This window comes from Capricornis sumatraensis, chromosome 20, assembly GCF_032405125.1.
Source record: "Capricornis sumatraensis isolate serow.1 chromosome 20, serow.2, whole genome shotgun sequence".
Lineage (NCBI taxonomy): Eukaryota > Metazoa > Chordata > Mammalia > Artiodactyla > Bovidae > Capricornis > Capricornis sumatraensis.
Genome location: NC_091088.1, coordinates 58,875,239 through 58,945,588, shown reverse-complemented (window position 1 = coordinate 58,945,588; position 70,350 = coordinate 58,875,239). Strand labels below are relative to the sequence as shown.

Genomic DNA, 70,350 nt, shown 5'->3' with positions numbered 1-70,350 from the left:
GGTGTGGTGCAAGGCTTGGGAGACAGGCCGCCCCAGACATTCCCTGGAGTCCTTCCCAACAAGCAGAGGTTAGGAGTCCACGGCCCAGGATGAAGTCCAAACCGCCACTCCGCCTGGCCCACAAGGGCCCGCCCAGCCCTTTGCGTTCCCTGCTTGCCCAATGCGAACCAGCCAGGCCAAAGCCAGAAGTCCCCAAAAGTGCCGGCCCCCTCTCAGCTGCAGGCTGGTACACCCCTGGCCCAGAACACCTCATGTCCACCCTCAGTGACTCTCCAGCCCTGCCTCCTCCTCCTCCAGGTCTCTGCCCCCCGCCCCTGCCCTCTCCCATCTCCCAGGCTGGGTCAGGCACCCGCTCTGGGCTCCCACAGGGCCCTGGGCTACCCCCCACCGCCCCGCCCCAGCCCTGCGCACCGCAGGAGACGGGTCTACCTCCCCAGCGGTAGGTGGCCATGGCTGCGAGGGCAGGGCTGAGGCTGTGTCCCAGGTGTAAGGAGTGCCCGAGTGGGCGGATGCCCCACTAAGCATTTCCTCTGAGCCAGTGCCCTCTTTTCAGAGAGCTCACGGGCAGGGGTGTGGGCCGGAAGCAAACACTGATGACCCCGGGAACAAAGGAACGGAGCAGTAACAGCGCACAGCTTTCTCTGTGCCCGAGGCTGTAAGCGACAACCTCGCTCACTTTCTCCTCAGAGCAGCTCTCTGTGATGTCATCACAGCTGCACCTCACGAATGGAGAGGGAAACTGAGGCTGGGAGAGGTGAACTCACTGACCCAGAAAGCCAGGATTCCATTCTCTCCCTGCTGAAGATCCTGCTCCCACCGCACACGCTGGGACGGGACCCCTCCCCACCTACTGCCACGGTCCCCACAGCGCCTGACACGCCTTCCAGAGACACGCTGCAGGTCTGGGTCTTAAGAGCAGGCTCTGGGGCCAGGCCTCCAGGCCTTGCAGTGGGGGGAGGCCCCGAGGCTTGTTGGCTCAGAACTGAATGCTGGACTTCTCTTTAAGAAGAGGGATCTCACAGCAAGTGGGGTCTAGGTTGTGTCCGGTCAGCATCCTGTGACAGTGATGCCAGACATGTCACTGGGGGAAAGTGGGGCGGTGGGGTCTCTGCCTTACTCCTTATACCTGCATGTGAAACCACAACGCTCTCAGAATAAACAGCTGTTTTTACAAAGTGGTTTCAGCTGCGAGTATTCCCGGGCAGTAAGTCCAGGGACTCAGACCGATGAAATGGTAACATGGGCTTGTGACCCCCACATAATGCCATGGGGCCAGTGTGTATCTGGGAAACGGGAACTCTCTGGAGTTCAAGAAGGTGACCCAGAGCACACGCTCCATGCAACGGGACGTCCTCAGGAAGTCTGGGTGGCTCACTCCTGTTTCTGCAGCGAAACCTCCAGAGGCACCACATGGGACTGCAAACCCTCCAAACCCAGAAAGTCCCGGGGGTAGGTGGTGAGTATAGAAGGAGTCCCCCAGACCCAGCCTGGGCCCTCGTGACTGTCTGAGCTCCAGCTGCAGACAGGAGAGAACACAGGTAGAATCTTGTGAGAAGAGGACCCGTTAGGGGCGCGGAATCCTGGAGCCAGGGTCCCCATGAAAGAATGAACTTGGAGACGAGGGAGAGGCGTTGGTGGGGGGATTCAACACGGACCTGGAGAGGGGGGATCAGCTCCTGTCCTAGAGGTGGAGCAGAGTGGAGACACCCCCGAGCCTCCAGCCCCTAACAAGGCCCTGTGTCTGCACACAGCCCTTCCTGGGGGCCAGTGGGCTCTTCCCAGACACCCCCAGGAGAAAGCACACCCAGAAAGTGCCCCTGAGTGGAGGCCCTACTCCACTGAGTCCTCACAAGGCCACTGAGGCAGGAGATCCAAAGCGCTCAGAGCTACACAGCTCACGGCCTGGCGTTCTGACCATGGAGCCGGTGAATCCGGCCCCTGCATGAGTGACCTGAAGAACTGGAGACCTTGACTCAAGGTAAGAATTCACACCTAATACACACCCGTATTCACAGAAATGAAAAACATGTGCGCACACACACGTGTGTACTTCCTCCAAACTGAACTGCTGTCTTCTCTGGTCTATCTGATGAAGACAGACGCGCTGGTCTCAATCACCCCACTGAGCGTTACAAGCATGGACTCTGGGTTCACGTCTCTCGTCTCTGCTGGGCGACCTTGGAGGAGGGACAGCGTCTCTCTAGACCTCAGTTTCCGTGCTGTAAAACAGTGAATCCGTTTTCCTTCATGCACAAAGCATGTAAAGCACTCACAACAGAGCTGGGCCCGCAGTGAGCGTGCAGACGAGGAAACTGAGGCTGAGAAAGGAAAGGCCCTTCACCTGAGGGCCAGGCCATGTAATGCTGTCTAACCAAGGTCGCGTCTTGGTTCTGCCTCCAGAGGTGCCACGACTGAAGAGGGGTCTGGGCCCATTCTCCGCGAATCCCTAGCGTGTCACCATACAATGGCTCTGGAAGTAGAGACTGCATGGGGAGCCACCCCAGGCTGGCCCCTCTGCCCTGCACCCAGAGTCTGATGAAACGTGTCAGAAAGGACAGCCTGCAGGCAGGCGGATGGTCCAGGCAGGCAAGGACCTCAGGATCGTGCAGGGGGTCCCCAGGGCTGCTGGCAGAGACCCCACAGGGAAAGCGGTCGTGACCCAGCCCCTCAGAATCCCACAAGGCCTGGGATAAAGCTGTGTATGCCCGCGAGATGGCTGAAGTGACCATCTCAGACTCCAGGAGTACGCACTGCGAGGCCCCAGGCTGGGTCAGAGCAGCGAGAAAACCTCCATTTCGGGCCATGGGGAGACTGCCCTGCAACCCAGGAGGGAAGGCCCCGCGCAGATCCGCACTTGGGGCTCCTCTCATCTTCTGCCCCCTCCCTTCTCTCCCCAGCCCCTCCCCCGCTTTGTAGAGCTGCCCCCACCCACCCCAACCGCCCTCCTGAGTTACTCATTACTGAGCCCTCCAGGCCCCGTGACCCGTGCTCACACCACTTCAGCAGCGCCCGACAGCCACCCGGGAGGTGGCCACGCCTCTCGGCACCACTGCCAAATGAGGACACCCCGGGCCCAGGCAGGGGACCGGCTGGACAACGACCGGGGAGCCCAAGCTTGTCAGGACCCCACTCTGCAGCTCCTTCCTCCATCCTCCCAGGGGGTCACCCCAGCCCCCGCCTCCACTCCCACTCCCGGGCTCTAAATCATCTCCTCCTCCCTGCCTCTGCCCTACCCTGCCCTGCCTCAGGTGCCCTGGCCCGGGGCTCAGCGCGAACCTGCACTGAAGGCTGCCCTCCTCTCTGGGCCAGCGGCCAGCAGCCCACCCCAGCCGTCTGACCTGCCCCCTCCAACTGCAGCCCGCAGCTCTCGGCCTCCCGTGTTGTCCCACCTGACACAACAGAAGCCGCTCAGAGCGTGTGACGGAGGAAATGAAAGGAGGCAGTGAGGCTGTGTGCACGTGTAAGGCGGGCACGACAATCATTCATTCAACAAACGCTAAGCCCCTGCTGGGTGCCAACCACCGTCCCAGGGAGCGTCCCAGAACAAAGAGAACCCCCGCTCTCAAGAAGCTATTCTCTGGATGGGGGAAGACGCCGGCCAGAGGCTGGGCTGCCTGCGTTTAGACCCCAGCTCCACCGCTCGCCTGCTGCATGCAGGTGGGCGGGTGCCTTGAGCCTCCTGGGCCTCAGTCTCCCCATCTGCACAATGGGGGTAACCACAGCTCTCGCCTCACAGGGCTGCCACACAAGTCACTCAGCCGGCTGGCGTGAAGGGGAGAGGCCGAGCCTGGCACACAGGCATGCTCTGTGAGGCCTTCCCACTATCGCGACCAGAGCAGTGACAGCAGCAGGAGCGGTGGATGAGCGAGTGACCTGGCGACCCCTGCCGTCCTCTGGGCCCCCTCCCTCGTCACCTCATCAAAACACACCCCCATGCGCTGTCCCTCTATAGCACCTCAGCCCATTCTCTTTCTCCCAGGCCCACATCCTCACCTGCAATGACTCTTTGCCCTCCCAATGACAGGTTCATTTTTTGCCCTCCTCCAAATTATAAGCTCCACCAGAAGGGCTGTGTGCTTCTTGTTCACCAACGGTAATAACAACAATAATCAGAATAGTTAATTACATGTGCTGACTACATGCTAGGTGCTGTTCTAAATGCCTGAAAAGCAGAGGCTCATTTACTCTTCACGGCAACCCCAAGAGGCAGGTCTTTGCCCCCCCATTTCATGGATATGGGGAAGAATGCACAGAGAGGCCAGGTGACTCGCCCAAGGTCACCAGGCAGCAAGGGCAGAGCTGGGCTGTGAACCCAGCTGGCGTGTGCTGGATGAGCGAGCGGTGAGTAAATGTGAGCACAGCCTCCTCACGCCTTGCCCGTCAGGTCTGGCCAAGCACCAGGAGGCCCCAGCCCACCCCGCCTGGCCCTCAACACCAGCCTGGTTCAGGCCCGGCTCACCGTCTCATAGTCACGCAGGGCGGCCCGGAACTTGCCCAGCGCCATGTTGCTGGCGGCCCGGCGGTAGTAGCCCTTGATGTACTTCTTGTCCATCTCGATGGCCCGCGTGGCGTCGGCCAGCGCGTAGCCGTAGCACTCGGTGCGCAGGTAGGCCAGGCTGCGGTTGCCATAGTAGATGGCATTGCTGGGGTTCAGCTCGATGGCCTGGCTGTAGAACTTGATGGCGTTCTCGTAGTCCTTGGCTGTGAAGATGCAGGAAGGAGGGGCGGGGTATGAGGCAAGGGTGTCACCCCCAGCCAGCAGGGGTCCTAGGCTGGGGACTGCCCAGTCCCCCCACTTACAGATGGAGAAACTCAGGCCCAGAATGGAGCTCAGAAACGTCTCTCCAGCCCACTCCCCTTCCTGACTTGTCCCACCCTAGCACAAGCCCAAATCCCTAACTCCCTAAATCACTTCCACATACCTGCCCACCCAACCATCGCCCCCCAAGGCCCCAGCTAGGCAACACTTCCTCCGGAACTTCCGGAGGGTCTTCTGAATGTACCCCAGAGAGGGTATGTTAGTGAGTGCCAGCCCTGAGATGGTAATCAGCAACTCTGAGTCTGCCCTGAGCCCCAAAACAAGTATACAAGCCCAAAGAGGGGTTCCAGTAAAACAGGAAGTGGGGACAGAAAAGGGAACTACTTAGGTCTCAGGAAGGTGACACATCAGAGACTCAAAGGAAGCGATAAACCAGACCCGAGGGAGAGCCTTCCCCATGGAAGGAACAGCAGGTGCAAAGGCACTGGGGAGGAGAGCACGACGTTCTAGGACCAGCGAGAGGGTGGTGTGTCTGGGGCGGGCTGAGCCTGGGGAGGGTAGGAGGTGAGGGCAGGGGAGCTGGCAGGACGCATCCCAAAGTCCACAGCCAGAGCAGGGCGCAGCGACAGGACGTGACATCTGGCCAAGGGGAAAAGTCCATTTTATTTGAGATGAGCCACGGCCGTGCCCTGCATGTTACACCTCGACCCGGGGCATCCGCACATCCCCACGGCACAAGCACCGTCTGGTGCTCCGTCTACAGCAAGCCACAGAGGTCTTGTTCAAGGTCAGACGCTCAGTCTGTATCTGCAGAGCTGTCCTGGCCCACATGGCTGTTCAACAGGCAGGACACGGAAGCCAGGGGAGCGCCCGACCTGAGGGTACGTGATGTGCCCGGTGCCTTGGGGGGCTCTTGGCACACAGGTCCCTCATGGCACCCCGAGGACGGCTGCGTTAGCCCCACTTCCAGATGAGGCTCTAAGAGGGAAACCACGTCACCAGGCAAGTGGCAGACAGGGATCCCGAATCAGGCCAAGCGCCACGGGCTCTCACGCTCATCCTCTGTACCAGGTGGCCTCTGGGGGAGACCGGCACAGGGCAGACACGGACATGGGGGCAGGCAGCCTGGGCCCATCCCCGCTCTACTCCCAGTGAGCTGTGCGTCCCGGGGCAACTCACGTACCCACTCTGGGCTAAAGTTTCAGAGAGTCCTCCGGACCCTCGGCCTGAAGTGGGAACTCCTGCCCTAACCCCACGGTCCTTCTCCCCAGAGGCATCTGAGAAGACAGGACCTTCCTTTCTGTGTTTGCCTATTGCCCAGCCTCCCAATGTGAACTTAAGTCCCGTGAGGGCAGGGGCGCTGTCTGTCTTCCTCTGAACCCTGGCCCTGTCTGAGGACACAGCAGCCCCCCACCCTGCTGTCCAGGGGCTCACGGTCCAGCTGGAGGGTGGGAGGGCACACACATCACCGCCCCCCAGACCATGACACCCGCAGTGCTGTGGCTGGGGCAACCCAGTGGGGATGCCAGGGCTGAGACTCGGAGGAGGAGGAGTCGGGAGAAAAGAACGGAAGAGGACTCCCGGCTCCATGAGTGGTTCCTGAATGAATGAAAGAAGGAAGATAGGAAAGAAAGAGAAAGACGGACACACCAACAGTAGAGAAGGAAGCCAGGTGCTGGGAGGTGCCAGGAACAATATAACGATTCCTTCCGCAGGCGAATGTCTGGCAATCTTTCAAATGGCTCGGATGTCACCTCCTTTGAGAAGCCTTCCTTGACACCCAGGCAGGGTCAGGCACCTTTCTGGGCGGCCCCCGCCCCGAGGCTCCGCTCTCCCAGGCCTCCCTCTCCGGGCAGTCACCGTTAGGTGATGGGTGTGTCTCCCCAAGACCGTGAGCCCTGGCTGGAGGGCAGGCCCAGGACTTCCCAGAAACATGCCTGGGCAGAACGAGGCAGCCGAGTCTGACCGACCCTCCCTGGAATGCCAACACCTTCGAGGACTCCTTCCAGCCTCCTGGCCGGATTCCAGAGGCCGGCGGCCAGCGTGCCTGCTGTGTACCTCTGGGCACGGGGTGGGGAGCCTGATATCAGGCTCTGAGGATCCCGACCATGAGACCCTAGACAGATAGTCTCCCCTCTCTGAACCTCAGCTTGCTCATCTGAAATGTGGGAAGCACAACCGGTCCCGCCTCATGGGCTGGCTGTGAGGGTTAAAAGAACTCCCAGATGAAATGTGGCTACAACCGAGAAAGCGATCAGCAGATGCTCATAAAAGAACTGACTGAACGACTCACTGGAGGGGAGAAGAGACTAGAAAAGAGGAAACGGGAGGGGCCTGGGCTTCACACAGCTATCGGACACGAGATCCCAGCCCTGCTCTACAAATATGAGTGCACTTAACCCTCAAGGGAGGCCCCATTTTAGAGAGGAGAAAGTGAGGCACAGAGAAGTTAAGGTCTTCCCAGGGGTCACACAGCAGCTAAGACAAAGAAACAAGATTTGAACCCGGGCAGCCTGAGCTCTTAACCGGGTGAAGTCTTGGACTCACGGGCCTCCTTCGGGGTTAAACGGAACCCCTCTCTTTATACAGAAGGCGGTGGGGGGCGATAAGGCTCAGAGAGAGGGGAAGTGGGGTGAATGACACGAGGGACCAGGCTCTTCCCCCTGGGGCCTCTGGATCAGGCCTGAGTTCCCAGGGGTCAACCAGCTAGGGTCCTGCAAGCCCCTGGGGGCCCTCGTCTCCCCGCTCACCGCCCCGGGGCCAGGACGGCTCCAGGTAGGGCTGTGGGTAAGGACTCTGAATGTGGGAGCCAAGCACGTGGTGAGGAAGGGGGATATCCGGGCCATGCCGCTCGCACACTCTGACCTTGAGCAAGCAGTTTCACTTCTCAGAGCCTCAGCTTCCTCTATAAAACAAACAGGGCCCGCTCCTGCCTGCCTCCCAGCGCCCGGGGGAGGATTAGACAAAGTGGTATACCTGGCCCCCGCGGGGGCTCAATTAAGGCAAGCTGTAATTAATCTTTTTATTGTTATTCCCCTGGGCCCGGGGACTGGGGCTCTGTGCCTACAGCTGCCTGCCAGACAGCAAGGGGCTTGGACCAGGAGGGGCATCCCCCTCCATTCCAGCTCAGTGCCAGCGCCGCTGGCTACCCGCCCAGTTTCAGGCCTCCCAGAGCTCAGAACCCAGGTCCTGGGGGAGCAAGGAGCTCCGCCGGAAGGCCCACTGTTTCCCATAATTCTCCCCTCATCTCAGCATCTGTCCCTATGCTTGCCGCTCTTCTCAAGCAGCATTTCAGGGGCAGTCTCACCTTCCACACTGCCCCAAGCTGGAGACTGGGCCCTGGCAGGGACACCTGATCCGGCAACCCTCAAAGCCGGGCAGTCACCTTGTTCTGTCAGGTCAGCCTCCAGAAAGTCTCTCAAATCTCTTCTTTCACATCCATCCTGACTGCCCGTCTCTCCCTGGTCTGGCCTTCATCCTCTCCTGTCCAGGGTCCTGCCTCAGCCTCCCCCAAGCTCTTCCAGCCCCCGGTCCTTCACCTCCAGAGGGGTCTTCCTAAAGCCACAAACCCAATCCCATCCTCTCCCTGCCTCCTCAGAGTTCCCAGGAGGGACGCTCAGGCTCCCCCTGCAGCCTCACCATCAACACTGGCCTCTCAGGCTCCAGTCCTGCTCACTTCCTCAGTGCTCAGCTCACCTCTGGGCCTTCGGCATCCCGCTCCTCCCTCCTGGGGTTCCCTCTCTCCAGGTGACCGCTATCATTCTCCCTCTGAAACACTTCTTGAGTCGGTTTCTGTCTCTCCAGCCCGGTGGGCACCACTCACCTGTCCGCCATCTTTCCGGGTCTCCAGCCTTGTCCTTGGGTCCGGTCTCTGCAAGGCCACTGGGAGATCCCCTTCCATCGCTAAGCAGCCTATGCTGCTCCTCTCTTCAAACGTCCCATGGCTTCCTGCCACCCTTGCGATGACATCCACACTCCCTGACCCGCCTCCAGGGTCTACCTCCAGCCTCACCTCTCGCCAGTCCCACCTCCTTCTCACTGCTCTGGTCTGACCTGACCTTCCCACCAGAGGCTAGCTCTCCGCTAAGGCTCCCATGTGGGAGATCCCTCCCACGCCGCGCCCTGCCTCCAGGGCCCTCTGCTGTGGGCCTCCTCTCTCTCCTGCAGGATCAGCTCTATCGGTCTATAGTCTTAGTCTCTTCCGCTCTTTAAAAAACAAAAGCAGCACCCCGCACCCCCAATTTCTCCACTCCCCATCAGAAACAAAATTCTCAAAACCCCTGTCAACGCTGGCTGTCTCCACTTCCTCATTTCCCATTCACTCTTCAGCGCCCTCCCCTCTGGCTACCAGCCCCATCATCCCCTAGAAACTGCTTGGGTCAAGGCTACCACCAACATGTTACGGACCCAAATCCAATGATCAATGCTCGGTGCTGGCTTTTGCAGCATCCCATCTCAGGCACATCCCCTCCTTCCAGAAGCACTCCTTTCTCTCAGCTTTCTTGATTTTCCCCACCAACTCAAGGACCACTCCAACGCAGCCTCTTCAGTTCTAACCACTAGAATTCCTTGAGGTTCTACCCTAAGCCCCTTCTCTTCCAAGGTGACCTCCTCCATTCCCAGAGGCTGATCCTGCTCAAATTCCTCACTAGAGAGTTCCAGGCTGGTCCATCTCTCCACTCAAGAGCTCCTCTGGGAGACTCAAGTAAAATCCGAACTTGTCTGTGCAGTGACTTATGAAACCCCTACAATATCTGGCCCCTGTCCTAAGCTTATCTTGTATCTGTTTCCCTGCTAACTTGTTAAAGTTCCAGCCAAGCCAGCCAATCTCCTTTCATTTGCTACCTCAGGGCCTTTGCACAGGCAGCACCACCCACCTGGGACACTCCTTCCCAACTGTCCTCTGAAACTTAAATGCCTTTTCCTCAGTAAGGCTTTCCCTGACCAACCTCTCTAAGGTCGTGGCCTCCAACCCTTATTCTCTATGTCTCTGTTGGGGTTTTTCCAAAGGGCTCATCATAGCTTCTAAGTTATTTTATTATTTCTCTTTGTGTTGGCTCAATGTCTGATTCTCCTGCTAAATTACAAACTACCTAGGGCCAGGGCCACATCTGTATCAACTGCTGCTGTGTACCTAAAGTCAAGCACAGACCTTAGCACGCAGCGGATGCTCAATAAACGGACCGAATCAATGAATGAATGGGTGCGCCCACATCCTACTTTCCTAAAACTCTAAGTCATACTAGTCTTGGATTGCCTCACCTCTACCCCCAGAGCCTTCCCTCTCCTGGAGTAACCTCAAATCTCCTCCTTCCTGGCCCTCCCATCTAATGATCTATTTCCCATTCCCACGATCGCCTGCTCTACCGGGACAGTTCCCCCTCTTCCCCCAACTTGGTGTCTCTCCACTTGGTAGCGCCATCACTCCTCCGCCCCATGTCACGACTTGGTAGCACCCTCTTCAGGTCGCGCCATAAGCTGACACCTCTGGGGTCTCACATTTGGTGATGCTCCCATTCCGGTCCCCCTCCTGTTTCACACTTGGAAGCGCCCTCCTCAGTCTCCCCACTTAGCACCCGCTCCGCTCGCCACTTCCAGGTATCACCCCTTCTCTCCGGAGCCCCCTCTGTCGCCCCTTGGTAGGGCCATCCTCGCCCTCCCCACGCCCGGTCACTTGGTAGTGCCTGCCCCGCGCCCAGGCTGCCGCTCCGCGTTGCCATGGTTCCGCGCGGGCCCGGCACCCCTTGACTTGGGGCTGCTCTCCACCCTCCCTCGGTCCCTCCAGGGCGGGCGCACCTTTGAAGTAGTCGTTGGCCTGCGTCTTGAGGTCCTCTGCCCTCTTCAGAGCGCCATCAGCCGGGGGCTCGTCCCGGGGGGGCTCAGCACACTCAGTCCGCTCGCCCTCCGCCATCGCCATGCCGCAAAGCGACCCCCACCCTGGCAACGGCCTCCAGCGGCACCCGGCCGAATCGTCGCGAAGGAGTGCCGACTTGCCGCTGCCGCTGCTGCACAAGTGTCGTAAAGCGCGGGCCCCGAAAGCTCCCTTCGCGCGCCTGCGCAGGGCCCTTTTGCCATAGAGCGCGCGGAGGACAAGGTGACCAGACGGCCTCCGACGGCGCCCTAGAATGAGCCAATGAGGAAGGCGAAAAGGGGCGCGCGGGCAAAAAGGCCCGGCGTGGTCCCGGGTCCCGAAGTTCCGTGTTCCGAGCCACAGAAGTTTCTCGGGGTCTTAGAATGGGCTCTCCCTGCCGTCATCTCCGGATGGTAGGTGGTTTGCGAACGCTGCTAGTGGGTGTGGCTTTTCTTTGTGACAGTACTGTCCCTGACGCGGAACCCGAGCCGGGGGGTGTCTAGCCCTATTGTCAAGTACTTGTGTGACCTTGAACAAATCTTCTTATCCTCTTCAGGGCCTCACTTATCCCTCTCTGGAAAATGGGCAGTTTCTCAAACCGACAGCAGAAAGGGTCAGAGTTTCTAAGTTATTAACTAAAGGTACCCTGTATCCCCTAGACTCAGAAGTTTGTTGCACCATCTCCTTTCTCCGTTCTCACCCCTCATTCAGCAGCCTTCCATGGCTCCTCAGTGCCATTAGGAGAAAACCGAGACTTTTTCTGATGAGCTAGAAGACCCTGAATAGTCTAGCCTTAGGCAACATTTCCAGATGCCACTCCTATCCCCAATCCCCATTCACTGTACACCCTTCCGGGCCACCTTTCCCAAGCCCACAGCCACTACTCAATGCTAAAGTATAACACTAAATTCTTTAAGGCTCTGCTCCGGCTCCCCTCCTGGGGATAGCACGAGCTATCCCACCCTCAAAGCTTCTTGTCCTGGCAATGAGACCCTAGCACAGCCAACGGTCACCCGAGAAGCTACAAGCTAGTATCACCTCCATTTTACAGATAAGGACACTGAGATTGGTAGAGGGCAATGCACTTGCCCAAGGTCATACAATAAGAAAGTCACAGAGCCAGACCCACCTTATTCCTGTGCCTTTCATTCTTACCCTACTCTCTCTGTATGCTTCAGAGCCTACCCTATCGGTTAGATTTTTGATTGTTTTGAGGGTGAGGGATGCTGTAATGGATCTGAATCTTGAATTCGAATACAGCTCAGCCCTTTCCTGCTGTGTGACCTTGGCCACAGTGATCATCTTCTTTGAACCTCAGTTTCATCTTCTGCAAAATGGAGATGATAACTGCCTGTTGTTTAGGATTACAGGAGAGTTTGATAAGAACATATATGTAAAGTGACAGGGAGCCTAACACACAGTACTTTTTATATCCTTTCCATTGTAAGTACTCAACGTGGGACAGAGTACCTAGAGTTGATGGTTGGGGTGGGGGTTGGGGAGAGTGGGCAGCCTCAGGAGGTTATGGGAGGACCTTAACCAGCCGCAGTAGGCAAGGAAGACTTCTTGGAGGAGGGGATGTCTGAACGAAGATCTAAAGTATAAGTAGGAGATAACCAAGTGAGGAGGGAGGGAAGGGAGAAAGGCAGAGGGCACAGCAAGTGTCGAAGCTTAAAAGTGGTTTTCTTCCTTTGAAAAGATTCTTTTGTGGAACATAGGAGAGGAGTTACGACGGTGACATGGCAGGTCAGGCACACCCATGTACACATGAGTCTCTAGACATACAATCTCTCTTTCATGTATATACATACATGCACAGTCAAGTACACAGAATCATGTCACACAGATAAACACCAGTACACAGAACTGCAGTGTCAAACTCCTATATGCACATCCAGAATCACAACACAGACAACACACAAGTACAAAAAAAAAAAAAATCACAATGCCTCCTACACTCAGGAACACAGAAATCCAATGTAATGAGAAACATACATAAGGCTGAGTCATTTCACCCAGACACTAATACATGGAGGAGGAATTCCAGCCCTCCCCATACACAGGTTCACAGAATTATGCCACAGCGACCCACACAGAACGAAAACATCAGCAGACACGTGATGTTACATAGACCTACGAAGGAACAGTGTCACCCGCAGAATCACAAATGGACACCCAGTGCACTCACACCCCCTGAAGCAACCCTAGAGATGAGGCAACACACAGAGCTCTGGTGCCTACCAAGGCGAGATCTTTATGGAGGTTTAGAGATGAACGGGTTTCAGAGCCAGCACGGCTGGTCCGGTCCCGCCCCCCTCCCCAGCCCAGCCTAGGTCACCCCCTGAGGGAGAGAGGGGTCAGATCCTTCTCCCCCAGACATAGCACCAATCTGGACAGGCCATCTCTTGATGAAACGATGAGAAGTGCCTTCCAAAAAGGGGAGTGAATTGGGTGCAGAGAGAGAGGCTTTCTCCTGTGGGAGACCAAGAAGAGCACCATCGTAGAAAGAAATCTGGAGAGGGGCGGGGACATGGGGTGGCAGAGAACTGAGGAGTCCGGGCCTCCTCCCCACCCCGCGATATGTAGACTGGGCTGTGCGTGTGCCTGTGCGGCTGGGGAAGTCTCCTGGATTGTGAGGGGGCCCTGGGTTCCCCAGATACTTGGAGTTAAGGTAAGTATATGTCTGGAGGACTGAGGTGGGGAGTGGAGGGGGGGTCTGGGACAGAGAATTTTTAGGGATATGAGACTGAGAACAGAGAGGCCCATTAGCCCAAGGACCTGGGGGGGTCAGGATCTGGAATGGGAAGGCTTAAGACAGAGAATAGTAATTGGAGCTAGTTGAGTTGGGTGGGAAGCCCAGAATAGAATTAGGAGGGTGGGGTCTGAAATCAAAGAGTTAGAGGTCTTAAGATTTGGGACCAGAGGAATCTACAGAGCAAGGTCCAGATTCTAAAATCAGCTGAGTTCTAGAACCACAAGAATGTGGATCTGAAATCAGAGGCAGTTGGGAGGCTGTGAGATCTAGAAGTAGAGATAAAGAATAAAGACTAGAATTTGAGAAAATCAGAAGACCAAGTTCTAGAACTAGAGGGATTTGGGCGAGCTTAATCCTAGAATCCAAAGCTTAGAGCTATAAGGTCTAGAACCAGAAAAGTTCATAAAGCAAGGTCTGTAATCAGAAGGTGTTTGAAGGCTGAGTTCCAGGTGCAGGGCAATTTGGAGTCATAAAATGTGGAATAAGAGGGAATTGGAGATTTTAAGGTCTAGAACCAAGGGAATTTCTAGGACGAGGTCTGAAATCAGAAGACATTTAAAGCCAGTTTCTAGGACCAGAGAAGAGAGAGAGAATCAGATCTGGAATCAGTCTTGTAAATTTCAAGACGTAGAGGTTTATATATAGTCCAGAACCAATAAAGAAGCAATAAATCTCTACCTCATGGTAGAGATCATGAGGACTAGAGTGAAGGCGAACTGGAATGTGGTGTCTAGTTCAGAAAGTACTAACTATAAGCTCAAGACATAAAACTCATATCTTCCTTTTGATGGGAAAAGCAAGTCTCAAGTCTAGAGTTGAAAAGGAACAAGCTGGGCATCGTGAATCAAAATGATCTAGACGTTACAGATCCTGGATTTGGAAAGAAGTGCATCAAAGATCAGGAAGAGTAGCACCGATTGAGAGCTTGGGGTTGTGAGGTACAACATCAGAGGAAATCTTTGGTCTTAAGAGCTGGAATCAGCAGGAGTGGAAGCATGTGCCATTGGGGACAAGGGAGAAGTGTGGGAAGGGCTCTAGAACCAGAGGAAGGCAGAGAGTGAGTTCTAGAAGCAGAGGATTCTGGTGGTCCTGGGCCAGAGGGGGGTGGAAGTTGTGAGCCTTAGAACCAGACAGCTTTGGAGACTGTGAAGAAGAAAGAGTTGGAAAGTGTGGACTCTAGAATGAGAAAAAGCTGAAGACTGGGAGATGTGGAATCCCGGTGGCTTGGAGGATAGGCGAGCTAAGGCAGACCACACTGGGCATCGTGCAGTCTGGAACCAGAGACGGATGGGGGCGGGGCACACCATCTAGAACCAGAGAAGGCCTGACGTTTGTGGTCTAGAACCAGAGAATGTTGACGGTTGTGCAGTCTAGAACCAGAGGAGGCTGGGAGTGGCACAGTCTCGAACCACAGAGGGTCAAAAGCTGAGTGTGGACTAGAACCAGAAAGCGTTGGAGGTTGTATGGTCTGGAAGCAGAGGCTGGAGGCTACACCAGTGATAGGAAAACCAGCATTGGAGTTGGTGTCCAGATCAGGCTAGAACCAGCTGGAAGTCCAGAGTGGAGGTGTGGGCAGAGCTAGGTGGCTGCTTGGGAGACTAAGGGCTCAATGAGAAGGCATGGGGCATGGAGGAGGGGGTGGTTAGGCAGTTAGGCCTGGCCCAGAGGCCCCCCTTCCCCACTGACACCTATGATGAGGCGGGGAGATCAGAGTCCCACATTCTTATAGACAGACCCCAGGCAATTTGTAACAATTAAAAACATACCATGAAAACAACAAAAATAAGAGTGAAAGAAAGGTGGATAGAAACATGAATATGATTATCAATACACCCCAAAGCCCAGAAATACAGATCTGAACCCCAACCTCCCCCACCCCTAATTACCGAAAATAAAGCCGAGAGAGTTGAAGAAAACGATGAGGTAACCAGGATTGAGAACCTCAAGGGAAGTCCTGAGTGAAGCAGGAGGGGGCCAGGGACCCCCTCCCAGAGGTCACTGAGCTGAGACCACCCCCAGAGCGCCCCCAAATGGTGGGGGGCGGAAGGGTGGGGGCTGAGGTAGGCCCAGGGCGGGCGGGGTCACCGAGAGGAGAGAGGGAGCCCTTCTCCGGGCACCGCCATCCTGTGCGTTGGCTGCTGGCTTGGAGTATGGTTGGCATCCTTTCTTGGGGAGGAGAAAGGAGATGAGAGGAGCACCTGACTCAGTTGGCCTGGGCCAAGCCTGCCGCTAGCTGAAAGTGGCTCCTGGGCTGGGGCGCATCCTCGTCCGGGTAGAGAGAGAGCAGGGAGGGGCCCGGGCCTGTGAGGGAAGATGGAAGGAAAACCAATGGAGAGTTATCACCCCAACCCGTCTTCCCTCCCAGACAGTTAAAAGCCTGACCACTGGGACGTCCCTGGTGGTCCGGTGGTTAAGAATCTGCTTTCCAATGTAGAGGACCCGGGTTCCACCCCTGGTCAGGGAACTAAGATCCCGCATGCTGCTCAGTGCAGCCAAAAAAAATAAAATGGCAACCGTCCCACCGCCAAACTCCTTTCCGCCTGTATGCACTATTTTCCCCCAGTGGCACTGGTTTTCATTATTTACTTCTTTGTTCTGGACTGACTCTCTCACTAGAATGTCAGCTCTGTGAGGGCAGGGAGTTCTGCCTATTTCGCTTCCAGGTATGTCTCCAGCTCCTCGGACAGCACCTGGCACTTACTGTGTGTTCAGTGAATATTTGTTGCGTGTATAAAGGAAAAGAATGAATTGAGGGACAGTGACCGTGGCTGAAACGGAGGATGTGATGCAGAGTGTCATCTGAGATGAGGGAGCAGTCAGACCCCACAGAGACTAGAGTCCAAGCTGAGGGCCTCCCTCTTTCTGAAGGGCACTAGGGAGCCTTGGAAGAGCTTTGAGCAGAGGAAGACCAGGGTCAGGTTCATGCTTTGGAAAGCTCCCTCTGGCTGACGCCTAGAGGTTTCAGGTGGAGCCATGGCTGTTGACAGTGAGGCTGGGGCCACACAGACACAGCAGCTTGTCCCCCTCTGCAGAGGGGCTCTGAAAACAGCATCACCGCAAGGGCAAGCTTTCTTGAGTGTTTCTTATGAAACCAGTCTCAGGAGCATCTCTACAAGACCTCAGAACATCTCCTTAAAGTGTGAACTCTTACAATAGGCCCTCACAGAGGGGCTTCCCAGGTGGCGCTAGTGGTTAAGAACCCGCCTGCCAAAGCAGGAAAGTAGGTTCGATCCCTGGGTGGGGAAGATGCCCTGGAGGAGGACATGGTGATCCACTCCAGTGTTCTTGCCTGGGAAATCCCAGGGACAGAGGAGCCTGGCAGGCTACAGTCCATGGGGTCGCAGAGTCGGACACGACTGAGCGGCTGAGCACACTGTCACTCACAGAGGTGGGAAACCGAGACTCTAGAAGCAGAAACCATCTCCCAAGGTCACAAGCTGGGAATGACCAAGGCGCAATCAGACAAGGGCTTGGGGAGACCTGGGCTCCACTGCCACCTCAGGGGGCAGCTTTGGCCTGCCCCTGTCTCCCTCAGGGCCTCTTCTTTCCTCCCACGGTGCCTCCCAACCCCTGAGAAAGCGGGAGGGGCTCTGTTTCCACATGTGCAGGCACTGACACCCCATCACCACCCTCAGGATCACCCCACCTTCTCTCAGCCATCTAAGGCACCTCTCACGGGAAACAGGGACCCAGGGCCCATCTACCCAGGTTGCTACTCACCCAGGGGCTCATTCAGTTCCAGAAGGTGGGTGCTGGGATCCTGCCGGCTCCCTGGGGCTGGTCCTCCCGTCAGAAGGAAGCTCTAGGGGACAGAGACAAAGCCACCGTCATTATCATCATATCCAAGGAGGCAGGATGGTGCAGTGCTTAAGGGCACCGTGGGGCTCCGTGGCCACTTATCAGCTCTGTGACCTTGGGTGAGCTGCTGTCCCAGACATGCTCTGCAGCTCCTTGCAGAGCCTTGTTCTTCCCTTCTCCTGGGCCCCAGCAAGCTACCCTGCTCCCATGGACTCCATCTAGGTGCAGCCTTGCTGCTCCTTGTTTGGGTTTTTTTGCTCCTTGCTTTCCCTTGGGTTTCATGTGATGGGAGATAACCAGCAGGTGGGAGGAGGAAGACCAGGGGTATTTGATCTTTTAGCTGCTTCCCTGCTGGCTTATCATGGGTTGACTCTGTCCCTCCACTGAAGGTTTCAGCTCTTACAAGGTGGACCCTACTCTCTCAAGGATTGGGTCACCACCCCCTTGCCCTGTGCCTTCAGGCTAGAGGTGGTGTTGCTAATCCCAGGGTCTTGCCCACACCTTTACCCACAGTCCTGTTACTAAATTCTCCTTAATACCCCCATTTGAGCATGCTCTCTGTGTCCTGTCCAGACTCTGACTGATAGAGTTGTTTAACCTCTTGAGTGTAAATGTGAATAATAATAATTGGGAATTCCCTGGTGGTCCAGTGCGCTTTCATTGCTGAGGGCCCAGATTCAATCCCTGGTCAGGGAACTAAGATCCCACAAGCTGCCTGGCATGGCCAAAAACAAATAAATTTAAAGAAAAAAATTTAAAATAATTATTACTATTCAAGAGTGGCTGTAGGGACTGAATAATTTACTCATGCTAGGCATTTAGTGTAGTCAGCATCTGGCACATGGTAGATACTCAGTAAGTAAGAAACTGTTGATATTATCAACCTTTATCAACCTGATATTATACCCTCATGTTCAAACAGCTCTGTTCAGACTGAGAATTCAGGCTTTTGTTTGGTTGGTTTTTATATGACCATTTATCAGCAGCCCACTAAGGAGCAGCTAAGGGCCTGATTTCATTGCATCTCATGCCAGTCCCATGGAATGTAACTGTCCCCACTCTGCAGATGAGACTGAGGCCCAGAGTGGTGACAGCACCCACACACCCAAGGTGTCAGAGTTATTAGGTGACAGACCTGGGATTTGAACCCAACTCAGTCTGACTCTAGTGTCTGTACTCTTAAAGCTACACTAATAATCCAAGGCCAGGACAGCGCTAGATTTGCCAGGGGGTGGGGGGGAGGGGGAGGAGGAGTGGTTCCCATGGGAGGTGAGGTTTCCTACAGATATTCACCCTTGTCATTTCTCCCCTTACTCTGCTTATTTTTATCTTCTTAGCACTTACCACCAACTTACATCTATTTGCAAAGCCCTTTCATACCTATTTGCCTGAGCCAGCAGATCAAGGTCCTGCCCTTGATGGGATGACTGACCATCCATTTGACCTTCAGCCAGCCCCTGCCCCCCTTGTTTTTCCATCTCTGAAAACAGTAGGTTTAAGCCTCTCTGGTTCTGAGGGCCAGAGAATCCCACGCAACCCCACACATACCAGGCTGAGGGGAGGCAACAGGAAGTTTTCGGGTTCTAGGCTGGGGGGCCGTTTGGGGGGCCTGATGCCCAGGAACTCCACCTTCTCTGCCTCGTCTTCTGAGCTCGGGACCAGGGCCCTGGAGGGAGACAGGCAAGAATCTCAGGGCCCAGCAAACCTGGGCAGGTGTGGGCCCCAGTATGTGCAAGTGAGGAGCATCCATTCACTCCCCCAAGCACCCGTTTATTCCTTTACTCATACACCCACCAGTCCATTCATTTGTCTGTCAATACAACTTCCCATTCATCTATCCAGTGACCCATCACTCACCCACATACCTGTACAGCCTCCATCCATCTGACCTTCCATTCATCCACCTATCCATCCATCCACCTACTATACTCACTAATTTTCTCCCTCTCTCATTTCACAAATCCTTGTTAGGTACCCACTGTATCCAGCTCCAGGCTGAGAGTCTTGGAAAATAATGAGATGTATCCATGAAAGCCTCATAAGAATAGTTACGAGACCACCCTGGAAACTAATGGGCTCATGCCTGCAACTTGGAGAGCGGAAACTTGAGTATTAATAATAGTGATCCAGGGGGCTTCCGTGGTGTGTCAGTGGTTAAGAACCCACCTGCCAATGCAGGAGACACGGGTTTGATCCCTGGTCCGGGGAGATCCAACATGCTGCAGAGCAGCTAAGCCTGTGCACCACGACTATTGAGCCTGCACTCCAGGGCTCGGGAGCGGCAACGACTGAAGCCCAAGTGCCTAGAGTCGGGGCTCCACAGCAAGAGAGGCCACCCCAATGAGGTGACCAGGCACCTCAATGAGACTAGCCCCTGCTGTCTGCAGCTAGAGAAAAGCCCAGGCACCAGTGAAGACCCAGCACAGCCAGAAATAAAATTGTTACAGAAAAATAATGGTCTAACATCTCTGAAAGGGGGACACGGAGCCTCTGAAATTATACGTGAAATCGTGTGTCAGTGTGTGTGTGTCAAGTTTCTTGGGAAGAGTTCGTGGCTTTCAGCAGATTCTCAGAGGTGTTTAGGAAACTTGGTTCTGGACAGTTTCTCTGACACCATGGCAGTGTCCTCTTCACTGTGACAAAAACTGTCACTAGGCCAGAAATACATCCTAAAGGAGAGGTTGGCTGGTGGGATGTGGATAAACAATAAGAACCGTGGAGGGAGCTCCAGAAGGAGGGCACAGCCCAGACAAAGACATAAAGATGGAAACAAACATGGCAAGTGCTGGGGACATCAAGGGCCTGGCTGGAACAGAGGTCAGGATAGGAGGAACAAAGTGGGGTGAGGCTGGAAGTAGGGGGCAGGAGAAGGATGGGGTCAGGGACCTTCTCTCTACCTCCCTTTTATCTACCCCGGCCAGGGACCGAACCCGTACCCTCGGCAGTGAAAGCAGAATCCTAACCACTGGACGGCCAGCGCGTTCCCTCTACACTGCCTTTGTATCCCTGCTCAACTGCAGCTCACCTCTTCCGAGCCCCAACCACGGGGGAGGATGCTGAGGGGTCCCCTCTGGAAGGGCTGGAGCAACTCAGCCGGGGGTCACTCCCCCAGCGGGGCAGCAGGGAGGTCTCAGGGGTTGGGGGCGACATGCCGTGGAAGCTCCGAGCACGGGGCCGGGGGACAGCCCCTGGAGGTCTGTGGTAGGCCCTGGGTAGCTGCTCGCTGGAGTTGAGCTGAAAGTCATCATCCATGGAGATGTAGGGGGCCAGCATCTCCAAATCCAGAGCATCGACGTCCTGCAGAGGGCAGGAGGGAGTTAAGAGCGTGAGCTTTGGCCTTGGGTAGACCTGAGCTGGAGTCCCAGCTCCACCACTTCTGTGTGCCTGAGGTCAAGGGTCTGAGCCTCAGTTTCCTCATCTGTAAAATGAGCAGAAGGACTCTGTGGTAGCCAGTTGCCAAGATGGCCCCCAAGGATCCTCACCTCTTCATATTTAGGCCCTAGTTTAGTCCCCAGCTACTGTGTCCAGTCAATCCTAAAAGACATCAACCCTGAATATCCACTGGAAGGACAGGTGCTGAAGCTCCAACACTTTGGCCACCCAATGCGAAGAGCCAGCTTATTGGAAAAGACCCTGATGCTGGAAAAGATTGAAGGCAGGAGAAGGGGGCGAATGAAATGGTTGGATGGCATCACCAACTCAATGGACATGAGTTGGAGCAAACTCTGGGAAATAGGCAGCCTGGCGTACTGCAGTCCATGGGGTCACAAAGAGTCGGACACAACTTGGTGATTGAACAACAATGAAGACCTTAGGAAGACAAAAGGTGGGGTCTAGAATATCCTTAGTCTGACAAAAGGCACTCTAGAGTTTAAGGATGTACCTCGCAGGTCTTCTCAATCAAACAATAGAACTTCTATTAAACTTCAGAGCCCTGTCACTCAGCCATCTCAACAGAAGCCTGAAGTAGAGAAGGGTTTATCTCAGAGATTAGTGGGTATGGCTTTTGTCTAGTGGAGTGAACTCCAAAGACATGAACAGAAGCATTGGCAGCTTGGACTGAAAGGGAAAGGGATGGTACAAAATGAAAAGGGACCTTTGGACCATCAAAACTCTCCAAGCAGAAAGCAGGTTACAAAAACCACTCAGCTGCAAACACGGGCTACCTTTTTCTAGGAAGGATGACAGTGAATTGCCAAGAGCCCAAAGGGTGGAGCCAAGAACCAAGGAGGAAAACTACTGGGAAATAGTAGGAATGAGTTCTGATCCAGGAACTTTTTTTTTTTTTCAGTTGAAGGATAATGGGTTTACGATATTGTGTTGGTTTCTGCCATACATCAACATGACGCGGGACTTTTGATATTTGCCCAGATGGATTTCAAAACTGCTGTGGATCAGTGATCCAAGTGCTCTCCTTCCCCCTACTTTTTTGAATAGGAATGTTTTGGCAGTTATTCTACGCCTGTCCCATCACTGGATGTTGGGAATGTGGGTGGCAGACAACTTGTCTCTTTAGTTCAGAGGCCAGCAGATTGAGAGGAACTGTATTGGAGGTGCTCAGCCACACCCAGACCTGACTTGGGTGATGAGATTCTGGAGTTAAAGTTGATGTTGTCATGGGAAGAGACTTTGGGGGGCTTTGGGAGGGGTGAGTGTACCTTGTGTGAGGGAGTGACATGAATCATTGGCGGTCCCAAGGATCACTGCCTTCTGGCGTTGCCACTTGTTTGTGACTGCCTTCCACACTGTGCCGCGGTTGGTCTGTCTGACCAATACAATACAGCAGAAGTGATGGGATGTCACTTCTGAGGTTAGGATATAAGCGACCGCATCTTCTGTCTTGGGTTCACTCTGTCTCTCGGATTACTTGCCTCGGGGGAAGCCAGCTGGCCTACTGTTAGGCAGCCTCTGTAGAGGCCCACATGGTGAGGAACCGAGGCCTCCAGCCAAAGCCAAGAGGGCCTGCAGCCTGCCAGCAGCCATGTGCCTGAATTTGGAAGTAGATCCTCTAGCCCCACACGACTGTAGCCCGGACAGAACCTGATTTCAACCTTATGAAAGACTCAGACAAAACCATCCAGCTACGCTGCTTCCAGATTTCTAATTCTCAGAAACTGTGCAAAGTAATGAATGTTTGCTTTAAGGTACTGAGTTTTGGGGTAACGTGTTACACAGGGATAGATGCTAATACATCATGCCACTGTCATTTCTCTCTCCAGACCACCAATCATCCAAACACTTTCCATCTACCATCCATCCAACAGTCTGTCTATCCCACAACCCAGCCATCTCTCTACTATCGCCCGCCTAGTGAATTCAGCGATCCGTCTATCTATTCATTAACCACTCCACCATCCCGCTCTCAAGCTTAGACGCGTCACCTAGAACCCAGAGGTAAAGACCGCTGCTTCCATGCCAGCCCTTACCTGAGCCATATCTAGATCTGGCTCCACTGTTTGCAGGTCTTTCCCAGAGGCCAAGACTTTGTGTGCATTCTCCACGTCCGCAAGGAGCTCATCTGGGAGATCAGCCTGCGGGGACAGAGTAGAGACTCAAGGAAATCTTGGGCCTGGGACATGTTGGCAGTAAGGCAGTCTAAACATTTGGGCTCAGGCTAGAAGTGAGGGTCAGTTGTCAGACAGCTGGGACACCAAGCGAGTCAAACAGCAAATGTGAGTTTCTGAACCTGGGTGTGCAAAAGTCTGAGTGCCTGGGTGTAGATTGACAGAACACACATCGGAGGTTCAAAAGACCAAAGTCTGAGGCCAAAATACTTGGGCCCTGGTGGGTTAAAGATCCTAGAGTCTGGGGGGAAACAATGCTGAGTCCAGGTGTCCCAAGGGTAAGGGTGAGGTCAAAGATCACAATCTGTTTCTCTGGTGGAGAGAAGATATTTTGAGGGGTCATGAAGGTGGGGATAAGGAAAGTCAAGACTAGATAATATGGACCCCTGAGTCAAAGGTCAGCTTTCTGGACTCTTAAGTAAAAATAGTAACCATTATGGTCTGTTGAAGTCTTTACCAAGTGCTTGTCATGAATGATATCACTGAACCCTTGCCATAACCAATGAGGTGGCTACGTGCTACTATCCTAATTTTACAGGTGAGGAAACCGAGTCCCCGCTTGTCCAGGGTAACACAGCTCTACGTGGCAGAATCAGGGTTTGAATCCAGGTTCGAGTAATCTAAAACATCAGGCATTCTTGTCTCTGTGAGATCAAAACTCAGAGAACCCAGGACTTCCCTAGCAGTGCAGTGGTTAAGACTACAGGGGGTGCAGGCTCGATCCCTGGTCAGGGAACTAGATCCCACTTGCCATGTGGTGCGGCCACAAAGTAAAAATTAAAAAAAAAAAATTCAGATGTTCAGTCACAAGCAATGAGGGGTTACCCCTGCCAGTCCCAAACATCCTACATTTTGATCCAGATAACAGTTGAAAGAATCTGGAATCTAGATCTTGAAGGAACCCCAACTCCATCTCATCCCCAACCTTTCCACTCCACAGAGGGAGAAACTGATGCCCAGAGAAAAGCAAGGTTCAAGCCAAAGACCCAAAAGCCTGGATCCTGAGGGCTGAAGTGGAGGGAATGCTTACCGGAAGAGGACTCTGGGGGCGCCGTGTGGCTGGGGGTGCGCTGGGGGTAGCAGCTACTGAAGTCCCGTCCAGGATTGGTGCCAGAAGGCGACGGAGGTCAGGGCTACAGAATCGTCGGGGGTCAGCGGCCAGGGCAGCCTCACTCAGGGCAGGGGGGTGCAGGAAAGCCAGGATCTGGGGGCCAGAGGCGTCTGCAGAACACATCAAGATGGGTAGGACGCAGGAGGGCCACTCAGGGCTGAGGGCAGAGCCCTCTGCCCACCTCCGGGAGCAGAGCTGATGATGTAATCAGTATGGACCCCATTCACAGCGTTGGGAGCTGAGTGCTGGAGAAGAACTGCTGGGCCAGGTGCCATCCCTTCAGTCACCCTGAAGGGTCCTAGGGGAGCGGGGGCTCACAGTAGACAGGGACAGTAGCAACTGCCCAGTGGTGGGGATGTGTTTTAATATTTCAGATTGACACAGCTGGACTGGGGCACAAAACACCTGATTCTCCAGTAGCACAAAACAGCCTTTGGCCATTTGGCTCTGGTGGAGGGAGGGTGAATGGGCATGTTGGGGGAGGAAGCTGGCCCAAAACCCTCAAGGAGGTTCTAAGGACCCTGGAGGTCAAGATGTGGTCCCGAGCCAGTTCTGAGTCAGAAACGGAAAGGGTGTGGGTGACCTCATACCATACCCAGGAGCATGGGTTGCTAGCAATCCTTTGCAGATGGTGAAGCCCTAAAGAACAGTCAGGGAGGGAAACTCATTTTTCCAGGATTGGACGGGGAGGGCAATGCTATTAAGCAGGAGAGAAGGAAGAGGTAAAAAGAAGCCAGATATGGAAGGGTCTAGGTTATTGGAAGCCAAAGTATAGTGAAGTGGGAGCAGGGAACAAATTGAAAGTGGGGACAGTTGGGGGTCACAGGATTCAGAGCACAGGATGACAAGACAAGCAATACAGGAGAAGAGGGAGGGCGGAAGAGAGAAGAGCATTCTGGGCAAAGGAAGCTGCATGTGCAAAGACCCTGGGGCAGGAAAGAGTCTGTTCTGTTCCCAGAGCACTAAGGAAGCTGGTGTGGTTAAGCAAGTGAGAAGGGGAAGGAGGCAGGAGGCAGGTCACACGGGGCCAAGCGGGTCAGATGAAGGCACTTGGGCTTTCTCCCGAGCATCCTGGGGACACAACCCCACCCAGCCCCAGCCTGGCCTCATACCAAGTCTGTCCCCAGGATTAGGGGCATCCTTCTGAGAGGGGCTGCCCCACTGAACGTGTCTGCGAGAGTGTCGCTCCGTTTGCTCCAAGGACAGCACCACTTCGGTCTCTTCCACTCGGCTGGGGTACAGGGCAGAAAGGGGAGTGGGAGTCAGACAGGGTGCCTGGCCCCACCCCTAGGCAGTCCCTTCCTAGTGATGTCCTGTTACAGGAGGCCATCTCGTCCAGGGGTGGGAGGGCATTGTACAGAAAATAATTTGCCATGCTGACTTGTTTTAAAGATCTAAATTTTGTTGACTGCTTTTTTAATTATATTAAGAATAGCATTGAAAAGAAAGTTAAGGGTGTCTTCCCAAATTCCCTTTGTGGAAGGAAAGGCAGGAAAAAAAAGAGTTGGCATTTAGCACAGCCTGGGAAGAGAGACTGAGGGGCCATGAGCGGCAGAGAACAGGGAGGCTGAAAGGCATGAGAACTAAATACTCTCTTTATAGACATTACTTATAAATGCATTCTTAAAAATGTATTGATGAAGACTATATATGTACCATGTTCTTATGTTACCAAATATGAAGAATTTATAGGGATATATTTTATGAATAAGATTTTATTTAGGAAGCTTCTATTCATAGACATTTGCCACATTCAAAGGAACAAATTTATAAATATATGCTTCTGTCCCTCGTGTCTTCCTGCCGCCCCCTCCCTCCCCAGTCTCTAGCTGCAGAAGCAATCCAAATGTTCCCTCTGCAAACTGGCTTCTGGATAATGGGGCCCAGGGTGGAGGACCAGGCCCTTATTTGCATCTCATTTGCATAACAATCTCCAGGACGGAGTGTGGGTGGTCCTTACACCAGCTCTTCCAGAAGCTGGGACCCTGCCCCATCCTCACCCACCCCTTCTGGGCTGGAAACATCCCAATTGAGGCTGGATCCAAAGCTGCCCCACCCCTCTAGAAAAACAGAGGCTCATACAGTCACGTGTACACACACTCTGTACTCACAGGCACAAACAGGAACCTTCGTATACCCCCAGGTGTATTCCTGGTCAGGTAGGCACACATACTCTACACTGGGGCTAACACATGTGCCTACATGCCACATGGAATGCACATATTCATTCCTTCCAGACCTTTCCTTGTTCGTGCTCAGTCGCTCAGTTATGTCCAACTCTCTGTGATCCCATGGGCTGAAGCCCACCAGGTTCCTCTGTCCATAGGATTTCCCAGGCAAGAATACTGGAGTGGGTTGCCATTTCCTACTCCAGGGGCTCTTTCCAATCCAGGGATTGGACCCACGTCTCTCATACCTCTTGCACTGGCAGGTGGATTCTCTGCCACTGTGCCACCTCAGAAGCCCTTTCCTAGACAACCAGAAATACTTAGTGGTTAAGAGCAAGGGCTCTGAAGCCAGCAGCCTGGGATTCAGATTCCAACTCTGCCACGTACAAGCTGTGTGACCTTGAGCCTATGGCTGAACCTCTCTGGGCCTCATTTTCCTCTTCTGTAAAGTGGGGATAATAATAGTACCTCCTCCCCAAGTTGTCATGAGTCCTAAATAAGTTAGTATATGTCAAATGCATAGAACTGTGGCACAGGATGAGCTCTATATACTTGCCATCATTGTTTATTGAGCAATTACTATGTGCCAGGCACTGGAGTTTCAACAGTGAACAAGACAGACAAGACTTCCAGCTCTCATGGTGAGAAATGCTAGTGGGAAAAGACAGACCTTAAGTAAAAGACATTATTTGTTGGCAAATGTATCTATGTCATTGTTGTTATTTAGTTGCTAAGTCACGTCTGACTCTTGGTGACCCCATGGACTGACTGTAGCTTGCTAGCCTCCTCGGTCCGTAGGATTTCCCAGGCAAGAATACTGGAGAAGGTTGCCATTTCCTTCTCCAGGGGATTTTCCTGCCCCAGGGATCAAACCTGCATCTCCTGCAATGGCAAGCGGATTCTTTACCACTGAGTCACCAGGGAAGCCCTATCTATGTAATTACAAAGTGTATTACACACCTTTCTGGTAAACAAAGCACTTGAAACATGGCTGGTTGGAACTGAGATGTATCGTCGAGTAAGTGGCTTCTCCAGTGGCTCAGCGGTAAAGAATCTGCATGCAATGCAATCCCTGGGTTGGGAAGATTCCCTGGATAAGGAAATGGCAACCCGCTCCAGTCTTCTTGCCTGGAGAATCCCACAGACAGAGGAACCTGGCAGGCTACAGTCCATGGGATGGCAAAGAGTCGGACATGACTGAAGTGACTGAGCAGGTCAGTGTAAAACACACCCCAGAGACTTACTTTCCTGATGGTCTAGCGGCTAGGAATCCATATTTCCAATGCAGGGAGCCTGAGTTCGATCCCTGGTAAGGGGACTAGATCCCACATACTGCAACTAAAGATCCCACATGCCCCAGTGGAGATCAAAGAGCTCTCATGCCACCTGGGAGCAGCCAAATAAATAAATAAAATACTAAAAATAATAAAACAGAATACACACTAGATTGAAAAATTGAGTATGAAAAAAGAATCTAAAAGTCTCAATAATTTTTAGGGGACTTCCCTGATAGTCCAGTGATTAAGACTCCTAGCTTCCAGAGATTTTGCTGCAGGGGGCTTGGGTTTGATCCCTGATGCAGGAACTAAGATCCCACATCCCACTCAGCATGGCCAAGAAATCTTTACAACTTCTTAAATAATAATTTTTAATATCAATTACATGCTGAAATGATATTTTTGTATGCATTAGAATATGTACACATGTACCTATAACATAATGTACAATAATTTAATAGTCTTATTTATTACATTAATCCATATAGTCAAAGCTATGGTTTTTCCAGCAGTCATGTATGGATGTGACAGTTGGACCATAAAGAAGGCTAAGTGCCAAAGAACTGATGCTTCTGAACTGTGGTGTTGTAGAAGACTATTGAGAGTCCCTTGGACAGCAACATCAAACCAGTCAGTCCTAAAGGAAATCAACCCTGAATATTCCTTGGAAGGACTGATGCTGAAGCTGAAGCTCCAGTACTTTGGACACCTGATGTGAAGAGCCGACTCACTGGAAAAGACTCTGATGTTGGGAAAGACTGAAGACAAAAGGAGAAGGGTCCTCCAGACCTGCTTGGGTCAAAACTCAGCTAACTGTGTGACATCGGGCAAAGGACTTCCTCTCTGTGGTCTTCAGTTTTCCCTCCTCCAAAATAGGGATCGAGGAACTTCCTTGGTGGTCCAGTGGTTAAGAATCTGCTTTCCAATGTAGAGGATACGGGTTCAATCCCTAGTCAGGGAACTAAGATTCCCCATGCCTCAGGGCAACTAAGCCCACGCTGCCACAACTAGAGAGCCTGCTTGCAGCAAACGACTGAGCCCAGGCACGCTGGAGCCCATCCGCCACAACTAGAAACTCACGCCGGAACGAAGACCCTGCATATGAACTAAAAGCTGATGCAGCCAAAAATAAATAAATGATCTGTTAAAACGGGGATCCAAATAACGGCTATACCTCATGGGCTTCTTGGGAGCACAAAGCCCACGGTGTAGAATGCTGTAAGTGCCCCGAGCAAGTGAGTTTTATTTTTATGGAGCAGGTGCTACTGTCAATGGAAGGAGGCTCAGGTGTGGAAGAGGAAGGATGGCGTCTACAAAGTGTCAGCACTCAAGCAGGCACCGAGACCCACGCAGCTGCATGCCACACAATATTCATACTCAATGCTTCTCATCTCACAGTTAACCTCCTTTCAAATCAGAATCTTTGCATAACTTGTAGCCTTGAGAAGAATCAGAGCAAAGGAGAGGGGACCTCACTGTTACTGAGTAACCTCCTATTCATGCTTCATCCACTTTCTGCCAGTAAAACTGAACTCCCCAGCCATGCTCTTTGCTTAGAGGGTGAAAGATTGAAATTCCCAGGGCCTGGCCATCCAAAGGCAAGTCTTCATAATGAATAAAAGGAGCTTCCAGAAGAGATAAGAGGGCAGGTCCCCTCTCCTTTGCTCTGATTCTTCTCAAGGCTGCAAGTTTTTCAAAGATTCTGATTTGAAAGGAGATTGATGGGAGAGCATTTCGAAGATGACCAGGCTTGTTTTCCTGTGTATGAAGACTTGCATAAATATTCCTGTTACCAACCTCTGTTTTCTAATACAATCTCTTTTTGATCAAAAAGACCCTGGGAGGGACTTCCCTGGTGGTCCAGGGGCTAAGACTCCGTGCTCCCCATGCAGGGGGCCCCCGTTTGACCCCAGTCGGGGAACCAGATCCTGCATGCTGCAACTAAGAGTTCGTATGCCACAACTAAAATTCGGCTCAGCCAAGTAAATAAATTAAAAAAAAAAAAAAAAAAAACAAGGAAACTCCTATGGTTTTAGAAATGAATGCCATGTCCTGGGAGACAGACTTAAAGAAAAGCTGTAATTCTCTGTCTTGGGTGATAATTAGCTGCCCTTGTCGCATGTTGTCATGGTGAAAAACTTCTAAGATGCATGATGGAAGGGGGGAGGAGCCTATGCTTTACCACTACATGCTCATTAGAATGGTTCCGATGAAGACAGAGGAAATCAACCCTGAATATTCACTGGAAGGATTGACACTGAAGCTCCAATACTCTGGCCACCTGATGCGAAGAGCTGACTCACTGGAAAAGACCCGGATGCTGGGAAAGATTGAAGGCAAAAGGAGAAGGGGGCGGCAGAAGGTGAGATGGTTAGACAGCATCACCAAATCAATGGAAATGAATCCGAGCAAACTCCGGGAAATAGTGAAGGACAGGGGAGCCTGGCTTGCTGCAGTCCATATGGTTGCAAAGTGGGACAGAGCGACTGAATATCAATGAAGACAAAAACAGACAATATAAAATAAAATGCTGGCAAGGATGTGGAGGACTAGAACCCTCACACAATGCTGATGGGAATACAAAAGGACACAGCCGCCTTAGAGGGCAGTTTGGCAATTTTTTCTGAAGTTAAGCATACACCAACCATACGGCCCATCCATTCTGAGGTGTTGATCCAAGAGGAGTGAAAACATACGACCTCACAATATCATGGATGAGAATGTTTCCTTTTCTCGTAATCACCCCACATAAGTCAACAGTTCAAATGTCCTCCAACTGAAGAATGGATAAACCGTGGTCCACACATATTCATAGCATAGATTACCTAGCATCAAAAAGGAACTGATGGATACACACCACAACATAAATTTAAAATCTATTAGGCTAAGTGAAAGAAACCAGGCTCAAAGACTACATACTATAGAATTTCGTGTACATGACATTCTAGAAAAGGCAAAATTCTAGGGTCAGAGATTAGATCACTTGTGCCCAGAGACCACTAGGGGTTGGGCTGAGGTTCACTATATAAGAATTTTTGGGGGGGTGATGAAACTACTCTATAGCTTTTTTAAATGTTTTGACCTTGCTGTGAAACTTGTGGGACCTTAGTTCCCCAACCAGGTACTGAACCCTGGCCCCAGCAGTGAAAGTCAAGGAAGAAGCCAAGTCCTCACCATTGGGCTGCCAGGAAATTCCTACTCTATAGCCTGACTGTGGTTGGGGTTACACAATTCTGCGCATTTGTCAAAACTCACAGAACCACATACAAAGAAAGAGTGAATCTTCTCATGTAAATTACATGTCCGTTTTTTAAAAGGCCCTACGATTCAGCTGTCTTATAACCTGAAAATAGTCTTTTTCATTATATTTGTGTCTACATGAAGATGCCTGTGTGCCATCAGTCACACGTGTTCTACATACATGTGCACACTTCCTCTCACGTGTGCACGTGCACATGCACACGTGAACATATACACACATACCTGTTCATACATATGCAGACCAGACCCATGCACACAGACACCCCACCTCCTTCCCGCTTACCTGATCAGGAAGTGGACGCAGACGATACTCTCAGATTGGGGACCCCGGCCCCCTGACACCACTGTGGCCTGGGTCTGGGTCCACAGGTAGCCACCACTCCGGGCCAGGAAGCGGTACTGCCCCGTTACTGCCTGGCCCTTGCTCAGCACTGGGGAGGGGTATGGGGAGGGGTTAGGGAAACTGAGGAGAGAAGGCAATGGGGCGGGGCATGGGGTATGAAGGGTCAGGGAAGAGAATGTTCCCTGGGGCTTGGGGAGCGCGGAGCTGGTGTTGGCTGGCGCCACGCAGCACCGGAAATGGAACCTGAACACATACACGTATGGATGCTCTGGCCGACTGCATCCGAGTCCAGCGCGTGGATGTACTCGTAGGCGGAACAGCCAATCAGGTCGTCGGGGCTGTAGCCGGCAACCTCCGCGATCCTGAAGTGGGTGCAGTGGAGCCTAGATCAGTTCAGCTGGCTGAGGTGGAGGGTGGGTGAAAGGAAGGGGAGGGGCATACGGGGCTGAAGCCAGCAAGACAGAGAGAGACAGGCTTGAAACAGAGAGGAAGGGAGACCAAGGGATAGGAAAAGGGGTGTGGCAGGCTGAATAATGGCCCCTGAAGATGTCTCCGTCCTAATTCCCTGAACCTGTGAACACACTACCTTCTACGGCAAAAGGGATTTTGTAGATGTGATGAAGTTAACGATCTTGAGATGGAGAGATGATCCTGGATCCCCTGGGTGGGCCCAGTGTAATCACGGGAGTCCTTACAAGAGGGGGGAACCACACGGTCAGAGTGAGAACAGAAGATGGGATGATGGAGGCGGAGGTGGAAGTGATGTGCTTTGAGGTGGAGCGAGGGACCATGAGCCAAGGGATGTAGGGGGTCCCCAGAAGCTTCTATGGCAAGGAAACGGATTCTTCCCTGGAGCCTCTGGAAAGAACACAGCCCTTGATTTTCATTTCATAAGACTCTTCTCAGACTTGTCACCTCCAGAACTCTGAGATAGAGAATATATGTTGTTCTGAGCCCCTGCTGCTGCTGCTGCTGCTGCTGCTATGTATGTGGTAACAGGATACAGCAGCCACAGGAAATTAACAGCGGAGGAGCGTGCGTGCGTGAGGAGCGTGCATGTGTGCGTGCTCAGGCGCTTCAGTCCTGTCCGACTATTTGCAACCCTATTGGTTGTAGCCCACCAGGCTCCTCTTTTCATGGGGTTTTTCAGGCAAGAATACTGGAGTGAGTTGCCATGCCCTCCTGGAAGGGATCTTCCTGACCCAGGGATCGAAACTGCAGCCCTGCATTGCAGGTGGATTCTCTACCCACTGAGCCACCTGGAAAGCCCGAATAGGGGAGGAGAGAGAAGGTAAAAATGGGGAGAGCGATGAAAAGAAAGACAAAAGAGAACGTGAAAGAAATAGGAGAGGGGTAGAGAAAGGAAGAAAGAACATCACAAAAAGAAAAGAATGAATAGAAATAAAAAGTAACCATGATGATAATTATTTTAAAAAATAGGCACGTCTAGGGTACTCTGCACCAGGCAACTCACTGAGTGCTCAGAGCACCTGTTCTAAGTCGGCTCTGTTCTCACTTCACAGGACGGATGAGGAAAGTGGGGTACAGAGAGGTGCGGTCCTTAAGCCAAGGATGCACAACCAGCATTTGAACTCAAACAGTCTGAACCCAGATAAGGAGACCCACATACAGGGAACTTCCTTGGCATGTTCAGAAGTTACGACTCTGCATTTCCAATGCAGGGGGCTCGGGTTCAATCCCTGGTCGAGGAACTAAGATCCCCCATGATCAGAGGCATGGCCAAAAATTAAAAAAAAAAAAAAAAAAAAGACAGACAATTCAGAGGCAGGCAGACATATCAAGACAGAGACAGATGGAGTCAGAGAGCTGGAAACAGACCAGAGAGAGAGGCTGGGGGTGGGGGGTAGGAGAGGAGATGGTGAGTGAACTTGGGCAGAAAGGAAGAGGAGGAGCCGGGCTTGGCAGGAGGTGAGTGGGCCCCTGACTCCTGCCCACCTCTCATCACAGTAGGTGAACTTCATGTCCAGGCTGTGGCGGCTGAGGAAGGCCCCTCGGCCCAACGGGGGCTCTAGGCTGCCAGGGTGGGGGATGGCTTCACAGATTAGCACCAGGCATTGCAGGGGGGGCTCCAAGTTGGGACTCCCAGCCGGGGAAGTCTGTGCTGGGGGCTTGTAGACCCTCATGTGTCCAGAACAGTGTAGTACCTGGTGGGGGTAGTTGGGGGCAAGAGGGTGATGTACCTGGGCCTGGGGCTACCCAGGGGGCTGGCAGGAATGATCCTATGGGCCCCTCCCCTAGAGAACTGAGGATTTCAGAGCCCCAGCTCAGGGAGCTCTGAGGACCCCCAGACCCCGACCCCATAGAGACCCCAATCTAAGAAGGTTCTGACAGTCTCCAGATTCTAAGACACAGGGAGCTTTGAGGACCCGATTTTCCTACCCCATGGAGACTCCAGACTCAGGACGCTGAGGACTCCCAGCACCAGGCCCACCGAGATCCAGACTAAGAAAGGATACAAGGACCCCCCGATCCCCAACCTCCTAAGTACCCAGAGGATGTCCAAGACCCAGCCTGAGAAAGCCCCACTGGATCCCGGGCCCAGGAGACCCCTGGACTCCAACCCGCTGAGGGGAACTTTAGGGCTCAGGTCCAGCCCCGGCGGGCCCCTCCCCTCCAGGCCAGATCCTGCCCACCTTCCAGGTGGCCGCCTTGAGATTGAGGGTGCGCCCGCGGCTGCTGAGGGTGCTCTTCATGCGCAAGGAGAAGCACCGCCCCGTGGGGGCCTCCGGCTTCTTTTTGGACAGGCCTGAGGAGGGCCACGGGAGAGGGAGGAGCTGGTCATTGGGTAGCTCAGGACAGGGCCCAGGTCCCTCCAGCACCCTGGTTACTAATCTCTTCCCAGCCTCATCCTCAAAATCTAGACCTGAAACCAGAGAGGGTCTCCCAGGGGTTTGCTGCTCTTTAAGACCCGCCCCCCCCTCCCGAGCGGGGTGAGTCCCTGCATTCCCCCAGGGCAGGGCCACAGCGTCCTTCTCTCCCCATCTTTTTTTCTCAGTGGACAGGGAAGCCTGGCATGCCGCAGTCCATGGGGTCGCAAAGAGTCAGACACGACTGAGCGATGGAACTGAACTGAACTGATTCCAGAGGGGAGAGGATATGCTGAGGGCAGGATGGAGCCTCAGTTTCAGTAATTTAAAGGCAGAGACCTCCAGGGAACTCACTCTGCCGGGGCGTCAGGGCATCTTGAAGTTCCTCTTGGTCACAGGGATGGATAAAATCAAAGATATTGTGTCCAATCAGCTCCAGCTGGGAGGGAGGGAAGCAGAGGGGTGCCTTGGAGGAAAAGCATTTTCACAGGGGCCTCTGACCCACCTCACTCTTCCCATCCTCATCACCCTGCCCCAATTCATGAACCTGGATTATTTTCCTAGTCTCCTTATTCATTCATTCATTTCTTCAACATGCCAGGCCTTCTTCTAGATGGTGTGGGCACAGAAGTAACTACAAAGACAAAACCCCTAACTCTCAGAGCTTACTGAGTAGTAGGGTGCATGCTTGGTCGCTTTAGTTATGTATGACTTTGCGACCCCATGGACTGTAGCCCGCCAGGCTCCTCTGCCCATGGGATTTTCCAGGCAAGAATACAGGAATGGGTTGCCATGCCCTCCTCCAGGGGATCTTCCTGACCCAGGGATCGAACCCAGGTCTCCTGCATTGCAGGCGGATTCTTTATCAGCTGAGCTACTAGGGAAGCCCTTATGATGAAATGATGGAACATTATCTTAGAGGCGGTGGTCAGAGCTAAAGCTGAACGGGGGAGTGATGAGATCTTGGAGTCCTGGCTCTGCCGTTTCCTAGCTCTGGGACCTTGGAACATTCACCTCTCTGAGCTCAAGAGCTCAAACTAACAGAGAAGTTGGCATCAAGAGTGGGATGGGGACTTTCCTTGTGATCCAGTGGTTAAGAATCTGCCTTGCAAGGCATGGGATGTGAGTTCAATCCCTGGTTGGGGAACTAAGATCCCACATGCTGAGGAGTAACTAAGACTGAGAGCCGCACCTGAGAGCCAGGAAGGCCACGACTAGAGAGTCCATGTGCCACAACAAAAGATCCCTCATGATGCAACTAAGACCTGACGCAGATAAATAAATGTTCTTTTTCAAAGAGTGGGATAACAAGGGAAGGGAAAGGAATAGATGCCAACTGTGGAGTTCATCGGTGTGATATTAGAAAAAAAAAAAAAAACAGTAGCCCTCTCATGGGACTGGGTGTAAGATGAGCTGGAATTAGTTCTACTCCCTAAGTCTCTTGTCTCCCCATCCCCGGGCCCCTCATCCTACTCCTTTTCTCCCATTTGGGACCCCACATCCACCATTTTATGGAGTTTCCAGCCTCTAGATACACTCTCTCCAATTCTATCTCTGTGCAGTAGCTAGAGCGATCTTTCTAAAATGAAAATCTGATTGCACCTTTCTGACACAATCTCGCCTCTGCTTAAAATCCTTCCACGACTCCCCAGTGCCCTGGAGACACACCTTCTATTTCAGTCCTAAATTTTGACCTCTAGCCTTTCTGTCACTTTCTCCCACTGCACTCTGCACCTAACTCAGAGAAATGTCCCCAAAGTTTCTGCTTTTATCTCACATCTGTGTCTTGGCATATTCTGTTTCCTTGGCCATGTACATTCCTAGCCTTTGGTGGTCCCAACTATTCACCATACCCTTTGACTGGGTAAGTCCTTCAGGTTTTAGCTCAGATGTCTTTTCCAGGAAGCCCTTGATTCCCTCCCAGTCTGGGTCAGGTACCAGCGTCCACCCCGGGCTTGTACAGCCCCTTAAGCTGCCCCACCCTAGCCCTACCCATTCCAAATTTTCCTCTCTGGTGACATATTTGCCTCCCCTTTGCACTGTGGGCCTTGTAAAAGCAGGGCTAAGGTGGTTCTGGTGCCATCCGTATCCCAGCATCGCCTGCACAAAGTAGGAGTCCCTCTTACCTGACTGAGGCCCAGGTGTTTGCTGACATTTTCTGACAGGTAAGCCATGTCTCCCTCGGCGGTGAGCACCATAACAAAGCCCTCCAGGGCCTTCAGGTAGCAGGCATCCAGCGGTTCGCCCCCTGCTCCCACCTGGTTCCACTCCCCTGGTGTCCGGGCCAGGATGGATGGGGTGTGTCCAGTCAGCCGTGAGCCCGCCCTGGCTAGCCTCCCTCTGCTTTCCTTCATTCAGAGGGACTTACAGGTACCCCCAGGTGAGTGGGGCTCATCCCAGTGACTGGGAGTCCCAAGGAAGAGGGAAGGACCAAGGAGGACTGGAATTCTAAGGGAACAAGGCCTCCCAGGGGTACAGAATTCTAGGAAGGCAGGGGTCTCCCGGAGGGATAGAACTTGTTGTTTAGTCAATAAGTAATGTCCTATGACTCTTTTGGGACTTTAGCCTGCCAGACTCCTCTGTCCATGGGATTTCCCAGGCAAGAATACTGGAGTGGGCTGCCATTTCCTTCTCCAGGGGATCTTCCAAACCCAGGGATCGAACCTGAGTCTCTGGCATTGCAGGCAGATTCTTTACCACTGAGCCATCTGCGAAGCCCCTAATAGAACCCTGAGGAGGGCAGAATCCTAACGGGATGAAATTCCCAGGGGTCAAAATTCTAAGGGGCCAAGGTATAAGGGGAGTCAGAATTCCAAGGGGGCCAAGCTTGCCAAGGGTTCAGAATTCTTGGGGCAGGACCTTCCAGATGGGCAGAATTCTAAAGAAGCAGGGACTCCCAAGCGACAGAATTCTAAGGAGGACAGAATACAAGACAGGAAAGTCTAAGGGGCAGAGTCTCCAGAGGATGACTCCACTTTCCCCATAATAAAATCTTTTCAGGGTCCTGGGATTCCCAGGGGTGTGTGTTTGAGAAAGAGAGAGAAAAGGCCTCCTGCTGAATTTTAGTTTAACAGGGTGGGAATTCAAGGGGACAAACAATACAACTAGTGAGCCTAGCTGAGAAGATCTCCCAGGGGACCAAATCATAAGGGTCCAGGTGCCTTAGGGAGTTTAGTGAAACATGAAGTGAAAGTGGGAGCCGCTCAGTCCCATCTGACTCTTCGTGACCGCATGGATTGTAACCCGCCAGGCTCCTCTGTCCATGGAACTCTCCAGGCAAGAATACTAGAGTGAGTAGCCATTCCCTTTTCCAGGGGAATCTTCCGACCCAGGTGTGGAACCCGGGTCTCTTGCATTGCAGGAGGATTCTTTAGGGTCTGAGCCTTCTATTCCCTAGAGTTCTAAGGAGGCGGAGCTATGCAAGGGAGCATTCCAACGGGCGGGGCCTAACAAATGACAGACTTCGAAGAGGATGGATTCCTAGGACTGGATTCCGATTGGCCAGAACTCGAAGGGGCGGGGCCTATCCAGGGACTTGATTCCAGAGGGGCGGGGCTCCTCCGGGAAGCCATCTGGGGGCGGGGCCTTGTCGGGACGCGGCTTCCCGGCGGAGGGGGTCTCCTCGGGAGGTACCTTTCCGAGGGCGGGGCCTTGCCCAGATGGGAATTCCCGGGGGCGGGGCTCACCTGCGGTGCAGAGGCGGTGCATGCGCAGGTAGCTGATGGTGAGGCGCATGATGGAGGCCTTGTCCAGGTGGGCGCTGACCCCGCGCGCGAAGGGCAGCGTGTGCGCCAGCTGGTACAGCACCTCGGTCTCCTGGCTGCGCCGGCTGCGGGCCGCATCCCGGGACTTCTCCTTGCGCAGCTCCGTGCTCGACCTGCGGGCATGGCCTGCGTTCACTGGAGGCGCTCCGGGAAGGGAAAGAATTGGATGCGGCAAGCACGTGGGGTGCTGCCACATGGGTCTCAGAGAAGTCAGAGCCGCGACTGTGCAGGCCTCGCTGTGTGGCCCGGGCGAGTTCCTGGAGCTCTCTGGGTGGGCTATACTATGGAGTCGCTCCTAGCCTCCGGTTTTATTGTCCGTGCGCCAGCCCATGCTGCCCGGGCGCCTCACTCCTCTCCAAGGCGTGCCCGGGGCCGCCCTGTCCCCTCCCCGACTTATCTGCTGATTATTCCCCGGGCTTGGGGCGACTGGGTAACAGGGAGGCCTCCTGCTGGGAGGAGGCTGGCAGAGATGGCCAGGAACCAGGGGAGGGAGGGTGCAAGAAGATGCGTGCAGCCCCCTCCAGGCCCTCTGCCCTACAACCTCCCTGAACCCCGTCTCCTGCCCTTTTCCCTCCTCAGCTGAGCTGAGTTCTCAGAATCTTGGAGTACAGACTCAAAGTCCAACGACCCATCTCCCGGGGCCCTGCCAGGGAGATACAGCAAACCATCCCTAGGGTCCTGGGGGGTTCTGTTCAGCCACTGGCTAACCACTCACCCCTGCCCTTTAATCCATTTCAAATGCTTGAATTCTTCGTTGGGATTAGAAATTCTGGGGTTGGAAGTAGAAAGTTATCATGATTTTTGGTTGGTTGTTTGTTTTCAGAAATATCTGCCACTTATCCAGCTTTTACTATTATGTCAGACCCTGTGCCATGTGTGTAACTTAACCTATGCAGCTCAGACATCCCTAGGAAGAAGATAACATTCTCCCCATTGAACTTATGAAACCCAGGCACAGAGAGGTGCAGTGCTTGCCCACAAGGAATGAAGCTAAGGTTTGAACACTGGTCTGCCTGAATTCTTCAGTTTCCTCTGTTGTATGTATGTGCTGAGTCGCTTCAGTCATGTCCAACTCTTTGCGATCCTATGGACTGTAGTCCGCCAAGCTCCTCTGTCCGTGGGATTTTCCAGGCAAGAATACTGGAGTAGTTTGCCATTTCCTTCTCCACAGGATCTTCCCGACCCAGGGATCAAACCCTCATCTCCTGTTGCCCTGGATCATCTCCAGGTTTTAGTACTTCTTCCTGTTTCTGGACTGTCTTAAAAGTCAAACTCCAGGTCTCTCTGAATCCAAACTCTATAGTTTTGGGGGGGAAAATGATAGAGTATGTTACATATAGTATAGTATATGTAATCTTATCTATATTGAGATACTACTATTGGTAAAAGAAACATAAATTTGTTGCTCCCTTGCTAAGTCATGTCCAACTCTTTGCGACTCCATGGAGCATAGCACCAGCCTGCTCTGTCCTCCATTATCTCCTGGAGTTTGCTCAGATTTGTGTTCACTGAGTCAGTGATGCTATGTAACCATCTCATCCTCTGCTGCCCCCTTCTCCTTTGACCTTCAATTATTCCCATGATCTCCAGTGAGTTGGCTATAAATGGCAACCCACTCCAGTATCCTTGCCTGGAAGACCCCGTGGACATATGAAAAACCATTAATAAGCAGCTATAATTTGCTAAGTATTTATGAGTCTGACATTGCACTAAGGACTCAGCCTATGTGTACTCATTCAATCCTAAGAAAGCCCTAGGCAGGGACTTCCCTGGTGGCCCAATGGTTAAGAATCCACCTTCCAATGCAGGAGACAAGAGTTTGATCCCTAGGAGGGGAACTAAAATCCCACATGCTATGGGACAAATAAGACCGGAGGCAGCCAAATAAATAACTTTTCTTTTAAAAAAGAAAGCCTAGGCTCTGAAACCTCCATTTCACAAAGGGGAAACTGAGACTGAAAAAGTAAGTCCTTCGCCCCCAGAGTCATAAAGCCATTAACTGGAAGAGTTGGGATCTGAACTCAGGCAGTGAGATTTCAAAGCCTTCATTCTTCTAATTCCTTTCTTATGAATCAACAACCCCCCAACCCCTACCCCCGGCCCGGCCCCTTCCACAACCTCCATGGAAGCAAAACCTGAGAAAGGGAAGCTGACCTTCCTAAAAGCCAGAGGCCATTTCTGGGGCATCAACTGCACACCCAAACAGGAGCCCTGCAGCGCCACCCCCAGGCACAATGGAGGGAGGCGTGTGGTGTCTCCTGTCTCTCTACAGATGGGAAAAATCTCATGCAAGTAGGAGGGAGGCGCAGAAGGGGACAGGCTGGGTGGAGGGGTGGAGGGAGCCAGCAACTGCCCTCATCCCCTCCCTCCTGGCTGGTGGGGGGCAGGGGCCTCCAGTCCTTCTCTGCCCAGAGGACATTCCGTCCTCCTGTCCCGTTCTGTTCCAGCCTTGTTTGTCTTCCTGCCCAGAGGGTGGGGGTGGGCGGGCCTCACTGAGCTGGGGGCCCAGACGAGGGAACAGGGAATGGGAACAGGGACGGGGGTAAGGGTGGGGTTGGCCCCCCCACCTCCCGGGCAGCTAGGCTCTACACTCCTCTCTGTGGCCGCCTCCTTCTCCCTTTATAGAAGGAGCTAGCTGGTGGCTGTGGCGGGACCCTCCCTCTGGCTTCCAGCCTGCTCTCTGGATATTCCGATAGCAAATGTGTGTGGGCCTCTCCTGGTCTCTGGCCTTTCCCCGTATTTATTTACATATTTTAATTTTATTATTATTATTAAAGTTTTTATTGAGTTTGTTACAATGTTGCTTCTGTTTTCTTGTTTTGGGGTTTTTCTTTGGCCCTGAGAAGAAAATGGCAACCCACTCCAGTGTTCTTGCCTGGAGAATCCCAGGGACGGGGGAGCCTTGGTGGGCTGCCGTCTCTGGGGTCGCACAGAGTCGGACACGACTGAAGCGACTTAGCAGCAGCAGCAGAGGCATGTGGGGTCATAGCTCCCTGACCAGGGATGGAACCCCTACCGGCTGCATTGGAAGGCGAAGCCTTAACCACTGAACCACCACGGAAGTCCCTGGCCTTTCTCTTTAAACAGACTTGGGGCTAATTCCTCTGGTTCAGCATTCCAGTCTTGACTCCATGACCTATTAGCTGTGTGACTTTGGACAAGTGGCACGGCCTCTCTGCGCCCAAGAACAGCACAAATACTCATGGGGCTGTTGTGAAGACTAAATGAGTTACTGTATGTCAAGGGCTTAGAATTGAGGCTGGCAATTGGTCAATGCTATATAAAGGTTCAACTCTTTGCGACCCCATGTACTGCAGAAGAATTCTCCAGGCAAGAATACTGGAGTGAGTTGCCACGCCCTTCTCCAGGGGATCTTCCCAACCTAGGGATCGAATCCAGGTCTCCTGCATTGCAGGCTGATTCTTTACTGTCTGAGCCACCAGGGAAGCCCAAGAATACTGGGGTGGGTAGCCTATCCCCTTCACCAGGGGATCTTCCCAACTCAGGCATCGAACCTGGGTCTCCGGCATTGCAGGCAACTTTTATTATTCCCTCTTTGTCCACATCAGGGATGGAAGGCTTAGGAGGCTCGTAGGCTCTGGAGAAACCCTTGGGCTTCGGTGGTAACCCCGTGGTGTGGTGTGCGTGTGCAATCACACGTGACTTTTACACAATACTTTGAGAAAAAGACTAAATCATAGTGATACTAATAATAATGATAGCGCTGGTGTATTGAAAACTCATGAGCTTAGAGACCCCATTAACTCCCTTCAACAACCCTGCTGCTGCTGCTGCTGCTAAGTTGCTTCAGTCATGTCCGACTCTGTGCGACCCCATAGACGGCAGCCCACCAGGCTCCTCCATCCCTGGGATTCTCCAGGCAAGAACGCTGGAGTGGGCCGCCATTTCCCTCTCCAATGCATGAAAGTGAAAAGTGAAAGTTAAGTCGCTCAGTCATGTCTGACTCTTAGCGACCCCATAGACTGCAGCCCACCAGGCTCCTCCGTCCATGGGAGTTTCCAGGCAAGAGTACTGGAGTGGGGTGCCATTGCCTTCTCCTTCAACAACCCTAAGCACCTGGAAAAGTGATCTCCCTTTTACAGAGTCAGAAACTGAGTCTCCAAGCAATTGCATTATCAGCCCAAGTCACCAAGCTGGTAATCCCAGGACCCTCCACCAATGCGCAGCTATGCTCAATGCTTCTGTGAATCCAATCATGCATTTGCTTTTGCCCAGAATCCTGTCTGACTTGAACAGTTTATTGCCCACCTATGGAGTATTCTGCTTCAAAGGTCTGTCCCATTACCACTCATCATCTAGATCTGGTGCAGAAGACGGGAAGTAGAACCTTCATTTTCCAGGCTATGAAACTGAGGCTCAGAGAGCAGCCTGCTGGCATAAAGCCACACAGCCAGGAAGCTGGTGAGCTACGATTTGAACCCTGATTTTGGGGCCTGGGCTTTTAAGTGCCATGCTTTGGTGAGCATGCCACCCAAGGGACCCCTCTCCAGCCCCTCCACCGCCCAGTGGACCCCTGTCCTTTCCCCTGCTCCCACCCCTGCTGCCTCCGGATTTCCCCAGCTGGCCCCATGCCCAGCCCTGGTCCAGCCCCTTGGCACTCTGCCCAGGTTGAGACGTGCAGCTGGAGCCCTGCCACCCTTCCTCTGTGTTCCAGCAGAGAACAGGGGGTGGAGCCAGACTGGGAGGCCCCAGGGTAAGGCCTGGGATGGGGACTAGGGCCTGGTGCCCCCCCTACCAGGAGAGGGAGAAGCCCACTTCTTCCCTGCCCTGAAGAACTTGCCCCTGAGAGCAAAGGAACAGAGAAAGTGGGGACACTGGCCCCACATTCGGGGCTGCTCCTGGGCCTCTCTCTCCTGACAATCAACTGGGTATTGGGGGTCTTGCAAAAAGTTTAGAGGATCTGGGGGGCCTTAGGCTGAACCCATGCAAGGATCCTCTTGGCAATGCCCTGAGGTGTCCTGAAAAGGCCAGAGGCAGGGTTTGGGTTGGAGAAGGGACTTGGGGCAGGGGGTTGGGAGAGTCTCTCTACTCCTGACTCTGCGCATTCCCAAGGACCTGGTAATCCAGTGGGGTGCCTGTACCCCAAGTTCTCTGTTCTCTGGGAACCCTCTGACCTAGGAGACACCCAGGGCCAAGTGCCCATCGGGGCTTCCCAAGAATCACCTTTGCCTGTAGTGGGATGGCAGTTAGCCAGAGCTGGAAGAGGGGGAAGCAGTAAGGGAGTATGGGGGCCCACTCACCATCACCCAGACCCTCTTTGGCCCAAATGCCATCCTAAGGGTGCAGGAGGGGATGGAGCGTGGCCGGGATCCGGGTGCAAGTTATGAGTGGGTGGTGCGCAGGCTCAGATGACACCAAAGGAAAGGGCTGTCCTTAGATGGGGAGGGGGTGAGCGCCCCCAGCTCAGCCAAGAGGGGCCCCCACCCAGCCAGGAGGGGCTGGGCCAGGGCTGGCCCAGAAAGGGTGGGATAGAGTTTCCCTGGCAGGCCCAGAGCCAGAGACTGGAATAGAATTGGTGGGGGAGTATAGGGGAGAGGGGGAGGGATGTGAAAACATGGGGGTGTAGACAGATCCAATCAGACCTGTGAAGCCAGGGAGGAGGGAAGGGGGTGAGGCTTCCTGGACGCCTCAGATTGGACGGGAGAAATCAAGGGCTTGAGATACTTTCCGGGGTTCCATGCAAACATGGCCAGACAGGACCCCCTGGCTGTGGACCCAGAACACCAGTTCCCTGTGCTGCCCAGCAGGTCTGCACCTGTTGGGAAGGGAACAGAGAAACCCACTCCCTGCGCAGGATGACCTAGCTGGCTGCTGCAGCAGGGGGCGCGCCCATCACAGCTCGCACTGAAGCAGGCATAGCACCCTCTCTGGGGTCTTCCCAAATAAGGCTTGGGTGCCGCTTCCCACTGTCACAGGGACTGGGTGGTGTTGGAGGAGTCAGATAAGAGGCTAGACTTTGGGAAGTGGGTCAGGCTGTTTTCCTATTATTAAAGGGATGACCCTACCTTTCACAAGAATACAAGGAAAGCCCTTGGGAAGGGTCCCCCAGGTGGCTCCTGAATCTGCCTATTTCTAGGCAACCCAAGGTTTGGGAAACAGTATCAGGGAGGGTCCAGTTACGGAGGTTCCCTCTTGAATCAATAGCCGACTCCCAATTCTAAGGGACTCCCTTTATCTGGGAAGGCTCAATTCGGGGCCGTCCTGTATCTCCTAGGACCCCAGGGGTCTTGTGTCAAAGAACAGCCTCAATTCTGGGGGCTCGGAGGCCAGAAAAGTTACTTACTCTGAAGAAGGAAAATGCCTCCCGCAGAAGCCCGGGAACTGCTCAAATGCAACCACCCCAATTCCGTGGGGACCCCGAGTTTCACCCCTAATCAGAAAGGGAAGCGAACCCGGAGCAGCAGGAAACCGGGGATCAAGACCCCGAAGTCGCTCCTGGCTAGAGGGGCGTGGCAGCCTGGACTTGGGGGAAATGCCCCCACCCCTGCGATCCCCTAGGGTGGAGGGTGCGGCGGGGATGTGCCTGCAACGGCGCGTCCGAGGGCACCCTAGGCTTGCACCCGCTCCTTCCCCGCCCGGCTCAAGGGTCGCTGGAAGAAGAGCCCCCAATTCTCATCACTCCTGCCCGCGAAGCCCAGTACCTTGCGCGCTGTAGTCCCAGCGCCATGACTCGCCAGTCGCAGCTCCGGAGCCCTTCGAGGCCCCTAGCCCCCTCCCCTGCCCCGCGAGCCCCCTCCTCAGCCCCTCCTCCCGCTGCACGGTTGGCTGCCCCGCGCCCTGCCCGCGGCCCCGATTGGCTGATGGGTCTGTCACTTCCAAGAAAGAGGCGGAACCAGAGACCGAGCCTTAGAACGCCAGGCGTGTGTGTGTGCAGGGGGCGGGTACCGAGGAATACACACACACACACACCGCCACACCCCTTGCCGCGGACTTCTGGGCAGTGTCACCCGCACGGTGCACAGTCGGCGGGCCTCGACTTCTGGCCCAGTCTATCCCGCCAAGTTCCGACACCGACACTCTTCTGAACCCACCTAGTTCGCTCTGTCCCTCACACCCCAGCCCCCACCCTCTAACTCCCACCCCCGGCTCACCCCTCCACTTTCTACCCCCAGATGGGCCCCTCCGACTCCCAATCCCACCCCCTCCAGTGGCCAAGCCCTGCCTCCGGAGTCGCCCAGCTCCACCTACTCTGTCTCGTCTTCCCTATCCACCGAGCCCCCCCCCCCCCCCCCCCGGCTTTTCCTCTTCGCCCCCAACTCCCGACCCCACCCACCCCAGTTCTACAGTCCCTCGCCTTCTGTACTGCACCGTCCCCTCTCAGTTCCCTGCCCCTTCCTTCCACCCGCTCATCCCTCCGTCTCCCCCCCACACCCCCTGGTCCGCGCTCCTCTGGTCTGGCACCCCTCAGTCCCCAACCCCGCGTCCTTGCCTCTTGAACTCTCTTTGCAGGTTCTCTCTGGTGAGTGATTAAGTTTATGTCAGGTAAATTTTCAAAACTCAATCACACCCACTTATCAGAAGAGCGGAGTTGTGGTAGCTTTCTACCAGTGAAATAAGTAAGAAGATAGACAGGGAGTGTTACAATTGGCTAAGGTGGGTGTTAATCCACCGCAGGTCAATATTCTGGATACAGCTTTGGGCAGAGAAAAGGACACTATAGCAAAAAGTCTGTGGATTTTGCCCACCCTAGTATCCCGTTCAGTTTTCTTTTGGGGAACTTCTATTTATTTATTAAATACTTTTACTTATTTATTTATTTGGCCGCACCGGGTCTTAGTTGCAGCACACGGGGTCTTTAGTTGCAACATACGAACTCTTAGTTGCAGCATGTAGGATATAGTTCCCTGACCAGAGATCAAACCCAAGCCCACATGCATTGGGAGTGCAGAGGTTCAGCCATTGAACCACCAGGGAAGTCCCTCGGTCTATTTAATTGGAGCAGGACTGGCCGTAACCCTCCCATCACCAGCTCCAGGGACTGGTGATAGGTTGGTTTAGTCACTAAGTCGTGTCAGACTCTTGCAACCCCATGGACTGTAGCCCACCAGACTCCTCTGTCCATGGGATTTCCCAGGCAAGAACACTGAAGAGGGTTGCCGTTTCCTCCTCCAAGGGATCATCTCAACCCAGGGATCGAACCCAGGTCTCCTGCATTGGCAATTGGATTCTTTATCACTTAGCCACCACGGACTAGACCTAGCCAGTTTATTCTGTTTCTCAGATCACAGTGATTAGTTCAGGGAAGGTATGTGACCTAACCTAGCCTAGTGACAACCAGCCCTGAGACATTTGCTGCAACTATCGTGAAAGATGTTCTCTTTCTCCTGGAGTTGCCAAGCTAGTGGGATGTGAACCTGGAGCTTACAGGGCTCTGTTGCCAAGAAAGGCTTTATGAGATGAATGTCAACACAGGGGAAAGCAGAAATGAAAGTTTGTGAAAGATAGTCTTGACACTAGTACTTAGGTGCCTGAATCTGGCCTTAACTGAACACCATTTTAACCATGGAACCATTATGGGGTTTTTGGTGGTTGCTGTTGTTGTTAAATATTGTTTTATTTATTTACTCTGTGTTTAGATTAGTTGAGTTGATGTCAGCTGCTTACCCTCCAAAGAATCTTGATAAACTGAGGGACTATGTCCTAAACCTCAGGAGAGAGATGTGTGAATGAGAGGCCAAATCTAGAAAAGGCCGCAGGAGAAGCAGTATCCTATTCAAGGGAGCAGGGGTTATCCAACTCACAGCAGAAAGCCAATCTGAGGCCTTATGGGGTCCAAGGAAAACTAGCATATGTTAAACAAAATTAAAACAGGACTAAAACTTATATACATAGATGCGCCAGGCATCTATGATCTAGGTTAACATTAAACTTCACTTGGTTGTTCCTGGAAGCAAAAGCAATACAGGAAATGTGTTTGTTGAAATAGTTTCTAAGTTTTGCTAAAAGGATACGTCTGGGGGACTTCCCTGGTGGTCCGGTGGCTAAGACTCTGTGCTCCCAAAGCAGGGGTCCCGAGTTCAACCCCTGGTCAGGGAACCAAATCCCATATGCTACAAATAAGGTTTCACATGCTGCAATAAGAAGATCCTGCATGCCACAACTTAGATCAAAGATCCCATATGCTGCAACTAAGATATGATGTAGTCAAATAAATTGATTAATTTTTTAAAAAGGAGTGAATTTTTTTTTTTTTTTTGCCTGAGCTGCATGGCTTATGGGATTGAGCCTACCTAGTTCACTACCAGGGATCAAACCCAGGCAGGCCCCTGGCAAGGGAAGCTGAAATGATCTGATGCTTCCTCACTCACCTTCCTGGTGGTTGATGCTGCCTGTCACCTAGAACCTCCCCTGGGGACTGTGGCTAGAGCGTCTACAGGTGGTCCTTCCATGCGGCTGCTTGGGCTTCCCCCCATCATGGCTGCCAAGTCCCAGTGGAGAGGAAGAGTGAGTGAGAACACACGCAGAAGCTGTGTCTCCTTTATGACCTAGCCGTGGGAGTCATCCAGCGTCACTTCCCTCTCATTCCTTCCGTCAAGGCAATCACAAAACTGCCCAGTGGAGGGAAAGAGACTCCGCATCTCGATGGGAAAGATCAAGCTTCCACAGGGAAGAACATGTGGAACTGGAAACATTACTGCAGCTATTTTGGGGAAATATCTGCCACACTTTTTACAGAGCATTACCTTGGAGTTCTGCCTACAAGCAGTGCCATGGAGGTGGAGTCTTAGGGTTTGGGATATTGGAGGAAAAAAATTCGTATTTTATCAACAGGGAAATAGGATTCAGCAACAAAACCCCAGAACCACGAACATACCCAGTCTGACGAGTCAGCGTTCCTGGGTACTGTTTTCTGAGCATCTGCTTGGGCATTTTACTTGCTGACGTTCACTTTATGACTCACTTTCCCTGCTGTCGAAGCCTGGGGGGACTAGCTCCTAGCCGTTCTACAGCCGCCACCTCTTGTGATCTAATTCTTTTTTAAATTTCTAAACATATTTATTTATTTGGCTGCACCTGGTCTTCTTTGTGGTAGGTGTGATCTAGTTCCCTGACCAGGGATCAGACTCGGGCCCCCTGCATTAGGAGCTGAGTCTTAACTGCCGGACCTCCAGGGAAGTCCCATCTTGTGATTTGATCTTATCTCAGCTCTCCCCTTCCCTGACTCTGACTCTTAATAACATGTGCTTATAAAGATCAGCTGGCATTCCTGGAACACTGCCAGGAGCAGAAAATCCCTCCAAACTCGAGCCAAGCCAACCTGGAACCAGACGATGGATTAAATAGGACGAGTCCTCAGTGCTATGCACGGGCTCTATGCCGAGTGCAATTCCTGCTCTTTCTGGAACATCAGGACAGCTCCATTAGGTGGGCTCCATTATTTTCCTGCTGATCAGTGGTTACGATCCATGGTTCTACAGCCAGCCTGCTTGGATTCAAATTTTTCCTCCATCACTTGCCAGCTGTGTGAGCTTGGGCATGTTGCTTAACTTCTCCGTGACTGAGTCATTTCTGTAAAATGCTTTTAGTTTGAAAAAAGAAAAACCCTGAAGTAGATCAGACTATTGTTTCCAAGTCTTCACTCCCCTGCCAGTCAAGGGGCTCCATTCTGGAGGGTGAACGGGCATAGCTCAGACAGGCATGGTCACTACATGTCCACACGCAGACATGTCCGTGAGCCTTTTAATGTCACACACATAGGTGTCATGTAACAGGCTGCCATTAACACACAAGTCAGTAGCAACACATGGATTCTGACAAATGCACGTGCTAGCACATACTGTGATTGAGATCTATGTCTTGGCCTTGTTGTTTAGTCGCTAAGTTGTGTCCTACAACTCTTTTCCCACCCCATGGACGGCAGCCCACCAGGCTCCTCTATCCATGAGATTTCCCAGGCAAGAATGTTGGATTGAAAAAAAAAAAAGAATGTTGGAGTGGGTTGCCATTTCCTTCTCCAGGGGATCTCCCCAACCCTGGGATGGAAACCGGGTCTCTTGCGTTGGCAGGCGGATTCTTTACAGCTGAGCCACCAGGGAAGCCCGTCTTGGCCTTAGGCATACCTTAATGTTAGCCTGCTTGTTGCTGTTGGCACGAGGATGTGTGTTGATGCATACACAGATAAGTGACGCGTGTAGGTATCTGGGTTCTGTAACAACACCTGTCATCCATAAGACACGTGAAACTCACATGTATGACTATAAGCACATGCATCTAAAAATCTCTTGCATCACATGGTTCTCTGCAAAGACTCTGATGTGTATGTTGGTGTAAACGTGGGAAACCACCCCGCCGCGGGGGTGATAGTGACTCAAGTCCCCCTGCGCGAGGGCTCTGCGCTTTGGCACGCCCTTCAGTGAAACCTCTCGTTAGACTCTGGAGGCCAGGACGCCCCTCCCCAGTTCTCGAAGCCCCCCTGCTCCCTGGTACATCCCTCCTTTGCAGTTCAGTGAGCAAGTCTCAGCACTTGCAGCCATCCTGGGAGATGTGTGTAAATCTGTAAGTCTTCTGACATTTTGGTGGCCAGGGAATCCAGATTGTTGCGATGCACCGTGCAGCCTAGACCAGAAGGGGGTTTCCTGGGTTCCTGCTCGAATGGGGTGCAAGAAGAATCTCTTAACGACCATCTTAGGCTACAGAGGCTCCCATTTTTACCTATAGCCAGCAAGAATTTTGCATATATATTAAAATCTATCAACAACCTCAGATATGTAGATGATGCCATTCTAATGGCAGAAAGTGAAAAGGACCCGAAGAGCCTCTTGATGAGGGTGAAAGAGGAAAGTGAAAAAGCTGACTTAAAACTCAACATTCTGAAAACAAAGATCATGACATCCTGTCCCATCACTTCACGGCAAATAGAAGGGGGAAAGTGGAAAGAATGACAAGTTTTCTCTTCTTGGGCTCCCAAATCACTGTGGACAGTGACTGCAGTTGTGAAATTAAAAGATGCTTGCTCCTTGGAAGGAAAGCAGTGACAAACCTAGACAGTATATTAAAAAGCAGAGGCTTCGTTTTGCGGACAATGGTTTGTACAGTCAAAGGTATGGTTTTTCCAATAGTCATGTACATACGTGAGAGTTGGACCTTTATTTTTGGGGGCTCCCAAATGTCTGCAGATGGTGACTGCAGCCATGAAATTAAGATGCTTGATCCTTGGAAGAAAAGTTATGACCAACCTAGACAGCATATTAAAAAGCATAGTCAAAGCTATGGTTTTTCCAGTAGTCATGTATGGATGTGAGAGTTGGACTATAAAGAAAGCTGAGCGCCAAAGAATTGATGCTTTTGAACTGTGGTGCTAGAGAAGACTCTTGAGAGTCCCTTGGACTGCAAGGAGATCCAACCAGTCCATCCTAAAGGAAATCAGTCCTGAATATTCATTGGAAGGACTGATCCTGAAGTTGAAACTCCAATACTTTGGCCACCTGATGCGAAGAACTGACTCATTTGAAAAGACCCTGCTCCTGGGAAAGATTGAAGGCAGGAGGAGAAGGGTCAGCAGAGGATGAGATGGAGTTTGAGTAAACTCCGAGAGTTGGTGATGGACAAGAAGGCCTGGAGTGCTACAGCCCATGGGGTCACAAAGAGTCGGACACAACTGAGCGACTGAACTGAATTGAATATGCTCATCATATTAGAGAATCATAGCACTGACATTCCCTGTCTTTAGGGTATTTGAGTGTTAGACAAATTAGCCAGTCGCTCTGTTTTTTCTTCTCTCTTAATAGATATATGAATGTTTTCATTTAGCCCTTATTTCAAAATGTTGTCTATCAAGAAAGATAGACATTTGACTGGATTTTGTCTTATTCACTTTATTTTTTTTGGGGGGGGTAAGTAGTATTCATTTAATACATAGCTAGCAAAAACAAGTCTAAGATGAGAACAAGGATTTATCTTAAAGTTACTCAAATAAGTCTCAAGTTTTATTACGACCTTCTATAAACACATCTATTTGCTACTAAAAACTGAAACAGCACATCAAAAATTTTTATTACTGTTTAACACACTAATAATGGTCTGGCCAAGCCAGCCAATGTTATCTTCACATTCCTTCCCAAGTTAATTTGTTTCAAATTCTTGATATTGAGTTTCAACTTCAGGTTTAAGAAACAGGGAATACCTGAGACTTAACTAGTACTTCATGGTGTCAGATCCAAGTGGAACTAGTGTAGTGTATTCAAATCATTTCAAATCTAAGCTACATATAGATTCCTCATAAGTTAACTGTATTAAGGTAGAAAAGAGATGCAAGTAAAAAAGACAAACTTACAACATACATTATCAAAATATTGGTACAGTCTTTCCCAAGCTGCTTCATAATGATCCTAAAAATTACCAGCAAGAAAACAGTACAAGAAAAAGGTTTATGACTCATTCTATTCCATGGCATAATTACTGTATGTTGTGTTGTAATAATTCTCATAAGTATCATCAGAAGGATTTCTCTTAAACTGGCAATAACTACAGGTACACTGGAATCTTCGCACTCTTGATCGAATCCCAGTGTCCTCCTGCTGCTGTAGTTCTCTTTGAGAGTCAGAACGAGGAACTCCTTTGGCATAGCGAAGTCTGAGAGATTCAATCAACTTTTGCATCCTGTATCTCCGCTCACTCAACAGCGTTCTTACTCCTCTCCGCCTATTGGGTGTTTTCTCACTAGGTAACTGCCCAGTCGGTTGAGATGGGTATTCTGGTAGATACGGCAACTTGATACTTGGGTTGAGAGTCAAGTTACTGAGGTTTGTTGCTAACATTTCAGAGAGTTGAGTGGAAACCTGCATTGCCTGGGAACCATCACTGATGGATGTTTTCAGAGAGTCTAGGGTCCAGGTTGGGTTATCTTCTGATGAATCCATCGGAAGTCTAGTCACAGCTTGAAGCGCCTCCTAGATCTTTGGGTGCCAGTGGAAGGCAATGCTGTAGGCTCAAACTGCTCCAAAGAAGCCTGGAAGAACTATAGAGCTAAGAAAGAGAGGGAAAAAACCCAGCTCTTATTCACTTTAAATCTAAACTTATTAGTCATCAAAAGCAGGGACATCCAGCCCTGTAATGTCTGAGAACGTCGACCTAGTGGATCACTTCCTATTTATCATAAATTACAGACTCACCATCAGTCGTCCACAATTCTGAGATCCAAAGAGCTCTGAAAAGGAGAGCGTGCCATCGAGTCCACTTGACGGCAAAGGCTGACCCCACACGGGCCACTTTGGTGATCTATATTTATCCCACTGTGGTGTAAACAGCCCACATTTCACTGCGGGAATATTGATCTGTTTGCTTCCAGGACTCACTCTGAACCCAGGTGGGCTGACCTCATACATGTCACGTATACAAACCACCTTTCTAAAAATCAAACACCTCCTTCATTCTTAAATACACATGCTTAGTAAAGGACTGTCGAGCTTATTTTTCTTTGGGTTCTTCTCTAAACTACAGATAATATCTTGCCATCTTTTCTAAATTAATTTTATTTTTGGTTGCGCTGGGGTCTTTGTTTCTGGGTGGGCTTTCCCTAGTTGCGGAGCACAGGTTCTAGGTGGACGGGTTTCGGTAGCTGCAGCATGTGGGCGCAGGAGCTTCAGCTCACAGGCTCTAGAGCTTGGGCTTTGTAGTTGTGGTGCATGGGCTTAAATGCTCCACGACACGTGGGATCTTCCTGCACCAGGGATTGAACCTGAATCCCTGGCATTGGCGGGTAGCTTCTTATCCAGTGCACCACCAGGGAAGTCCTACCATAATTTTTAGAGATTATAGGTACAGATGAGTTAGTCTGTGCATGAATTTCATTTCCTGGTAACAAAAGGAATATATTTTAAAATCTATTATTTTTAAAGGGGGTACTGGATTGAATAGATTTTATATCTATTATTACAGTCAATTGAAATGATTATATCACTAAGCCAGTGATTCCCAAAGCATGGTCTGCAGACCCCTGGGAGTCTCTGAGCTCCTTTCATGAGCTCTGTAGGATCAAAACTACTTGCATCAGAATACTAAGATGTTATTGGTGTTACTCTTTTAAAAATTTATTTGGCTGTGCCAGGTCTTAGCAGCATGTAGGAGTCTAGTTGCCTGACCAGAGTTCAAACCCAGGTCCCCTGTATTGGGAGTGTGGAGCACTAGCCACTGGGTCACCAGGGAAGTCCCCTGGCCTTATGCCTCTTCCCGCTATAAGGTAAAGTTTTCCAGAGGCTGTGTGATACTTGATTATGTCATTGCTCTGATATTAACATGCAGTGTATTTATTATCACTGCTACTTTCCAATCAATCAATAAATCTTTAATCAGTTATCGGTTTAGGGGCTTCCCTAGTCATCCAGTGACTGGGACTCCATGATCCCAGTGCAGTACAGGGGGCCCGGGTTCAACTCCTGGTTGGGGAACTAGATGCCACTTGCCACAGCTGAGACCCAGTACAGCCAAATAAATAAGAATTTTTAAGAATGTTCAGTTTAGATTCATATACGGTAAATTGGAAGACCTGTGCTTTAGTGTGGTGGTGCCAGCTCTTACTGGCTCGGGAGAGTGAATTGTTTAATTTCTGATCATATGTGCCAATTGTTAAATCTTTGGTAGCATGAAGTGGGTCATGGTTTGGAGGATTTACACCACAGAGACATTATATCACGGATTTTTTTTCAGAGAGCTGGATAAACATCACACCATATTGTATATTACCCACACCAACACAGACTCTTCAGGATCCTGGAGATTTCCCAGGCAAGCCAGTGGTTAATATCCCCATGCTCCCAAAGCAGGGGAGCACCCATTTGATCCCTGGTCAGGGAACTAAAATCCTGCATATTTCCCAGTGTGGCTAAAAGAAAGAAATAAAGAGATGTTATAAAAATGATTCTTCTTTCCTCGATAATTTTTAAGAATATGGAGGCATTCTGAGACCAAATCATATCAGAACCAGTCCTCTATCTAAACGAAAAAGCAATCAAGCCCTAATCTAAGCCTGACACGCCCCCTGGTGGATGTCATGATATACACACCCCAAACATACACATCTAAAAAGTGCGTGTGTGTGTGTGTGTGTGTGTGTGTGTGTGTGTGTGCGCGTCTGCTTGGTTGTGAAACAGCAATGTACAGGTAAAGATTACACTGGTTATGTATTTTAACACTTTCCGTTTACTTTTATAACTTTATTTATTACTTCTGGATGTCCTGGGTCTTCCTTGCGGTGTGCATGTTTCTCGCTGCTGTGCCGTCTCTTGTCGCAGAGCACGCGCTGAGGGGGCACGGGTTTCAGTGCTTGCAGCTCGTGAGCTTAGTCGTTTCAGCTCCCAGGCTCAGTTGTGGCCCACGGGCTTAGTTGCCCAGTGGCATGTGGGATCTTCCTGGACCAGGGATCCCACTCACAGTCCCTGCATTGGCAGGCAGATTCTTAACCACTGGACCACCAGCGAAATTCAGTCTTCACTCTTACAGGCCAATTATTTTGTAGAACAGCCCTCGATTTGGGGTTGTCTGATGTTTGCTCATCATTCGCTCTAGGATATGTATCTCTGGTAGGAACACTACAGAAGGGATTCAGTTTTCTTACTGCGTCCTTTCCTGGGACACGTGATTCTGATTTGTATCATTATCCATGAAATTAACTTTGATTACTTTTAATGATTTGAGCCTGTCAATATCTCTTGTTTTTGTATTGTTTAGTCGCTAAGTTATGTCTGACTCTTTTGTGACCCCATGGGCTGTAGCCCACCAGGCTCCTCTGTCCATGGGATTTCCCAGGGAAGAATACTGGAGTGGGTTGTCACTTCCTTCTCCAGGGGATCTTCCTGACCTGGGGATGGAACCTGTGTCTTCTGCATTGACAGGCGGATTCTTTTCTGCTGAGCCCAGGGAAGCCCACCCGGGAAGAACACTTGTGTATAATAGAGGCACTTTTCCCCCTGTGATCTGTGCTTCCACCAGGTGGCGCATAGCATTCCTTCAAGTTACAATGTCGACAGCCATTCATCGCCGGTTATTGCTTAGATCCATTCATCCACGAGTCACAAAAATAGTAATCATGTAATCCTGCCCTTTATTCCAGCCTTTTTTTATTTGGATTACTTCTATGAAGAAAAAAATTCTTTCTACACTAACTATGTCCTGAGGTCCAGGTCTTACGTGAAAGGCAAAATAAATACTTGATTTTTGGGGGGACCAATTCTCATAATACTGACCTGGTTCCCTGATCCTGTAACAGGAAGAGGGCTTGTCCTTTTCTTTCCTGTCCATGGAGGGGAAAAGTGTCAGAAGACAAAGTTCAACTGAGTTCATTTTAAAGATCTTATTGGTTTTATTCAAATACTCATGAGTTGGGTAGTATCCAGTTTAGCAGATGGAGAGGGGTACCAGGTGCTGTCATAAATCCTGTCTGTTCCCATAACAGGCACAAGTCCTTTACACCCCAAAGGCATAAAGGCTGTCAGTATAGATGTTAACCTTCATTCCTCCGCCCTTAAGGCAATTCGAGTGAAAGTCATTCATTCACCTTTCTGAACTCACTTAGCAGGACCTACTATGGGGCTTCCCTGGTGGCACAGTGGTAAAGAATCCACCAGCCAGTGTAGGAGACGCTGGTTCGATCCCTGGGTTGGGAAGATTCCCTGGTGAAGGAAATGGCAACCCACTCCAGTATTCTTGCCTGGAGAATCCCATGAACAGAGGAGCCTGACAGGCTACAGTCCATGGGGTCACAAAAGAGTCAGACATGACTGAGCAACTGAGCATAGCCTGCTGCTGCTGCTGCTGCTGCTGCTAGGTCGCTTTAGTCGAGTCCAACTCTGTGCGACCCCATAGACAGCAGCCCACCAGACTCCCCCGTCCCTGGGATTCTCCAAGCAAGAATACTGGAGTGGGTTGCCATTTCTTTCTCCAATGCATGAAAGTGAAAAGTGAAAGTGAAGTCGCTCAGTCGTGTCCAAGAGCACAGCATAGGGCTTACTATTCAAGAGGTTGTGTTGATTACGGGTAGGGTATCCTGCCTAGAAAATCCCATACTCTTCTTGGAGGTAAGAACCTTGGACATGAAAAAGTAAGATCAACTTGGAGAAGAGGGATTTCTGACAAATCTAATCTAGGACAAGATAATAATCTGATATTGGCGGCACCATTTGGGGATGTCCGATCAGGGGGTAAAAGAAGCAGGGCATCAGGGTTAAGGTTTTGACAGGGGTGTATGTGAGAGGCGGAGAGTAGGTCTGTACAGACACGAGGTTCTGTGTGTTCTCATTAAATGATCGGTCTTCACAGCCTGAGGGACTCAAAACCAAATTGTAGATGACATAGAAGTTTGGGAGTTGCACACACAGCACCTAAGGAGCATGTGCTCAAGGACAGGAATCCCTCCCTCAGAATCACTAATTCTGCTTGTAAAAATATGAACTGGTTGATATCACGAATTACTGCTGCTGCTGCTGCTGCTAAGTCGCTTCCATCCTGTCCGACTCTGTGCGACCCCATAGACGGCAGCTCACCAGGCTCCCCCGTCCCTGAGATTCTCCAGGCAAGAACACTGGAGTGGTGCTGGGGTCCAGCCCCGGTGGATCCAGGGTAATTCGAAGGGGAGACAGAGTAGGCGTCCTAGGAAAAAACATTTAATTATAGATATATAGAGAGATTAGAAACGGATAGTGTAGTAGGAAAATTAGTGGAGAAAAAGAGGCTGAATAACTTGGTTTACGTGGAATACCAATCACCACCTATGTAGGCCACAGGCGTCTTTCCGTTCTCTGGAAGGAGAGGAGGCACTGAGGCCTCCCTGGTCCGATCTTAGAAGCCCAGGCAAAATTAGCAGGCTTGGTGAGTACCCATGTACCAGATGGGAATTCAGCCAGAAAGATGGAGAGCAAGAAAGAAATGACATGGGGGAATCAGTCTTTCCAGAAACTGATCCCATTTCTTTATTTTTAGGTTTGCTTATATACCTTTTGTTATACATAGGGATGAATACAGAGTCATGCGGGGGTCAGCAGTCCTGACCTTTATCAAAATCAGGTGCTTCACATAAATATAAAAAAGGTCTTAGGGGTTTTACATCATCTTCTGGCCATGAGGCCTGCTGACATTTTATGATCCTTTCTTTCTTATTAAAAAAAAAAACTTATTTTCTCTAAGGGTGTTTTTTTCTTAAACCAGGCACCACCCTCCAAATAAAGTTGCATTCCTATAGGGTGAGGGTGTAGTGAGTTACAATCAAGAAAGGAATTTATTTAACCTAAGGTTAACATGATTAATCTTAAAGGTTAATACTTATTTCTCCTATATGCTAGTTACATTCATTATAAGGGCAGGGAATATGGAGATTTAGCAGCAAACATCAGCCCAACAAATGAAAACCCTTCACCAATGTTCCCCTTAAGATCTATTTAGTTGTAAGATAAAGTTACATTTTTACATAGCAAGGACACAGTGATTTATAACAAACTACAGTGATCTATTACAAAAGAGAAAATTCATTAACTCAAAAAGTCTAGTATTGCTAACATCAAAAACTATTATATTTCCTTTTCTATATTCCAAATACATTGATTAATATATTCCCAGGTGCCTAAGGATATGGAGGCCTGGCGGCAATCATTGACTCAACAATGAGAAAAAGCCCTATGCTAATTAAGACTTTCAAAATACTCCAAACTCTCTGTGCTGTTTATGGTTGAGAGGTAGTAAACAATCATGTGTATAGTGGCAGGAGTGTGGATAATCCTGTCACACAAGCTAGTCTGCCAGCAGAGAGGTTTGACCTGAGACACCCTTGTCACGCCCAGGAATTTTCATTGACTGGAGCTGCAAGATTACCTCTTCTCCGAGAGAACCGGTGGGGAACAGCCCCCCTAAAGTCAGAGGTGTAGGTGAGAGCATGAAACAGTAAAGTAGGCAGACTCTGGTTTTGGGGGTAGATGCTCAGGAAGAGGGGGTTTCCTGAGGCTCGACCCGCCTTTGCGTATGCCGAAGCCTCCTTCCTCATGACCTTTGCCATGGGCGGAGTTCCTCACGCTGGCTCCCGGCAGAGTGGGTTGCCATTTCCTTCTCCAATGCATGAAAGTGAAAAGCGAAAGTGAAGTCACTCAGTCGTGTCCGACTTCTAGCGACCCCATGGACTGCAGCCCACCAGGCTCCTCCATCCATGGGATTTTCCAGGCAAGAGTACTGGAGTGGGGTGCCACTGCGAGAAACACGACTATAATGAGGTATCACCTCACAGTGCTCAGAATGGCCATGATTTAGTCTAAAAATAATAAATCCTGGAGAGGGTGTGGAAAAAAGGGAGCCCTTCTACACTGTTGGTGGGAATGTAAGCTGGTGCAGCCGCTATGGAAAACAGCACGGAGGTTCCTCAGAAAATTAAAAATAGAACTACCATATGATCCAGCAATCCCATTCCCGGGCATATATATTCAGAGAAGACTACAATTCAAAAAGACGCATGCGCCCCTCTGATCATAGCGGCACTATTCGTGATAGCCAACAGATGGAATGGTTTGCCTTGGAGACGAACAGAGATCATTCTGTCGTTTTTGAGATTGCATCCAAGTACTGCATTTTGGACTCTTTTGTTGACCATGAGGGCTACTCCATTTCTTCTGAGGGATTCCTGCCCGCACTAGTAGATATAATGGTCATCTGAGTTAAATTCACCCATTCCAGTCCATTTTAGTTCGCTGATTCCTAGAATGTCGACATTCACCCTTGCCATCTCTTGTTTGACCACTTCCAGTTTGCCTTGATTCATGGACCTGACATTCCAGGTTCCTATGCAATATTGCTCTTTACAGCATCGGATCTTGCTTCTATCACCAGTCACATCCACAACTGGGTATTGTTTTTGCTTTGGCTCCATCCCTTCATTCTTTCTGGAGTTATTTCTCCACTGATCTCCAGTAGCATATTGGGCACCTAATGACCTGGGGAGTTCCTCTTTTGGTATCCTATCATTTTGCCTTTTCATACTGTTCATGGGGTTCTCAAGGCAAGAATACTGAAGTGGCTTGCCATTCCCTTCTCCAGTGGACCACATTCTGTCAGACCTCTCCACCATGACTCGCCTGTCTTGGGTTGCCCCGCAGGCATGGCTTGGTTTCATTGCCTTAGTTGGCAAAGTAATGTCTCTGCTTTTGAATATACTATCTAGGTTGGTTATAACTTTTCTTCCAAGGAGTAAGTGTCTTTTAATTTCATGGCTGGAGTCACCATCTGCAGTGATTTTGGAGCCCCCCAAAATAAAGTCTGGCACTGTTTCTATTGTTTCCCCATCTATTTCCCATGAAGTGATGGGACCGGATGCCATGATCTTCGTTTTCTGAATGTTGAGCTTTAAGCCAACTTTTTCATTCTCCTCTTTCACTTTCATCAAGAGGGTTTTTAGCTCCTCTTCACTTTCTGCCATAAGGGTGGTGTCATCTGCATATCTGAGGTTATTGATATTTCTCCCGGCCATCTTGATTCCAGCTTGTGTTTCTTCCAGTCCAGCATTTCTCATGATGTACTATGCATAGAAGTTAAATAAGCAGGGTGACAATATACAGCCTTGACATAGTCCTTTTCCTATTTGGAACCAGTCTGTTGTTCCATATCCAGTTCTAACTGTTGCTTCCTGACCTGCATACAGATTTCTCAAGAGGCAGGTCAGGTGGTCTGGTATTCCCATCTCTTTCAGAATTTTCCACAGTTTATTGTGATCCACACAGTCAAAGGATTTGACATAGTCAATAAAGCAGAAATAGATGTTTTTCTGGAACTCTCTTGCTTTTTCCATGATCCAGCGGATGTTGGCAATTTGATCTCTGGTTCCTCTGCCTTTTCTAAAACCAGCTTGAACATCAGGGAGTTCACGGTTCATGTATTGCTGAAGCCTGGCTTGGAGAATTTTGAGCATTACTTTACTAGCATGTGAGATGAGTGCAATTGTGTGGTAGTTTGAGCATTCTTTGGCATTGCCTTTCTTTGGGATTGGAATGAAAACCGGAATTTCTTTGGAAGGAACGATGCTAAAGCTGAAGCTCCAGTACTTTGGCCACCTCATGTGAAGAGTTGACTCATTGGAAAAGACTCTGATGCTGGGAGGGATTGGGAGCAGGAGGAGAAGGGGACGACCGAGGATGAGATGGCTGGATGGCATCACGGACTCGATGGACGTGAGTCTGAGTGAACTCCAGGAGATGGTGATGGACAGGGAGGCCTGGTGTGCTGCGATTCATGGGGTCGCAAAGAGTCGGACACGACTGAGCGACTGAACTGAACTGAAGAGAAGGAAGCCATCTAAATGTCCATCAAGGGATGAATGGATAAAGATGTGGTGCATATATACAACGGAATACTACTCAGCCGTAAAAGAGGATGAGACAATGCCACCAGCAGCAACAAGAATGTAGCTAGAGATCATCACGCAACGTGAAATAAATCAGAAAGAGAAACACCAACACTGTGTGACATCACTTACACGTGGAGTCTACAATTCGACACAGATGAACCTATTTACAAAAGAGAAACAGATTCAGACGTGCGGTTGCTAAGGGAGAGAGGGGGCTGGGGCGGGATGGAGCGGAGTTTGTGATGAACAGTTGCAAACTGGTATATACAGACTGGACAAAGAAGAGAGTCCTGCTGTAAATCACAGGGAAATATATTCAGTATCCTGTAATAAACCATCATGGGAAAGAATATATATATATGTGTGTGAGTCACTTTGCTGTACAGCAGAAATCAACACAACATTGTAAATCAACTCTACTCCAATAAAAATGATTAAAAATAGAAATTATACAGCAAAAAGAAAAACAACAAGGAAATTTCTGGGTCACGCATTGACACACAAACAGAAGTATTCAAAGGCCTTTGTAAACCTTAAAAACCAGGTGTCTGTCTCTAGGTCATGCTCTTGCCCCAGTTCCTCCTGCATACCTGACACTCTCTCTGTCTTCCTGTAAGTTTCCTGGGAGAGGTTCTCTCTGGCCAGATAAAAACAACACCTAGATGCTGCCAGGAGGAAGATTTAGTCCATTTATTCTTGAGGCAAAGGGAAATCCAGCGAGGAAGCAGGTGAAATGGGAACTGACAGCATCATCCTGGCTTTCACATCCAGGACTTGGAGCTGGGGGAAGGACATGGCGGGGCTTATTCAGGGGTGTCTGTGACCAGGGCCGGCCTGCCTTTCCCAGATGGGCTAGGCCAGCGGGGTTGGAGGCTCTTGGAAGGATTCAGGGGGCCTGGGGACTGTTCCAGCCTGTATCACTGACCAGCATGGGACCTCAGCTCAGTGTCTTGCTTGAATCCAGGGATCAGGTTGAGACAATTCAATAAATGGCCAATTGATTTCATATCTACCATCCAGAAACCCAGCATCTTTTACACACAGTAGAGGCAGAGTCCCAACAGCTGAGATAGCTTCTGTTCAGCATCGTCACAAGCCTGGGCTCAGGAGAAGAAGTCAGAGCCATCCGCACACAGAGGACCCAGGCAGGCAAGAGGCAGGAGAGAGATGGGCCCCAGCGTGAACAGCTGGAGTCGGTTCCCTGTGAACAGAAACTCCAGAGCAGCAGAAGCAAGAGGCCGTGCCCAGATAAGAGACAAAAGACCACATGTTCCTCACCCTCAAAGCATCCACATGCGCAGAAAGGCCAAAGGGAGGGGGTGTCACCTGTTAGTAAGTGATGTCCTCCTACCCATAGCCATTTTCACTAGAATCCATGTTGGCTAAGAGATGCGTGTGCACACATGGGAGCAAGATGACTGGCCACAGGATACCCGGGGGAAACGCCCCACACAAGTGATTCAGACCACCCTGAGGGGGCAGCTGTCTTTGAGCCCTCCCACCTGTCTATCCACACACACTCTTAACTCCTCTCAGTAAGCACTCAACTTGCTTCACATCTCTCTCTCTCTCTCTATGTGGAAATTTATTTCTGCACAGCTGATGGGCCTGGGCCTTGTCACTGACCCCTGGTCCCTGGTGGGCTAGTGGTTAGGATTTGGTGCTCTCGTCACGGCGGTCTGGGTAAACTCCGGGAGTTGGTGGTGGACAGGGAGGCCTGGCGTGCTGCAGTCCATGGGGTTGCAAAGAGTCAGACACAACTGAGCGACTGAACGGAACTGAACTGAACTGACTCCAGTCTCTGGCAGGGAACTGAAATCCTGCCTCAAGCCGTTGCAGGCTGAGGCCACCTGAAATCAGGCAGAAGTTGGGGGTGGTCTCTGAGGGAGCTGGCAGTGGCATGGGATAGCGCCACGTGTAACGGCTTTTACGACACTCGAGAAGGAACAGAAGCAGGATGCCAGCCCGAAGCCTCATCACTGTGGAATCAGAGCTCTCTCAGAGTCCATCAAGCCCTGGCCTGGCCCCCCGCTGCCCTCCTAACAGCACAGCCTCTGAGTCTCCCCTGCGGTGTCGGGGTCCCTCTCCTCTGTCCCACTGCAGGGACTGACGCAGCGGTCCTGAGACACTAGACTCCAGGCCGGGGCATGGGGGGCTGGGCTCCTCCCTCCTCAGTGATGCCAGCCCCCTCGCTGGCCTCCGCGCCGTGCTCCTCTCCCTCACCCCCCTGGGAGCCAGGTCTGGCCTCACGCCCCTTTCTGATCATGCTGACCAGGTTTGCATTCCTCCAGAAAACTCCTGGTAACACTGAGGACCAAAGAGAGGAACCCCGTCATGGGAACATGACATGACAGGGCAGGTAAGTTAGGGTTTCTCAGGAAAAGAGGAGGTGATTCCCCCAAACCTCTCCATTCCCAAGTGTAGTAACAGCTGGGTTTAGTGACTCGAGGAGGGAAACAGATACTACATCCTTATGCGGCTCTCATACAGTCCCAGAGAAAAGCGCCTGAACCGACATAGCAGAGGACTCTGCTCAGAGCACTTTCTCTGCTATTCTAGTCTATTCTTATTCACGGAAAACATAATACTGTTTATGCCCAAGTGAACTGGTTTTACATCCTACCCAAAAATGTCCCAGTTTTTTTTAATTGGCTCCGTCAGGTCTCAGTTGCGGCGCGTAGGGTCTTCGTTGCGTCCCATGCGATCTTCCGCTGCAGCGCACACGGACTCTCTAGTTGCGGCACGTGGGCTCAGGAGTTGTGGCGCTTGGGCTTAGTTGCTCCCAAGTATGCGGGATCTTAGTTCCCCAACCAGGATCAAACCTGATTCTCTACCTTGCAAAGCGGGTTCCTTTTTAAAAAATAATTTTCTGTGTTTTTTTTTTTGGCCGTGCTGCGCCTTCGCTGCTGCGCGGGCCTTTTCCTAGGTGAAGAGAGCCGGGACTGCCCTCTATTGGTGGTGCAGGGGCGTCTCACTGAGGTGGACTGTCTTGTTGCAGAGCAGTTTCCAGGGCATGCGGATTTCAGCAGTTGCGGTTCGTGGCAACAACTCAGCAGTTGCGCTTCCCAGGCTCTAGAGCATAGGCTCAATAGTTGTGGCGCTCAGGCTTAGCTGCTCTGTGGCATGTGAGGTCTTCCCGGATCAGGAATTGAACCCCGGGTCTCCTACACTGGTAGGTGGATTCTTTACCACTGCCCCGTCAGGGAAGTCCCTGCCCCAGTCTCTTCCTTGGGAAACAGAGTTCCCTGTTCACTTTGAAATGAATTAATCACACCTGAAACTAACACCACATCGTATATCAATGATACTTCAATTAACGTTTTGTAATTAAAATTTAAAAATTAAATTTAAAAAATGTTAATAAAAAAAGGTAAAAGTTTCTAGCTCAGAGGTGTTGTTACAGGTCATCTCTGGGCGGGGTGGGGGGGGTGGGGTGGGGGGGTGGGTCTGAACATGAATTCAACCCTTGCAGCCCTGCCAGAGATGAGTCGGATCCCATTCGCTGTAAAAGTCCTGCTATTTGTCGCCATTTGTCATTTGAGTAGCTTCTTTTTTCTGTCGCCGTGACTGCTGCTTCTGGTGCTTCACAGTATCGGAAGCAGGAAGGGATCTGGCCTGGCCTTCAGGTGCGGCAAGGGGTCGCCTGTGTTACATGGAGCAGGGACCAGCCTGTGACAATGACAACCGCAGGGAGAATAGATAGCATGATCAGATATCAAAGGTCGGGGCCTTCTGGCCCTGGGGAGTCCCGGTCTCACCTCCTAACGGGCAAGCTGCATACCTGACATCGTTTCAGAGAATCTATTCCACCAAGTTCCTGCCTGCTCCCTAGCAGGGGATCCCTGAGGCCAGATGGTGATAAAATTTCCTACAACCCAGGAGGAAGTTCAGTCTTTTTACAGCCTGGTACTGAGGGGAAGTCCCTGACTCTGCAGATTAGCGGAACATTCCAGAAGCACTGCTGGGGTTTGTTCAGGAGTCCCTGAACACAGGGCCTCCTTGCACTTTCCCAGGGGCTGGGCTTGAGCCTGATGGAGTTTCCCTGGTTGGTATTTGGGGTGTCTGGGACCAGTCCGGACTGTGTCTCTGACCTGCAGTGGGGCCTTATGCCAGGGTTTTCCTTATTTCCAGGGAACTGAGGTGAGAGATCACAACCAATGAGACTCCAGCATCTCTTTTTTCCCACAGTTTTCTGAGCATCCTTTGCCAGTGGGAGCACCTAAGACCATGGTGGTGACGAGGCAGCCGTGGTCCCTGTCTTCCCGGAGCTCCAGGTCCAATAGAGATCCCAGACTCAACCCCAGATGACAGGCAACTTGTTTGGGGACTGTGGCTATTTTTTTTTAAATTTAACTCATTTTCTTTTTTATTGCGCTGGGTCTTCGTTGCTGCCTGGATTTTTCTCTACTTGCGACGAGCGGGGGCTACTCTCCACTCTCGGTGCGTGCGCTTCTCGTTGCAGTGGCTTCTCTTGTGGAGCACGGGCTCTAGGGCTTGCAGGCTCAGCAGATGTGGCGCTCGGGCTCAGTTACCTTGCGGCACGTGGGATCTTAGATTCCAGACCAGAGATCAAACCTGTGTCCCCTGCATTGGCAGGTGAATTCTGAACCACTGGACCATCAGGGAAGTCCCTGTGTTTGGGGACTGTGGATGTGGGCTTTCAGTTGCCTCTGCTGCCCACTGGGCCGATGACTGCCCAGGAATGGTCCTGGAGGACAGAACAACACGCAGGCACCGCTGTATTTAAAATAATGCTTATGCTTCCCCTAAACAACAGCAACAGGCCTCCCCCAAGGAGCTCAGTGCCATGTGAAGCGGGAAGGAACAGTGACTTTGACTGTGTTCTTGGGTCCAGGACCTGGGGTCAGGGTGAGGCTTGTTTTTTCAGTTTTTATTTGTTTTGGGTTGTGCTGGGTCTCTGTTCCTGCGCCAGCGTTTCTCTTGCTGCCGAGCCCTAGGTCCGGGGCACTTGGGTTCAGTAGTTGCAACTCGCTGGCCCCAGAGCAGAGGCTCAATATTTGCAGCCCACGGGCTCAGTTGCTCCCAGGCATGTGGAATCTTCCCGGATCAGAGACAGAACCATGTCTACCGTGTTAGCAGGCAGATTCTTTACCACTGAGCCACCAGGGAAGCTCCACAGTGAGGTTCTTGAATGTGTCTGGGGTCGAGCGTGTGACTTTCCTTCTGCCCCCAAGAGAAGGAGAGCACGGTCTCCCCAGAAATGCCTTGGAGGTGAGTGAGGTGAAGCTCAAAAGCTCAAAAGTCACACAAATATAGAGAACAGACTTGGGAGTTTGGGGTTACCAGTTGCAAACTCACATATACAGGATGGATAAGCAACAAGGTCCTGCAGCACAGGGAACTATATCCAATATCCTGCAAATTCATAATGAAAAAAAAAAAATAAAAAGAGTGCTTATATATGTACAATGAATCACTTGGCTGTAGAGCAGAAATGAAGACAACTTTGTAAATCAACTATACTTCAACAAAATAAAATAAAAATAAAAAGCTGCTTGGACTTCCCTGGCGGCTCAGTAGTAAAGAATCTGCCTGCCAGTGCAGGAGTTGCAAGTTCAATCCCTGGGTCATGAGGATCCCACAGGCCACGGAGCAACCGAGCCCGGGTGCCACAATTACTGAGCCTGTGCTCTGGAGCCGGGAATCACAAGTACAGAAGCCCTCCAGGCTCCAGAATAAGAGAAGACATTGCAGTGAGAAGTCTGAGCATTGAAACTAGAGAGTAAACCCCGCTCGCCACAGCTAGAGAGGAGCCCGCGCAGCAACGAAGAACCCAGCCCAGCCAATAAATAAATTTTTAAAAAATGTTTTTTTAAAGTTGTCAGAGTCAAACCTGAGAAACTGACCCTCCTCTCACACAAGGTGTTGCCTATAAATGGTCTATTTGGTCCTTTGGAAAAAGCGCAGAAGTTCAAACCCAGGGCTCTCTCACTCCAAAGCCTCATCACTTTGGGGGCTGGTGTCCTCTGTCTATGGAGCCCTGGTTGGGCCCCCCACAGCCTTCCGGGGTACAGCCTTTCAAACCCACCCCCACTGCCCTGACCTCCTCCTGCTTGTCCACCCAGGAAATGACTCAGCCACCCGGAGAGTGAACTCCGGATGGGCAGAGGACTGTTTCCTCACTCCTAAGCGACACTAACTCCAAGCCTGCCCTGGGCAATTGGTTTCCCTTGGGAACTGGCCCGTGTCCACACCAGCCTCAACCGTCTTTTTGGTAGAATCACCACGCTGGTGCCAAACACCTGGGATGGACGACGTGAGAGCTGAGCCCATTTTTTCAAAAGACACAGTGGGACAGCAAGTCACTGGAACTTTGGAAAGCAGCAGGCAAGCCTGTGCCTGGAGTCTTTCCAATCTCTTATCTGTTTATTAATCTTTGTATGTGACTCACTGGGAAAAATAGATATTACATCCTTAAGTGAGTTACACACAATCCAAAAATATGTGATTACCAAGTATTTGTGAAGAGACTCTGCCGTGCACACTCTCCTATATTCCATGAATTTTGTCTTCATTTTAAAAGCTTTAAAAAGCTTTTAATGAATGAATAAGAATCCGCTGGCCAATGCAGGTGACCCAAGTTCGACCCTTGGTCTGGGAAGATCCCACGTATCATGGGACAATTAAGCCTGTTCCCACAGCTACTGAACCTGCGCTCCAGAGCCCATGTGCCGCGACTGTTGAGCCCAGGCGCCCAAACCACTGAAGCTCGAACACCCGAGAGCCTGCCCACTGCACCTACCGTGGGCCTAGAGCCTGTGCTCCGCAAGAGGAGCCACCGCAATGAGACGCCCACGTGCTGCAAAGAAGAGGAGCCCCACTCGCCACAACTAGAGAGAAAGCCCAGGCAGCAGTGAAGCCCAGCACAAGCAAAGGCAACAATAAAATAAAAAGTATCTTTTCAAAAGCCCTAAATGGAAGAGTTAAAACTAGCAAAGTCTTAGAAAAAAGAACGGAGTAAATGTTCATGGCTTTGGATTGGAAAATCACTTCTTAGATATGACATCAAAAGCAAAGAAGGAAAGGAAAAAAAAAAAAAAAAAACCAGACAGGCTATACTGGACTTTTAAAAAAGTTTAAAGTTCTGTGTATCAAAGGATACTGTCGAGAAAGTGAAAATGCAACTCACAGAATAGGAGAAAATATTTGCAAATCACAAATCTAATAAAGATCTGAAAGGTAATCTCCAGAATATATCCAGAATTGTAACTGAAAATCAAGGGCTTCCCTGGTGGCTCAGTGGTAAAGAATCCACCTGCCAATGCAGGAGACACAGGTTTGATTTCTAGTCTGGGAAGATCCCACCTGCCTTGGAGCAGCTAAGCCCGTGCACCACAACTGCGGACCTGTGCTCCAGAAACCGGCAGCCACAACCGTTGAAGCCCAAGAGCCCTAAAGCCTGTGCTCTGCAACAGAAGAATCCACCATGATGAGCAGCCCCTGCACGGCAACTAGAGAGCTGGCTCGGCACAGCTAGACAAAAGCCCATGCAGCAGTGAAGACCCAGCATGGCCAAAAATAAATACACTTAATTCTCTAAAAACCGAAAAGTAAAAACGTTTGAATGCAGATGGTGTCAGTCCAGGGAACACAAGGAACTGTCCACAACACTGGTGCTGACCAATCTCTTTGATTAGTTCTGTTGCTGGACCGCTACTTTCCTGAGTAGCTTCACTTTACAGGGTGATTCAGAGTCCCACCTGGGCACGCAGGGTGAAGGCTGGTGTGGTTTGCCTCAGTCTGAAACCCTTGATCTGTTTGGTTCCAGACGAAATTCATCCCCTTCTCACTGAGGATAAAACGCACAACTAGGCCAGGTTCTCAAGTGTCTTTCTTGACAGCAAAGACACAAAAAACTGTGAAAAGTGCTCAGGAGAAGATATCCAAGGTGCTATCAGGATGGCATGACATTACAGACCTCATCCTCGGAATTGAGGGGCATCTCAGGAGGGTGGCGTTTAAACTGAAATCTGGGGGGTGAATGGAAGGCACGTGAAGGGAGTGGGGAGAGGGTCTGACAGAAACTGTCATGTAAGAACCCTGGAACTTGGGGATGTAGGGGACACACAGGAGGTGGGAAGAGAGTGGTGAGGCATACAACTGAGGACATAGCTGTTGAGCCCTGGGAGGCATCTGGGTTGTAATCAGGCTTCCCTGGTGGCTCTGACAGTAAAGAATCTGCCTGCAATGCAGGAGACCGGGGCTTGATCCCTGGATCGGGAAGATCCCCTGAAGGAGGGAACGGCAACCCACTCCAGCATTCTTGCCTGGAGAATCCCATGGGTGGAGACACCTGGCGGGCTACAGTCCATGGGGTTACAAAGAATCAGACCCAACTAAGCAACTAACACACACACACACTCGTGCACACATACACACACACACACACACACAGGGAGTTATAATAAGCCGAGAGCAATGGGGAACCACAAGGAATGTGCAGGAAGGACACTTGGCACCACCGCCTTTTACTGAGGGCCTCCTTGTCTGCAGAGGCTGGGAAGGGTCAGTCCGCCTTTCCCACAAGCGCTGGCGGCTAGGGTTCCGGATGTATCTGCAGCCTTGGGCATCACCGTCATGCAGTCACCAGGTGTTTCCCCAGCAGCAGCCATGAGTTTAGGCAACGGCTCTGAGGTGCCAACAAGCCACTGAGCAGAAACGGAGTATCTGGATCCTGGATCAATGCAAGGAGGGACAGCCTAGAGCCTCTCCCTCCAGCCACTCCTAAGACACATAAGCTCTTAATCGACTGTATCATTTGGAGGATCCAACCAGGGCTGGGTCAAGCCAAACCATCCATTCTTTGGTCACTTGAAGTCACGTTGCAGGGAGCAGGGATCTGTTTGTGTGATTCCAGGGATAGAGTTGTGCAAAGGAGGGACACAGCCTCCCCATCAGCCAGCAGAGCAGGGACCTCGTGGATCTGGGGAGTCCCAGCCCCTCCTCCTGCATACCTGACATTCCTTCCACACACCTGTAAGTCCACCTCATTCCTGCCCGTTTCCTGGGCGGGGCTCCCTAAGGCCAGATGGAAATAACACTCAGATACTTCCAGGAGGAAGACCTAGTCTATTTATTCCTGGGGCAATGGGAAAGCCAGTGGGGAATCGGTGAGAGCAGGAACGGACAGCAACCCCCTGGTATCACATCCAGGGAGGCAGCTGTGCCAGCCGCAGCCAGGACACGTGGGAACGTTCACCTGGGGCTTCCCCAGGGTGGCCTATGAGCAGAGTCTGCTTGTCCTTCCTAAATGGACTGGGCCAGGGATGTTCAGAGGCCCCTGGACTGGGGTTCAGGAGACCTGGGATCTAGTCCAGCCTGAGTCACTGACCAACAGTAGCACCTTGGGTCAGTGTCTTGCTTGGCGTCAAGAAACGGAATGACAGAATAAAACAAATAGTTGTGTGAAGTCAGGATCTTACACTTGTTGCCAAGACAGCTAGAACTTTCTCTAGCCATAAGTAGAGGCAGGTCCCCAAAATCTAGTGATGGCATCAGCCGACACAGGCCAGGTGCCCTCACAGACCTGGACTCTGACGTGGACAGTGACTTCCCATGTGTCTCGGTGGCAAAGATTCTTCCTGCTAATGCAGGAGACGCGGGTTCGATCCCTGGGTTGGGAAGATGCCCTGGAGGAGGAAATGGCAGCCCACTCCCGTATTCTTGCCTGGAGAACCCCAAGGACAGAGGAGCCTGGTGGGCTACAGTCCATGTGGTCGAGAAGAGTGGGACATGACTGAAGCAACTGAGGACGCACGCACGTGTCTACCGATCTCAGAAGTGGCCTTGCTCTTCGGGCAGCACCCCGGCGCCCCGCCTCTGTGCTGATCTCCTTTCACTCTCCTGCTCTTCAGTGACTCAGCTCCAAGCCCAGGAGTGAGGTCTGGGCTCGTCTCTCTTCAGAAACAGAACCCTAACCCAGCCCTAGAAAACATGCCTTCTGCTGCATCCTGGCTCCTATCCAGGCATCTACAGCACCCCAGATCCTCACAGAGGCGATGGTCCTCCTGGAGCGATTCCAGGAAGTGAATGGAATCAAGGTCATGAGCAATGTGCTGCTTCAAACTCTAGAACATGACTTGACAACTAGCGCTGGGCAAAGGAGGATCCACCCCTTGCTTCAAGCCTCCTCCATTCGGGACTTTGTTAACCAACACCCGCAACTTGCCAGAAAACAGACATTACATCATTACCTGGGTTCCAACATTCCTGAAGGCGTGTTTCAGTATACAACATTTAATTGTGAAATAATTAATAAGATTCTGTGCAATTAGCAGAGGCGTGGATGGTCTCAAGATTGTCATACAGATTGAAGTCAAAAGAGAAAAACAAATATCATGTATGTGTGGAATTTAGAAAAATGGTACAAGTGATCTTATTTGCAGAGCAAAAACAGAGACACAGATGAGAACAATGGGTGGATGCCCAAGGGGAAAGGGGCGGGGGTGGGATGAATCGGGAGACTGAGACTGACATATACACACTGTTGACACTGTGTGTAAAATAGACAGCTAATGAGA

General features: G+C 51.3%; 3 protein-coding genes across 5 annotated transcripts in view; all 3 read right to left on the bottom strand.

The window, feature by feature from the left end:
- The window catches only part of PPP5C (protein phosphatase 5 catalytic subunit), a 20,613-nt gene extending 9,892 nt beyond the window's left edge, over positions 1-10,721 (bottom strand). For both annotated transcript variants that reach the window (XM_068992005.1, XM_068992006.1), the window contains exons 1-2: positions 10,556-10,721; positions 4,460-4,701 (exon numbers count right to left, since the gene is read on the bottom strand). In XM_068992005.1, the coding sequence (XP_068848106.1) occupies positions 4,460-4,701; positions 10,556-10,676 (363 nt within the window). In that variant the 5' untranslated portion in view covers positions 10,677-10,721. The remainder of the gene's footprint in view (positions 1-4,459; positions 4,702-10,555) is intronic.
- Positions 10,722-15,568: 4,847 nt separating this feature from the next.
- Positions 15,569-44,167, bottom strand: HIF3A (hypoxia inducible factor 3 subunit alpha). 2 transcript variants are annotated; one of them, XM_068992350.1, is made up of 15 exons: positions 44,142-44,167; positions 37,402-37,592; positions 35,842-35,987; positions 34,070-34,154; positions 33,542-33,654; positions 32,844-33,052; positions 31,143-31,249; positions 30,828-30,975; positions 24,951-25,069; positions 23,758-23,948; positions 22,590-22,694; positions 20,189-20,460; positions 18,712-18,829; positions 17,086-17,167; positions 15,569-15,666 (listed from the first exon to the last, which is right to left on the bottom strand). In XM_068992350.1, the coding sequence occupies exons 1-15, from the start codon at positions 44,165-44,167 to the stop codon at positions 15,569-15,571; spliced, it is 2,010 nt and encodes a 669-aa protein (XP_068848451.1). The 2 variants fall into 2 exon arrangements, with proteins under 2 accessions (XP_068848451.1, XP_068848453.1); XM_068992352.1 differs by lacking the exons at positions 35,842-35,987; positions 44,142-44,167 and having other exon boundaries at positions 37,402-37,557.
- A 6,712-nt stretch (positions 44,168-50,879) lies between these two features.
- Positions 50,880-51,359, bottom strand: LOC138095782 (developmental pluripotency-associated protein 3-like). Its single transcript, XM_068991678.1, has one exon. It carries the CDS (start codon positions 51,357-51,359, stop codon positions 50,880-50,882), a length of 480 nt encoding a protein of 159 aa, XP_068847779.1.
- Between the last annotated feature and the right edge of the window lie 18,991 nt (positions 51,360-70,350).

Coding starts and splice junctions, on each gene's coding strand:
- LOC138095782 (XM_068991678.1), bottom strand. CDS start 51,359: ATGGATTCATCAGAAGATAACCCAACCTGGACCCTAGACTCTCTGAAA.
- HIF3A (XM_068992350.1), bottom strand. CDS start 44,167: ATGGCGCTGGGACTACAGCGCGCAAG. Junction 23,949..24,950: donor TAATCCTGGGGACAGACTTG/GTATGAGGCCAG, acceptor TGTGTTCTGCAG/ACGCCTCTGGCCCCCAGATC. Junction 20,461..22,589: donor CAGATCTAGATATGGCTCAG/GTAAGGGCTGGC, acceptor TGCCCTCTGCAG/GACGTCGATGCTCTGGATTT.